The 60,948-nt window shown below is 34.8% G+C and overlaps 3 protein-coding genes, 2 long non-coding RNA genes and 1 other non-coding gene across 6 annotated transcripts; 1 reads left to right on the plus strand and 5 right to left on the minus strand.

Annotated features, from left to right (window-relative positions):
• Positions 1-1,481: 1,481 nt before the first annotated feature.
• On the minus strand, positions 1,482-3,337 carry LOC133815299 (uncharacterized). The gene is made up of 5 exons (XM_062248155.1): positions 2,948-3,337; positions 2,627-2,718; positions 2,163-2,521; positions 1,615-1,950; positions 1,482-1,489 (listed from the first exon to the last, which is right to left on the minus strand). The coding sequence occupies exons 1-5, from the start codon at positions 3,335-3,337 to the stop codon at positions 1,482-1,484; spliced, it is 1,185 nt and encodes a 394-aa protein (XP_062104139.1).
• Positions 3,338-38,620: 35,283 nt separating this feature from the next.
• LOC133815300 (uncharacterized) lies at positions 38,621-39,010 on the minus strand. Its single transcript, XM_062248156.1, has one exon. The coding sequence runs from the start codon at positions 39,008-39,010 to the stop codon at positions 38,621-38,623; it is 390 nt and encodes a 129-aa protein (XP_062104140.1).
• Positions 39,011-41,851: 2,841 nt separating this feature from the next.
• On the minus strand, positions 41,852-42,940 carry LOC133815301 (uncharacterized). The gene has a single exon (XM_062248157.1). It carries the CDS (start codon positions 42,938-42,940, stop codon positions 41,852-41,854), a length of 1,089 nt encoding a protein of 362 aa, XP_062104141.1.
• A 3,157-nt stretch (positions 42,941-46,097) lies between these two features.
• Positions 46,098-49,348, minus strand: LOC133816602 (uncharacterized). Its single transcript, XR_009885363.1, has 5 exons — positions 48,765-49,348; positions 48,550-48,611; positions 48,403-48,443; positions 47,636-47,728; positions 46,098-46,212 (listed from the first exon to the last, which is right to left on the minus strand). It is a non-coding gene; the product is annotated as an uncharacterized LOC133816602 (long non-coding RNA).
• An 859-nt stretch (positions 49,349-50,207) lies between these two features.
• Positions 50,208-50,552, minus strand: LOC133816603 (uncharacterized). The gene is made up of 2 exons (XR_009885364.1): positions 50,418-50,552; positions 50,208-50,325 (listed from the first exon to the last, which is right to left on the minus strand). It is a non-coding gene; the product is annotated as an uncharacterized LOC133816603 (long non-coding RNA).
• A 2,272-nt stretch (positions 50,553-52,824) lies between these two features.
• Positions 52,825-52,931, plus strand: LOC133820449 (small nucleolar RNA R71). The gene has a single exon (XR_009886858.1). It is a non-coding gene; the product is annotated as a small nucleolar RNA R71 (small nucleolar RNA).
• Positions 52,932-60,948: the final 8,017 nt, after the last annotated feature.

Consider the following 60,948-nt stretch of genomic DNA (forward strand, 5'->3'; position numbering starts at 1 on the left):
ACACTATGAACATTCAATAATTTCACATAAAATCATAAGAAAATAATCTTATATCTACTAGTGAATTCTAAATGTTTGCAAAACAAGAATCATGCACTTAATCAGATGGCGTATATTAAAGCTACATTTGCATGCGAAATGCGTACGTGGGGTCGTTCTTAAAACTTGCTTTGAAGTTGGTAATATTTATTCTTTTATTTCCTTGTCAATTTCACAAAAATTCAGCTAGCATAAAATAAATAGCCAATTGATTATTACTACTTTATTCTTTTAAATTATACATTTGTTATCCATAAATTTTATTACAAAAATTTAATTTACTAAACTATTTTTTTATCTTAATAATCTCATTTATTATTTAATAAAAATTAAAATGTGAAAAATTGTATAGTTGTTTAAAATAATTAATTTGGTGTAATTTGTTAATTTCATAAAAGTTATCCTTTAATTTGGCAAATAAAATAAATAATACCAATAAAACATGACATATTTAATTTCTTTTAGAAAAATAACATTTCTAGATCATGAAATTTATATTACTTTGTGATTATCTAAAATTGGTACAATGGTTAATATTATTCACATTTCATTGGTCAAATTCTTTTGTCATCTAAAAAATAATTTTCCTTGATTATTTTGTCAATAAAAAAAAACTGCATAAATATGTATGAGAAAAATACCCATTAAAGTATCGAAAAATCACATTTATCATGTAAAAATATTAGGGCATAAATTACTAAGACATATATTTGATATCATTTAATTAAAAGATATTTTTTTTCATGAAACTAAATAAAAACATAAATTCACTGAAATCGTATCTTTGTGAAATCGTCAATAGTGTACCGAGGGTTTCTTTAGAGTATACTGATCAACAAGCATGTCATCACATTAATTTTTAAGGCATGGGATTTCAAAACATAATCTTTTTTTTTTATCAAGAAGAAAATGAACTTCATTGAACAAATGAACAATACACTTGAGAGCCAAAGACTCAAAAACAAACAAGCTATACAGCTGGCTACAGACCAACACATCCACTCAACTAATTACATTGGAGGTTCCGAATGTACAATTGATCTTGGACAGAAATCTGCCTATTTTTAAATAAGTAAAGCCTATACTTAATTATGTACTTAACTTCCTTAGCTAGGCTCGATGCAGTCAAGGAATAACCATAAAAAAAACACCTGTTTCTGTTCCTCCAGATGCTGTAAACAACAGATGCCACTACCATATTCAAGATTGCAGCCATTACTCCATTCCAATCTCTTGCCAACCAAACAACCCAGCCATTAAATTCAATAGGCCAAGATTTGAATCCCAGCCAGTCAAAGATGATATTAATAAACTGCCTAGAGAAGAAGCAATCAAAAAAGAGATGAGGATGACTCTCTTGATGACTCTTGCATACAGGACAGACCAAAGTGGTCACTGGAACATGCATACGATTGAGATTATCTCTAGTTAAGAGCTGAGAATTAACCACCTGCCATAACAAAAATCTGTGTTTAGGAAGGGTTAGTTTACTCCAAAGAGCTTGATAATAGTCTACCCTTTGCTGGTGTAATAGACTATTGTAAAGTTTAGATGGCTGAAATCTCCCATGCGAACCAGCAATAAGAATTGCAGCAGGGCTATATCTTTCTTTTTGATGGAAGAGCTTCCTCCAATACCAGCTACAATCTGACTTCAGAGTATAGTTCCAGAAATTTAAACCTTTCAGATAAGTGGAATTGATCCATTTAACCCATAACACTTCAGGTTTTTCAGAAATGGCCCAGACATATTTAGCTAAAATAGCTCTATTCCAACTAGCTCCATCTCTAAAACTAAGACCACCATAGGCTTTAGGAAGGCAAACCTTCTGCCAAGAAGGAATATGCAGCTTACTCCTATGCCCAGAATTACACCAAAGAAAACTTCTACATAACTTTTCTATCTCCTTAACTATACTTTGAGGCAAAACAAAGATGTTCATCCAATAATTTCGAAGCCCAAAAAGAACTGAGTGAATGAGCTGGATATGGCCAGCATAAGAAAGATGTCTACTCGTCCAAGTCTGAAGTCTCATTCAAAATTCTGAAGGATAATTTCACAATCTTCATGTCTCCATTTAGTTGGTCTCATAGGCACCCCATGGTACTTAAGCGGAAAAGTACCTTCAGACAGTTGAATTTCTTGAGCAATCTGATTCCTCTCAGTGACAATGACTCCTCCAAAAAAGATATGAGATTTTTCTGAGTTAATAGAAAGCCTAGTAGCAGCTCCGAATTCCTCTAGAACCTCCCTAATAATACTAACAGTTGAATGAGAACCCTTACAAAATAAGAGCAAATCATCCGCAAAGCACAGATTAAGAAGCTTGAGGCTTTTGCACATTGGGTGATATCTAAAGGTAGAATTAAGCACTGCTAGTTGAAGACTCCTAGTCAAATATTGCATTATAAGAACAAACAAAAGAGGAGACATAGGATCTCCTTGCCTCAGCCCCTTCTCACCTTTAAATTTACCTTGAAATCTACCATTCATAAGTAAGGAATAGGAAGTATTCCACAAGCAAGTCATAATCCACTCTATGAATTTCATAGGAAAACAAAGAGCTTTTAAAAGGTCCTCAAGAAACCTCCAATATACTGTGTCATAGGCCTTACTAAGATCAATCTTGATTGCACATCTTGGAGAAGTAGAGGCCCTCCCATAGTTTTTTATTAGATCCTGAAAAATCATTATATTATGAGCTATAGAGCAACCTTTAACAAAAGCTCCCTGATTTGGCTGTAGAGATTAGGGAGAATAAAGGCCAATCTCTTACAAATCAGCTTAGCTATACATTTGTACAATGTGGAACAACAGGCTATTGGTCTATAGTCTACAGCCCGGGATGGGTTAGCTACCTTAGGAATTAGAGACAAGGTAGTTTCATGAAGCTCAGAATGGAAGCAACCTGTTCAAAACAATGACTTATTGCTGAACAGACTTCATCCCCTATATCCTGCCAAACTGCTTTGAAAAAGCCTGAACCAAAACCATCAGGTCCTGGGGATTTAGTTATAGGAATACCAAATAATGCATCACAGATCTCCTTCCGAGAAAAAGGTTTACGAAGCATCAGCTGTTGATCAAAGGAAAGCTTAGAACCCATCTCTATACTCTGAAGTTTAATCCTACCAGTAGCAGAACTTGAGCTCCCTAAAAAGCCTCTGAAGTGATCAACAAAATGAGAGACAACTTCAGAAAAATTATCAACTAATCTGCCCTCTTCCGCGATAAAGGAGACAATACCATTTTCAGCTTTACGCTTCTTCAAAAAAGCATAAAAGAAAGATGTATTCATATCTCCCTGCCTCAGCCATGTTATTTTGCTTAGCTGGATTAAAAAACTGTGACACAATTTTTCCTGAACCGAGAAAGCTTCAGCAGCTGCTCTCTCTTCTTTCTAAAAGCTAAAGTCATGAGGGTAGACTTGAGCTTGTAATTGAGCTTCTTGGTAGTTCTCTTTAGCCTTGTAATAGTTTAACCTCATATTACCAATTTTGTCACTGTTAAACCTTTTCAACATGTGTTTAAGTCTCAGCATCTTTAAAAAAATAGCTTTTAAACCAATGGCTCTTATAGGTAATCTCCAGCTGTGTAAAACCAACTCATGAAAGCCTTTATGCTCTGCCCAAAAGTTGTAGTAACGAAAAAGCTTCAACCCCAACTTCTCCATAGGCTGAATGCTAATTGTACAAGAACAATGATCTGAAATGGTTTCCCATCTAAAAACGGCAGTGGAATGAGGGACGAGATCAATCCATTTCTCATTCATAAAAACATGGTCAATTTTAGAGTATATTCTAGCTGAACCATTTTGATTATTAGTCCAAGTAAAATAGGAACCTAAACTCTTAAGGGACTCAACATGAGCAACCTCAATCCACCGGTTAGAATCAACCAACTCCAATGCTGAAATAGGTTTCCCACCTGATCTGTCCTTACCTGAAAAAAGGGCATTAAAGTCCCCTAAAATTAACCAAGCTTTATCCATAAGAGCAAGCCTTTGTAACCCTTCCTGGAGATTCCTCCCTCCTTCACTCGAATTAAAACCATAAACAAAAGTAACAAAATAATCTTGCTGCACACCAGCATCTTAACCAAACAATGGACAAATTGATTAGACTCCTCAAGAATCTTGACTCTAACAAAGATCTTCCTCCAGATTATCAACAGCCGACCTTCAATTACTGAACTAGTATGAAACTCCCAATTCGGAAACTCATGTTCCATAAAATCTCTAATTTTATTCCCCTTCATTTTAGTCTCTAAGAAACCACCAACTCCTATTTTATTTCTGCTATAGAGGTCACTAACAGATTTATGCTTATTAGAGCTATTAAGCCCTCTCAAATTCCAACTCAGAATATTACAGTTATCCAATAGAAGATACAGAAACTGAATTACCTTCTTTACCACCAATCACTTGCTCTTGAAGCACCTCAAACTTATTTAATTTCTTATGCTTTTGCCCTGAACTCTTAGCATTAACCTCTATAATCTAACCTTGTTTGTTTTGAGTAGCAACCCGTTTAGGGGTAAGCCAAGGTTGGCTTGCCTGAGAACCCTTGTCTTTAACAGTTTTTGTCACATTGTTTGGCTGAGAAATCTCTATTGGGCTGACCTGAACCTCTCCCACTTCTGAACTAGCCAAAACCACAGGCTCCTACAAATCTAGATCCTGATTTACTTCACTCCTCTGGTCCTTGATTTCTGCTTTAGCTATAGGCTCCTTCTTGACCCATTGAACTTTCTGGTCTTTACGGCATTCTATCATTGAGTGAACAAAACCAGCACATGTCTTACACTTGATAGGTAACCATTCATATTCCACCCCCTGCTCCGTGATTTGGCCATGCTCATTGAGATACTGTATACTTCTTGGAGGGTTATCTGTTACTTCCATTTCTACAAGTACTCTAGCAAACTGAATTCGAGAATGCTCCCTTGTGAATTTGTCCACCATTATCAGTTTACCAAATGTGCTCACTAGAGCACTAAGACACTTACTTCCCCAATACTGAAGCCCCAAATCATGAAGACGAATCCATAGAGGAACTGATCAAACAAGTCGAACAGCACTAAGATATGTTGTCCATGGGCGAATGATTACAGGCTTCCTATCAAAATGGAGTATTCCATTTTCTAGAACATGATCCCTTGTTTCATCATCATTAACTTTAACCATAGTCAGTCCCATTGTCATTCTTGCTATCTGTGCAATCTCTAGATGACCCCAAACCCTTTTAATGAACCCTTCAAAAACAGCCAATGGGGGGTTAGCACCAAGAACCATACAGATGACTGTCGAGCTCCAATTTGTTGAATGTATTTTGACCTCTTCTGCATCAACCCTAGCAAATTTTCGTCCATCCCGACATAAAGGTTCTGTGAATTCAAGTTTCTGGTCAGAAAATGAAACTTTACTAGCCGTGAATTGCTGCCATTGATGATGAGTTGAAGCTTGAAAATCTCCTTCTTCCACCTTATCTGCCCAGGAGGCCATCTTAGAGGTCGAAGTAGAATTTTCATTTCCCACAGTGTTAAATTCTTGAGTTCCTTTTTCCCCTAACTCTCGATTCGCTTCGACATTGAGATTCAGATCTTCGGCGCGAGCCTCGTCCTCTTCAGTCGTTACAGCAGTATCGTAACCTTCAGGCCCCCGATCCTTGACAATAGAACAATTGGGAGTCTTCTCACCCTGACTCAGCTGTGAATCTTACTCTTCAACCCGAGATACAGGCTTACGAATCAGCTTCTTCTTCTTCGCCATGGGAGAGAACAAACCGAAGCTAAGCCTTATTATTCAAAACATAATCTTACTATCCTTAAAAAGGCAATTTTCCATAATACTAAACAAAATCTCAGCAAGCAATATATATTCATAACTCACAATTTTTCTATTAAACCAATTTAACAATTAATCTAGTATGCTTGTATACCTTCATGGATTTAACAATATCATTAGCATGCAATACTAACAACACCAAAATTAAGCTATTCTAAACCTAACACACCCAATGCCAAATTTCTATATAGCATAACACATAAAAGATTACAAATTTGACATGCTCATAATCAATAGTTTAAAAGAAAGAATAAAGAAACCAAAACACAATTTCACAACCTTTTAATATACCCTAGGCTGAAACCCTATATGTCATAACAACTCCAAGAATCACAATTTCCACATAGCTTATCATCATACCCCAACTCATACCCTAACATATACCCTAACATGCTTCTTAATGTAAAATATACAATATAAACATCATATTTTTTTATGTTCCAAACTTACATAACATACCCCAAATCAATAAGCATGCTTATCAAAATCAAAGAAACATACGAAACCCCAAAACATACCCTATGCCAAAACATGCATCAAAATATTCTTGTTTTCCATGATTTAATTAAAAACCTAATCATTTTTCTAATCAAGATACACACATGTATTCATCATACCAATATTGCAAAAACATACACTAGAACATATATCCATCAAACTACAATGATCAAATCATCATCATACATCAGAAACATGTTTTCTCAAATCAACAAACAATAATCCAAATCCATAAGCAAGAGTATGACAACAAACAATAATTCAAAGCCATAAAAAAAGAATATGACAACATCAAAACAACAAACAATAATCCAAAGCCATAAACAAGAATATGACAGCATCAAAACAACAAAAGGGCTAGGATTCTCCATTACCTCCTTGGTAGTAAATCAAAAACACAAAACTACGATCAATCCCTTTGGACACCTAGGGATTTTCAAAACCCACATCCAATAGAAAAAAGAAAACTCTTAGAATTAAGGAGAAGAGAAGTCATAAACTAAAGGATTCAAAACACCAATACAAGAACACATACCTAGGGATTCGAAAACCCTACTCTTCTTCTTCTCCTCCTTCTTTCTTTCTATCTCTTTCTCGTGCCCTCTCCCTTGCTTTCTCTCTCTTTTTTTTATTTTCCTTTTATTTAACCTAAGAGGAAAAACCTAACCTAATGTGAATGAGAAATTTTTCCCTTGATTTCCTCTCCCAAATCAAGCCCTTGCCAACTATGAAAGGATTTGAATCCTCACCAAAGAGGAAACTCCCATACACTCTCAATCTATGCCCTCGACGGCCCCTCATCCTCACCTCTCTCTCTCCTACTCGGCCATGAAGGCCATCCTCACCCAATTCCCTAATTTTCCAACTTTCCAAAATGGATAGAAGTCTACATATAAAACTTACCTCTGTATTTTCTTATTTTCTCTTTTATAATAATAATAATAAATAAATAAATAAGAAAGGAAAAAAAAATACATTATGCATAGAAAACTAATGCATGCTCAGCATGAATACCATGTACATGCACACACACAAGTGTTATGATGCATTTCTACTAACAATGCACCTTGGTGCACACAAGCAAAATTCAAGAACTCAAATTTACAATTAATTAATTAAATTAATTAACAAATAAAATCACATATTTTCTACCAAACAATTTCAAATACAATTAACACTTAAAAATTATAAATTCAAATAAAGCACAAAATTAAATAAATTAAAAAAAAATCGATGCGCTACACTTATACTCTAAGACTTGTGATGACTATGTCATACTAGTGTGTCTTTATGGAGATGTTATGTTTATTTTAAGTAATTACATGAGAGGAATAATGGAAACGAAGAGGTTTCTATCTTTTAACGGTTGGGTTTTATATTAAATCATGTTTCAATTTATAATTAGTTAATTTGAATAAAGATTTAATTATTTATTTAATTGATTAATTGAAAGATAAATAAATAAATAGATTTTTAATTTAGGCCCCATTGGAATTTAAATTCAAAACAAAGAGATTGGGCCCAAGTCCATTTGTGAGAACCCAAGGCTCTGATTATATTTGTTTATTATTTTATTTAATTGAAATTTAAATAAAGCCCATTAAGTTGCCTATATAAGGAATGTGATGTCTAGGGTTTTTACAAGTTAGTTTGAATTGATTCATTTGGGTAAATGAAAACCTAGACAGTCTAATTCCCTTCTTGGCCACTCATTCTCTTGTTCTTCCCTCTCTAATACTATCTCGTGTGTTGAGAACTTGTCCACTCTTTGTTAGACTTGATTTAGAGATGGACTTGGAAGACTTTGCCATAATCTAAGCAGTTTATATTCTTGACAATACCTTGCTACCACCAGGAATCAAAGGTTAGAGAATTTAAATGAATGAGTCATTGTTCCGCTACGTATTTGTAAGTTTCTACATCTTTGTGTTTGTTTATTATTTACAAATATGATGTTCATATGTATGTCATGTTATTCTATGTTTCTAATATGTTTTTGGAAAAGTAATAGGGAGAATGGATCTAGATTTAAATTCCAAGATCCTACAATTGGCCTCAGAGCCTAGGTTGTCTAGATCTAGATATTTTTTCATGCATGATTATGTTATGAACTTTGACATGTGTTAGAAAATTGGATGGTTGCAAGTTCTAGAAGCATGTTTAGGATTTATGTATTTTTTGCCTAAAAAATTGATTGTTTTGGTGTTTTTTTCATTTTTATGTGTGTTTTATTAATTGTATAAGTCCTTAGATTTATTAGAAATAAGTTTAGCATGATTTTTGGCACAAAAAAATTGAAATTTCGAGTTTTTGGGCATTTTGGGCGATTCGGCACGCGCTGGCATGCACGGATGCAGGTCGTGTGCGCGCGTTCATGTGTGTGCCCAAGTTAGAAAAAAAATATTTTTTTCGGGTAACCATATATTTCGAAAATTGATATTTTTTTGGAAAACTGATATTTTTTAAAAAAATATTAAATTTCAAAATTATTTATGGTTAATAAATTAATTAATTTTTTTTAAGTTTCCTTTTTTTTGTGGGATATTTTCTAAACTTCACAATCAAGTTTAAATTTAATTAATTAATTGAATTTTTTCTGATAAATTATTGTATTTAATTAATTACTTTTAAATTGACAAATGCCTTGTTATTATTGGTTAGTTAGGTTTTTTTTTTTTTGCAAAATTGTTTATTTTGGAAATAAATGTGATAAATGAGTAACATGCCATATAGATTGATTTGTTAGGCCCATCCAATTGTTAGTGTAACAACCCAAAATTATTAATAAGGCTTAAGGGCCCTGATTAGTGTGCCGGGAGGGCATAATTGGTTTATATGTGATTTAAATGATTTTAATGCATGATTCTGTGATAAGCATGCTTATATGATTATATGGATATATGAAATGCATGTCTATGAGTTTTAGTATGCATGTAGGCCCTGCTTAACTTAAAGGGGCATATCTGTAATCTTGGCCCGTTGAGGGCATAAATGTGATTAAATGTTATAATTGTAAGGCCACATTATTATGTGGATATATTTGCAGCATGCGGCTCGAGGCGACCCTAAGGAGCCAGTTAGCGGGAAAGTCACAACAAGACCCAGTACTTGACTCGGGGCGAGTCAAGGGGTATTTTAGACATTAGATATTTATTTCGGTTATCGGGTTATGAAAATAAATAATTGGAGATATATTTTGTAATGACCCAACTGCTCTAGACTTTTGGACCATTAACGAAAACTATACATACTAATCCTTAATAAAACTTACAAGTGAAAATACCATAACTTTATTAAGAAACTTGTAAAAATAAGAGTTAAACTTACATAAAATTTAGGTTAGGATATGGGATCCCATTATTTTAAAAACAAAACAAAACATAATTTAAAATAAAAAGGGATTACATAACAAGTGCGGAAAAATACATGTAAAAACCATAAAAACAAAACTACATCCTCGAATTGTAACGCTCGGCTCTTGAGTCGTAACGCTCGGCTCTTGAATCCATTCAACCTCAATACACATTCTCCAAGCTTCCAAGAACCTTTCCCGCCACTAAGACTATTTTCCTGCACATATAAACAAAAAGGAATGAGCCTAATGCCCAGCAAGGAAAATCTAACACATAGTTCATATACATAAATTTCATAAGAAACATAAAAACATAACATAACACTTATATCATACACATACTATAATGGCCATTATTACTTGGGGCCCCATAGACTAAACAAGTCATATGCCCATTAGATTAGTGGGGTCCTACTAGCTAAGCAGGTCATATGCCCATAATCCATTGGGGCTTGTTAGTCATATGGGTCATATGCCCAAGCCTACAAACATACATAACATAACATAACATAACATATTTCATAACATAAAAACATAAGATAACTTATAAAAAGCATATAACATATAAATTCAATCCTATTTTCCTTACCAAAATTACCGGGATATGAGGACAGAGTTGGGACTTTGGAACACTCCTAAAAACCATTTATGAAAGGGTGAGTCTATTGAAGAAAAAGAGATGAAAGAGATGAAGGAACTATACTTTTTTTAAAAATATACTTACCAAAACCTTTTGCTCAAGAACTTAGATTTCCTAACCAAAATAAGAATAAGGTTAGAATGAGTAGAAGACTATGAGAACTTTTAAAGAAAAAGTACAGAAACGAACTAGAGTTTGGGATACCTTGAAGACTTATAAGACCGATCTAAACCTTGAACCGAAATGCTATAAAATCTTACTTCCCAAGTGTTTTGATAAGCTTATGATTCCCAACCCAAGTGTTTACACTCTCACACTCACCTAGAAACTTGCAGCCTCTGAACTTAGAGTAAAAGATGAATAATGGCTGGGTACTAGGTCCTATTTATAGAGTTTAGGAATGAAGAGATCTTCATTTAACTTGAATAAAAATAATGGCTTTTTAAGTGAAAATAATTTGAATTATCGTTCAGCAGAGGCTGAAGACTCGTTCAAAAAGATGCTGGACTTATCAAGAGGTTGAAGGGTTGAATGGAAAACGATTTAAAAAACTTTCAAATTATGCTAAGAGGGGCGATATATCACCCCCTGTAGGCGATATATCGCCTGGGCCAGTATGCCCGAGGCAGTCGTGCATCGTTTCGTGTTTTTCGTATCTTCGTGCTGCGATATATCGCCCCCTATAGCTGCGATATATCGACATATGTTGATTATTTAAACACGAAATTACACATTTTTAGCTTAATTTTAATTGAGTAAACAGCCTTGACTAAGCCCCCAAACATTTTCAAAGCTGCTGACTGACCTTAGAGCATTCAAACTTTACCCTTAATAAATTTAATCCTCAAAATACTTAATCATTAATAACCCATACATAACATGTGCTTAAAATCATATTGGTTCTTATCTAAACCTTATAGTATAATAAATATTATCCTCAATATCAGTCATATTAATCAAACCTTAGGTTAAAATTAATATTCTTAAACTATAGGTTAAACTTAGAAAATCTACAAGTACTACTATGAGTGTCCAAATAAATCCCGGTCTGAACCAAAAATCCACAGTCATAAGATAATACTATAATTACTATAATACTACTATCTAACTAGCTAAGTAAATTTCTTGGACTCTACATATTTGAAGTTAGAGATTTTATGAGGGAATATTGGGGAAATTTACCATTTTGCCCTAGGGGACGTTTTTGGTACCCCGAGCCTCGGAATTAACTTAATTAACTAAGGTTAGATAAAGCAGAACCAAGGAAAATAGTAGAACTTGGACAAATCGACTATTTCCTCTCTCTCACTTTAGCTTCCTCTAGACACTCTATTTCTCAAGCTAACCTTTGAAGCTAAGGAGGGATTTTGGGCTAGGAATTTCCTGAATTGAGGCTAAGGACTTAGGAATTAGCTCAGCAACTACTTGGTGGATTTGTTCTTCAGTAAAGGTAAGCTTTTAATTATGGTCTAGCATGTGAATTCTGGAAACTGCTGGTTGTTTTAAGATGTTTATGAGCTTTTGGGTTTCAAGGATTGAAGTGTGATTTTGATGAGTTTTTAAGCTAGTTTTTCCTATGGGTTTTGTTGCCGGGAGTATATTAGAACTATTGTGATAATTAAAGTATGTTGTTGGGATGGTTTTGGGTTGAATTGAGTGAGGTTTGGGCACTGGAAATGGTGAGTTTTCTGGGTTCGAAGGGGTCGGACCGCGGCCCTAATCTTGGTGTGTCACGGCCCTCTATAACAGATGGGAACCAAAGTTAAGGGCGGGTCGCAACATGGGGAGTGGAGTGTTGGGCCACGGCCCGTGTCTGCTGTTTGGGGAGGCTGGACCTCTAGTAGGAGGTGGGCCGCGGCATAGGGGGCTTAGGGTCGCGGCTCTTAAGGGCATTTTTGGTTTTAAGGAGGTTTTAGGTGCGGAAACCTAACCTAGGGTGTGCTCGGGATTGATTCCACTACTGTGTTTGGTGGAATTCGATGTTCCAAAGGCTAGAACTTGGACTGAAAACCTTTATTCAATTATTATTGATGGAATCCCTTAGCTTGGTTGTGACTAGGTGTACGCTAGAGCTCAAAAAAGGGATCGTGCTCAAAGGTCATTTCTCGTAATCAGAACGCTTGGAGTTAAAGGTAAGAAAAATGCACCCGGTTGTAAGTCTATAATGGGACTAAGGGCTCCCTATACTTGTATGCATTATTGTATGATGGTATTATGCCATGTGAATATGAAACAAACAGCCTAAGAGTGTCAGAGTTAATATTGGCACACAGGACACAGCTCAGACATTGGTAGCTGAGGACAGCTTAATATTCACTGAGCTTGGTTTAAGTGGACCGGAGTCAATGGACCACAAAGGGTGTGACCTAAGGGCGTCGACCCTGATTGTTATATGACTTAGTTATTAATGTTGATTTGATGAATTTGGTATGTTAAATGTCTTATTATCTTAATGTTATGGATTGATGAGTATATGGTTATGCTTTATGAGTTATCTGTTTATTGGCATTGATCATGTTGTGTTATTAGGGTTTTCTTGCTGGGCCTTTGCTCACGGGTGCTACGTGGTGCGGATAAAGGCAAGGGTAAGCTTGATCAGCCCTAATTTGGAGACCTCTAGGGGCAGAATGTACATAGTCAGCTGCTCGGCCGCCACGGTCGAAGGATGGGCAGGAACAGGAGAACCTTAAATGTCCATTTTTCCCTTAGAGTGGCTGGTAGTTGTATATACACTGAAATTTTGTAAACTGTCCTTTAAACTCTATTTCTTTTGGGATCCCATGTATGAAATGTTTATTTAAATGAAATGTATCTTTTGTGACCAAAACCTTTTAACCCTATTTCATTAATGGCTTTAGTGACACGTTTTCAACTAAACGACTTGATTAGCAAGTCTTGTACCTTTATAAATACACAGTGTAACGATCTTGGATACCTAAGGCGTTACAGTTAGCATGTCATGAATCATTATTAAGATATTTTTTTCATTTGAGCTTTAAATATAAGTATAATGATGGCTAAATTTTGTTTGAAAAATGTTAGAAAACTCAAATAAAACTTTCATAAAATGTTAGGTTTTATTTGGGCCCAATTGAACATGTAAAGATTAAATCCCTCTCTTGTCGATGGTTCCACTTGTGAATGCCCATTTTCTTAGCATTACTTGATTGTGCATAATCAATTGAATAACAATTAATAATACGAAGGTTCAAACTCCTGTCTTTTTGGACTTTGTATGGAAGTTAGGGAGCCTTAATAGTGGGAACGACATACTGAACCTAGCTCTCCTCCATGCAAGCTCGAATTGTTAAGACTCATTTACCTAAGTTGGACTTAATTTTATTAGGTTAATCTTTTTAGATGGGCCTAATAATTAATTAGAAATAAATTAATTCTATTTTTTGGATTCATTTTCAATGGGTAATTTTAGAATTAATGGGAAAATCATAAACTATGGTTTATTGATTATTTTAATAATTTGGCAAACCTAAGTTGGTTTATTGATTATTTTAATAATTTTAAAAACCTAAGTTGGTTTATTAATTATTTTAATAATTTGGCAAGCCTGAGTTGATAATTTTTCAAAAAAAAAAATACTAAATCGAGAAAAATTAAACGATGAGTTTAAAATTTTGAATTCAACCTCCACATTTGATTTACAAGGTTAGAGTTCAGTGGGGCCTCATGGCCCTTTGATTTCTTCTCACTATGGAAGGTGTTCACTAGACTTCTTAACATAGTTAAATTTCCTAGGATAGATGGCTATAGAAGGACCTTCTATAGACTCATCCCTATGGTGACTAGAGGAATTAAGTCTATAATAATCGAAATCATGGGTCAAACTCATAAAGTAACAAAATATTTGTGACTCTCACCTATCAGGACACATGGGTTTTCGTTACTTTGATTGGATGGATAGGCATTCAATAAAAGTCTAGGATGTTTTATTAATTGATATGTTTCCCTATTTAACTAAGTGAATATTTTTTACTCTCACCTATCAGGACACATAGAATATAAGTGTTTTAGTATTTTGCTTATCTCAAAACATTTTGTATGTTATGCTATTTCTGAAAATTTGATGAATAAATGTTTGCCAAGCAATGTGTTTATTTCTACTTAGTTGATAATTGTAGCTTTAGGCTTCACACCCCATACTCTCTCTAATCTCTAAAAGTTACTATATGGTGACAACCTCACGAAATTTTTGTCCAACATCAACATGGTGTTGATTATGGACAACAACGAGTTCGTGATAATCAAAGATATTCTTGTTTTTCCAATGCAACGATCACCAAATCCTTCAAAGAGGATTGTTGATGGTGGACCAAGGAAAGGAAAGAAGGCTAATACTACCAAACATGCTCAAGGAGAAGTTGCCTTAAGCTTCTTCTTTGAAAAGCAAATGAGGAAGAAATTCAAACAAAAAGAACAAGAATACAAATGGCAAGGCACCAAATGTTGCAAAGCATCTTGGAGCAATGCCTGATTATAAGTACACTAAAGGGGAGTGTTTCTAACTGCAAGGAGACTGAGAATTGGGACAAGATTGCCCGATAATCAAGGCATATGAAACCCAAGATAATGAAATATTTTTCTTGGATGCATGTGATTTTAGAGGATGATTCTTCGATTTTAGATCATCGAATCATGATCTACTAAACATGCATGTACTTTTTTAAAACTTTTTAGCATTGGGAAAGTCGTGAAGGATGAAAAGCTAAAGCTTGGAATCCGACAAGGGTTGTTCGTATTAGACAAGGTAAAATGATAAGCTTGAATGAATTTTTGAAATAAATATATTAATTTAAGACAATGTTTATTTTATTCTGATTTTCAGTGGACATTTTAATTTCATTTTTCCTTATTACATCAACAACAATTTGTAGTTACTTTCACAAGTAATAAAATCCTATTTCTTTAAATGGATGTGAATTGTGGGGTGGATGTATGGAAAACGGGCTATACCTATTGCAACCAAACAAACCCTATGTACTAAATAATGAGTTGTTTAAGATAGCTATACCTAGGACTTTTAAATGAAAAAAGGTCAATAACGTTATAAATTACGTATTTTTTGACACCTTCGCTCTATTCATATTTGCTATGAAAGGATTCAAAGACTAACAAAGGTTGGGCCTTTGAGGGAACTCACCTAGGGTGACCTACCTATTTTTTAATCTAGTCTCGAGGGCAAAATGACAAAGCGTCCATTCTCTGTGATAGGAGAGAGGACAAAAGAACCACTAGCTCTAGTATATTCAGATGTCTAGGGACAAATGAATGTTCAAGTGATGGATGGTTATGGGTATTTCGTCACTTTCATTGATGATTGCTTTAGAGACTCATGTAAGTACCTAAAGCATAAAAATTCTGAGAATTTGTTAAGAAGTTCAAAGAATTCATTGCTATGCCTTTGAAACCAAATTAGGTAAAATGTTAAAGATCTTGTGATCTAATTGGGATGGAAGATATGTGGATAATCAGAATCAAAGACACCACTAGAATTATGGAATGGTCGTGAACCTGGTTTACGTCATTATGGAATTTTGGGGTGTCCTACTCATGTCTTGAGGAAAAAGGTATGAAAACTAGAACAACGAACTAAGGGTTGCTTGTTTGTTGGCTACCTTAAAGGTACTTAAGATGGTATGTTTATAGTCCAGTAGACAATAAAGTGTTTGGCTCTACAAAGGCTACTTTTCTGGATAACGTGTAGCGCACCAAAATTTTTATTTATTTTTGTGCTTTGTTTTATTTAATTGTTAAGTGTTGTGAATTTTTATTTTTAAATTGTTAGAATTGTTTGGCAGAATTTTGTGAATTTAATTGTTAATTGTTTATTTATTTAATTTGTGAATAATTGAGTTTTGGTTGAATGCTCCAAGGTGCATGGTAGGTAGTGATGCACCCTAATAATCAAGTGTATGCATGTGCATGGTTGCATGGTGCACTTGCATATAATTTTCTACACACTTTTAATTTCTTTTATTAGGCCAATTTTAGTTAATTAAAATGAAGAAAAATAATAATAAAAGGTAACAAAGGGAAAGAGTGGACGGCAAGGTGAGAAAAGGGGAAATGAGTTGTCTCATTATTTTTTTCTTCAATCAAATAAAAGAAAATAAGGAAGAAGAGGAAACTTACCTTTTTTTCATTAGGCTAGTAATTGCCTTAGGTTAGATAAAGGGGGAATGAAGAAAATAGAGGAGCCATTTTGTTTGGGCTGTCGAATTCAAGAGAAGGAGAGAGAGAGAGAGAGAGAGATAGAAGAGAAAGAAGGAGAAGAGAAGAGGAAGAAGGGTAGGGTTCAAAAACCCCTAGGTATGTGCTTATGTTTTGTTTTTTTTTAATCCTTAGTCATGAATCTTCTTCTTCTTGAAAATCTAAGAAAATAATTTGTGGTTTTCTTTTCTTGTGATGTTCAAAATCCCTAGGGAAGTGATCAAGGGTGGTGGCCAAATTAAGTTTTTGAACTCTATCAAAGGAGGTAGTTGATCATTAGCTTTGTTCTGGTTTTGTGTTGATATCTAATAGATTGTTGGTGATTTGGTTCCTATTTGAATTTTGCTATGGGTTGATTTAGGTGGTCATTGAAATACTTGAATATGATGTATGATTATTTTGGTATTCTATGTTCATGTTTATGATAAGTTTTGGCCTATGCATGTATAGGGATCTCCTTTGTTTTTTTTTTTTTTTTATGTTAGATCCATGTTCTAGGATCCTATGTGAATTTTTGCATGATAATTAATTTGGACTCTTGTTATTGAATCCATGAAATTTGATGAATATGTTTATGAGATTTGATGTATCAATAGGTTAATGTATGCATGAATGATGATAGAAACATGCTAGGATGCATGAGAATGTAAATGAGAATTTTGGTTTTATTTTTATGTTTAATTCATGAGGGTTTCGGCCTAGGGTTATTGTCTCATATATGTGTATGATTGATCTTGAAGCATGCCTATGATTTGAATGTCTATGTGATGTTAGAGATTTTTTTAGATTGACAATATGATAATAGGTGCATGCTAGGGTTGTGTTAAATTTGTGTTAATTAAACATGTATGATTATTATATGAGTTTTGTGAAGCATGATGTAAAATGATGAATTTCATGACTTGTTATGCTTGCTGATTTTTGTGTATAAATGGTACGAAATATGATGAAAATAATGATTTGCATGTATAAATGTTTTTGCAAGTGCTATGATGATTTTATGAAATTAAAAGGGAATTTTAATTTACATTAAAATGATATTTTTACTCAAATAAATACCTACAGTTTTTTTTTGTATTTTGTAAAGAAAATATGAGTTTTTAATTACAAGATGGTGATTTTTGAGGGTTTATTTTGTTGCTGGAATTTTTTGTAAAAATTATGAAAAGTCTTTTAAATGAAATAAAGTTTGTGTGTTTGTTGAAATGATATAACACCCTAAACTATGTATATATTAAAAATTGTATTTTAAATGTAACCTTGAATGTTCACATTTTAATGAGTATGATTTTCTTTATTTTATTAAGAAAATGTTAAGATTAAATTCACTTGTGATTTTTAAAACAAATTAAATGGTGGCTAAAAGTTTAGTTTAATAAATTAAAAATAATTATTTTGGTTATCACATATGAATTTATACTACATACATTAAGTCTTAAATAGTACAAGCAAAGATATATTTCCTCACACTTAAAATTATATTTTTCTCACATCAAATTTTGTAATTTTATTAATTTATATAACATTATTATTTTCTAAAGGAAACATGATATTTATAAGTTCCTTTAGATAAACTCAAAAAAAATTTGTTATTTTTTACGCAATCTAAAAATAATAAATAGAATTATTTTATTTTTTAAAATGGCTAAATAAATTATTTTTATGAAATAAAAATAATGTTTTAAGAGGTTTAATCAACTTAGTGATTTAAAGGAAATAAATAATGATGAGAAATTATGACTTCTAAATTTTTATTTTGAAAACGATAGAAATAAGCACATAGAAACTATCGTTTTTAACGTCACTTTTTAACAACGTTCCCACATATGCATGTTGCATGCAAATGCACTTTTATGTTCAAAAATATGTCTAATATTCAACCCTATGATTTTTACTTGAAAGCTATGCATGTATAATTAGTAGAAGTTGCATTATTTTTTTTTTGGTGATTTTATGTATAAAATGTGCATGTTTGGAAAATATGTGTAGATTTCATCATGTGTGCATGGCCCATGCACACATTGGGTATATGAGTTGGGCACAAGAAAGTCTTATGTGATGCTAAAGAATTTCTTTTTGATTATGGATATAGACTCGTTGTGAAGTTGTTCAATTTTTTGCTTTGCTCGGACGTAGGGTAAGGAGATAGAACACTATTTATTTATGCTATGAACGGTAAGATGGGTTTGTTGAAGTTAAATGTTATGTACGGTGATGTACCATGTGATATGAAGTATGAAAAGATATTTTTGAGATGATATGATGAGTTTGATGAATCATGTATTTCCCTTTGTGTTGATATGACTGGATTGCATGAGTTTTGTATGTTGTATGAGAAAGTGAATGGTTGTTAGCGTGTTGAACGCGAAACAACAAAGGGGCTACTAAGGATATAAAGACGTATATAAAGACGTAACTCATAGGGCGGACGCGCCGAGGTTATTCAAGGACCTGAACCTCCTGTTTACCTCAAGATGTGACATGGACAAAAGAGTGGGCCATGTTCACAAAGATATGATGATGATGCTTATGATGATAATGTTTATGATGATGATGTTTGAATATGGTTATGATATATGATGCATGATAACAATGTATGATGATGACGTTAAGTACGATGTATGGTGATGTATGTATATGACGTCGTAGGAGTCTTGCGATAAGATTATGTTTTGTGGTGTTTTCTTTGTTTGTTATTTGTACTTCCTAACTGGGCTTTTAGCTCACCCTTTTAATTTCCCTTCCAGGTAGAAAAAAGGCTTTCTCTTTGGCACGCGTGGTGATGTGGGGAGTTCCGACGTCAGGGTGTGTATGGTGTGGGGGTATCCTATGGGCGAGTAAACGATCAACTTAACGCCAATTTCAAAAGAACGATGTTATATTTTATTTTAAATTTTTCAGAACTTATCAGTGGGACTTGAACTTTATATATTTTCAAAACGTTGCACGAGAACTTTTATTTTATTTTAAACTATTGGGCACAACTTGCATGTTTTAGCAAGGTCCCACTGAAATTTTCATATAATAAGTGGTTTTCTTCTATAAGTTTATGAGCATGTAAATGTTTTTACAAAGTATTAGTTTAGGGCGTTTACATAACCACTACATAATGAATTTCAAGCCTTGTAGCAAAATAGTATTAGATGAAAAATGATAGACTATTGTTCCATCATCACTGATGCAAGTCGATGAAAACAAGGTAGATTTAGAAACCACTCATCCAACTCAAAAAGTTATGGTGCCTCGTCATAGTGGGAGGGTTTCTCGGAACCCGATACCTATGAGATGGATAGTGAAACCCACAAGATGGTCGAGGACACAAGTAACAATGATTCGTTGGGCTTTAAACAAGCAATGGGTAGATCTGAAAAGGATCTTTTGCTCGAAGCCAAGTACCAAGAAATTGAGTCTAAAAACTCTAAATTTGTCTGAGATCTTGTAGAAGTTCCATTGGAATTTAGGCCCATGGGGTGCAAGTGGATCTTTAAGAAGAAGAGGGGAGCTGATGGAAAGGTCGAGACATTTAAGTCTCGACTCGTGGTAGAGAGAGAAAGTTGACTTAGAGATAAAAAATTCTCTGGTAGCCATGTTAAAATTCATTTAGTATACTCTTATCCACATCAACAACTCTTGATTAAGAGATAAGGCAAATGGACATCAAAGACGCATTTTTAATGGCTATCTTGAGGAGACCATTAACACGGATCAATCAAAAGGATTTAAAGTAGCTGGTCAGGAAAGTCGGCAAGCTGAGTAGGTCAATCTATGGACTTAAACAAGCTTCGCGCTCTTGGAACTTAAGGTTTAATGGAAACATTAAGACTTATGGTTTTGATCAAAATATAGTTGAGCCTTGTGTTTAACCAACTCAGGGAAAAAGGCATTGTGGTGTTCTTATACATTTATGTAGATGATATCTTACTTATTGGAAACAATGTCAAGAAATTATCAGACATAAAGAACTGGCTATAAATGAAATGCCAGAATTCGTTGTACAAAGTCATGTTCTTGGTATCCAGATCATCAAGGATCGAAAGAACTGAATTTTGGCTCTAACTCAAGCGACCTACTTAGGTGAGGTGCTTGGGCGTTACTTTGTAACAAATTCCAAGAAAAGATGTTTAACGTCTTAACATGGAATTTATTTTTCTAAGCAGCAGTCTCCACATACTCCTCAAGAAGAAGAACAGATGAAACGAATTCCTTATGCATTTGCAATTAGAAGCCTAATGCATGTTATGTTGTGTGTTGTGACCAAAGATCTGCTATGGAGTGGGAGTGGTGAGCAAGTGTCAGTGAAACATTGGAAATGAACAATAGATAGTGGTTGGTATCTTAGACGGACTAGAGACTATATGTTAGTCTATTCGGGTGGATCTTTGAACCTATTAGGCTACACAGATTCAGAGTTTAGACTGATGTTGATGACAGGTTCTGAAAAAGGTGCTTACTCTTGGGGGTGGAGCTATGATTTGGAGAAGTGATAGGTTGTTTGCCATCTCAATAGTTGTGATTTGGAGAAGCATTAGGCTATCTGCCATTTCAAATTCCACCTTTGAGGCTAAGTACATAGTTGCATCTGTGGCAGCTAAGGAAATAGTCAGGTTGAGGAATTTCTATATGGATCTCGGTGTTATTCCAAAAAGGATAAACCGCTCATTTTGTCTAGTGACAATAATGAGGCAATAGCGAATTTGAAAATACCTTGAAGCCACAAAAGAGAAAAGCATATAGAGAGAAAGTACCACATTATCGGGGATGTGTGGCGAAGGCGTGATGTGAAGGCGATGAAGATAGCATTGGAAGGAAATCTTTCATATCTCTTTACAAAGATATAAGCAGAGCATAATTGTGAAGCATGTAGAATGAATGATTTTGAGAAACATATTCCATTTGTTTTAAAAGGGCAAGTGGGAGTTTGTTGGGTTTTAGGCTCTTATAAAACCATGTCGGACATGTAACACGATTTTATATTGTCAATAAAAGAAGTAGATTTCATTTAGTTTGACAAATGTGTTGCTTGATTGTTTTATTACATGATTGTTAGTATAATACAAAAATTTATAAAATTTCGAACATATAAATAGTTACAGTTATAGTGACTATGTCACAATTGATTATAATCGTAATTATATGTTCAAAAGAAAGAGTCCTAAGATGTATCACACCAAACAAAATTATTTTAATGGTTTTTTTATTTTTAAATTGATTGTTAAGTGTTAGAATTTTATTTTTATTGTTTGGTAGAAATTATGTGAATTTAATTTTGTTAATTGTTTTATTTAATTATTCTGTTTTAAGAGCTTTCTTGAGTTTTGGTTGGGTGCACTAAGGTGCATGGTTAGTAGAGATGCACTAGAGTGCTTATGTGTGCGCATGTGCATGGTATGCATGGTGAGCATAGTTTCCATGCATGGTGCATATTTTTCTATTAATTATTTATTTATTTATTTTTTTTGATTAATTTAGAAAGAAAAAAGGAAAAAATAATAGGAGGAATTATACATGAATATTTTTAGAAGATATGTGTTTATTAGAGGATTTGGGATTTAATAGAAAATGAAAAGGAAGGAAGAGGAGAGAGAGAGAGAGGGTATGTGTGTGGCATGAGGGAGAGAAGTCAAGGGAAATTTATTGCTTATGTCGTTTATAGACATATTTTCTATTGATTATCTTGTATTTTTCTTTTATTTTAAAATCAAGGATAAAGGGGAATTAAATTGGGGAGTTTCCCTTTCCCATTGGAGCATAGGGTTTAAACAACTAGGGCCTTCAAAATAGGAAGAGCTTGGGAGCTCTTGTTGGTGGCCGACTATATAGAGGAGGAGGGTGAGAGAGAGAGAGGCTCGGCTAGAGAGAGAAAGGGAGAAAGAGAGAGCACAAGTAAGGGAGAAGGAAGAAGAAGAATGAGAAGGAGAAGAGGAGGGGTTCGAAATCTTGATATGTATGGCCTTGTTTGGTATTTGGTTTGATTCTTAAGACTAGATCTTCTCCTCAATTCTAAGTGATTGTTTTTCTTTCTCTTCCTTGTGGTGTTCAAAAATCATAGGTGTCAAAAGGTGAATCAACTTTGTGAGTTTGATTACTATCAAAGGAAGTAGTTGTTCTCTAGCTTTGTTATTGATTTTTTGTTATTTTTATTTTTGTTTTCATATATGTGTTGATGGTTGTTCCCCATGTCTTTATTTTCATCAAATCCATAGAAACATGCTAAGGATTTTGTCTATGGGTTGGAGGGTTGAATATTGCTTAATGCCTATGGGTCAGCCTAGGGTGTTTAAAATGGATTGTGAGTATAGTTGATTTGTTTGTTGATTCTTTTGATTTTATCTTGATATTAGAAACATGATCATATTGGTTTTGATATTGTGTCATCTAGGTTTTTAAGAATCCTTGTGGGGATCCTATGTTTATGTTGTCATAATCATGTTTAATTTAATAATTTGTAAAAGGATATGCAAGTGTGTTGATAAAAGCAAGCTAACGCTTAAGATTTGTTTTGATCTATTTTATGTTATGATTGTCTCTTTAAATATTCTTGCAAATATGAAAATGAGGTTTGGGTTGTTGGTTATGAAGGTTTCGGCCTAGGGAGCAAATTCACATGTTCTATTGTTGTTTAATTGTTCTTTTGTTTGTTATTTTATTCTATTCTCATTTTTCATAAGAAATGGACTAAATGGATTTGGAAAGTTATTTTGATGAGAGAACATGTGTATATTCGACCTTGGTTAGGGTAGTTTGCTTTCTTTTATGTTGTTGTTAGTCTTGCATGCTAAATGTAATATTGAGGTGTACAAGTGTAGAAGAATGTTAGGGTAAATTGTTAAAAGCATTATAAGTGTTGTTTAAGCATATTATGTGATTTTATGCTTGTTTTTTTTTATTTGATGGTGATGATAAATCAATGATTTTAAAATACACAAGTTATGCCTCAAAGTGATGTTTTGATTTTATATAAATAAAAGACATTTTATTTCACATATTAATGGAGATTTTATTAAATTAAACACATGCAGATTTTTTAAAAGTTGTGAAAGAAAAACTATACAATTTTTTATGCTTACAAAATTGATTATTAAAAATTTATGTTTTAAAATGGTTGCTGGACTTTTTTTTTAGTTTCTTGAAAGAAAGTTTCTTTTAAATTAAAAATATAAGGTATATGCTCAAATATTGTAAGTCTTAGATCTTATACATGAAAAATATAATTTTCCACATTCTACATACGTATTTTTTTCATTCATATTTATGCAGTTTTTTTTATTATTTGTATTTATTTACAAAATAAATAAGTAAATTAATTAAAAGGTGATCTAAGAATTTATTCAATTATTTATAAGTAACTACAAAACTTTGTCACATTCTATTAATTGTTATTAAATAATAAATGGGAGTATTATTTATATGCAAATTAAAGCTAATGAATTATTTTAGTAAATTAAATATTTTGTAATAAAATTTATGGATGAAAATGTGTGATTTATAGAAATAATGTGGTATTAACTAAGGTGGCAAATTATTTATGTTTGTTGAATTTTTAAGAAAGTGGCAATAAAATGAATAAGCAGAATTATTAACTTGAATACTAATTTTAAGAACATTCACACGTATGCATGTTACATGCAAGTGTATTTTTACGTTCAAGCATACGTCTATTATTCAAACGTATGATTTTTGTTTTGTAACCATGAATGATTAATTGATAGAATTGACATTATTCTTTCTGATTTTATGTGACGTTATGTGAATAGAGTTGTAGTGCAACTTGTGCCACGTGTGCATGGCCCATGCACACGTGGGGTATGTATGTTGAGCATGTGTAATTATACATGATTTTAAAATGAATGTTTGATTATGATTATAGGCTCGTTTTGATGTACCTGCACTTTACTTTTGCTTGGACTTGAGGTAAGGAAGTTAGCTAGATTTTCTATGAATTTTGTTATGAAAGGTATGAACTGAAATGATAGCATGAATTATGGTTTTATGGAATGTAGTAGCTATGGTAAGCTAAAGTGTTATGAAAAGTACGAATTTCTATGTTATGATATTAACTGCTATACATGTGCTGGTATGTTGTATGAAAAGAAATAGGTTGTCAGTGTGCTAAACACGACACAACAAATGAGTTACTAAGGATATGACGTAAATCATAGGGCGGACGCGCCAATGTTATTCGAGGACTTGAGATCCTGTTTACCTCATAGAGGAGGTCTTACCATTTTATGCTTTTGTTGGTTACCTCATGATGTGAAATGGACAACAGGGGTGCCATGATCACATGACGTATGATTGTGATGTATAACTATGATTATGATTTATGAGTATGAATATAATATGATTATGATATGTTTCGCCATGAGTTTACGATACGAATATATTCTTCTTGTGTTTTCTTGAATCTGTTGTATTTGTTTGTAGTTCCTTATTGGGCTTTTAGCTCACCCCTTTACTTTCCCCCTTTCAGGTAGGCAATAGGGTTTCTCTTTCGCACGCACAGTGATGTGGGAAGTTCCGACGTTTAAGCATGTATGACGTGGGGTGTCCTATGAACGAATAACGATCAAGATGAGCGCCAAGAATAATTAAGAAACTTATGTTATGGATTATGTTTCAAATTTCGTCAGTGGCGCTTATTTTGTTTATTTTATTTCCAAATATTGCATAAAGACATAATATTTTTATTTCAAACTATTGGGCCCAAATTGCATGTTTTATCTAGGCCCCACTAAACTTTTCTTAAAATGGTATTTTTCTAATGCATGTGAGTTGAGCGACATTTTTATAAAGTAACAGATTAGGACACGCTTTACATAAGATTAAGTTATTGCATTGGATTTTCATTGATCAGGTAATCTACGATATGATCTACTTACACATTTTGGGTGTGACGTCTTATCCAAGGCATTGACCAAGTAGAAAAGATCATATGTATATGGATACATTGGACTAGGACCGATATTGATTATTGATAGATAAATAAGTATTTTTGTTATCGAATCTAATCAATGTCACAATGTTGACCATAGCTCAAGTTGATCTTAATTCTGAGTGACAATATTCTGGTAATTATATTATTTAAATCTTTTGACTTTTTTGTTTCCAACTTACCCTACGGTCTAGCCCATACTTACATCTTGGAGATTTAGTAGTGTAATCGAGTGGGAGTATTAATCATAGATATGAAATCTATTGCTTCTGTATGAGAGGTGAAAAAATGATTTCCTTAATAGCTTAGTCTAAAAGGGTAAATGATTGAGCGCTCATATCTGTGATTAAGTTCAAAGATTTATCATTTACAAGGGACTTAGTGGGAGTTAAGGATAAAATCCAAATGAGAGGTAAAACGGTAATTTGTGTCCGGCTCATTAGTAATTCATCGATTGAGGATTGACTGACTGTAACGGTTATAACAATGCATAACATATTTGTGGTTTGATAAAATACATTTTGTGAACTCAAGAGTCCAATTCTGAGTCTATAGTGAAGCCACTAGGAATTAATAAGTTGTTAGACAATATATTTTAATAAATAAACTCATGGGAACTTATGGTAGCTTGGGTTCATGGATCCATGGTCCACATACCGTCTCTTATCAAATCAAGTTTAATAGTGTCAAACAATTGATTTAATTATTAATTAGAAATATCACTAAATTGACGACTAGGTCAATTTAGTGATATTTACAAGTAATAAGAATTTGAGAATAAAAGAGAATCTTTGGGCAATTGATAAATTGGTATCAATATAAATAAATAATATTAAATCAAGTTTCAAATTATAATTAGTTAATTTGAATAAGAATTTAATTATTTATTTAATTAATTAATTGAAAGATAAATAAATAAAAAAATATTTTGAATTTAGGCCCAATTGGGATTTAAATTCAAAACAAAGTGATTGGGCCCAAGTCCATTTGTGGGAGCCCAAGCTTTGATTTTTTTTTATTATTTTAATTAATTTAAATTTAAATAAACCCCATTAAGTTGCCTATATAAGGAATGTGATGTCTAGGGTTTTTACAAGTTAGTCTGAATTTATTCATTTGAGTAAGTGAAAACCTAGACAGTCTAATTCCCTTCTTGGCCCCTCATTCTCTTGTTCTTCCCTCTCTAATTCTATCTCATGGGTTGAGAACTTGCCCACTCTTTGTTAGACTTGATTTAGAGATCGGCTTTGAAGACTTTGGCACAATCTAAGCGATTTGGATTCTTAACAATACATTGCTACCACCAGGAATCAAAGGTTAGAGAATCTAAAGGAAAGAGTCATTGTTCGGTTGCGTATTTGTAAGTTTCTACATTTTTGTGTTTGCATATGTATGTCATGCTATTCTATGTTTCTATTATGTTTTTGGAAAAATAATAGGAAGCGTGCATCTAGATTTAAAATCCATGATTTTATGCCCCTAATAAAACTATATTTCTCATTAACACATTTTTATTATCAATAAAAGAAGTAGAAATCATTTTCTTTATTCAATCACATTGTTCTATTTTAATGTTTTATTACATGTTTATTCAATTAATACAAACATTCGTAAATCGGGAACATATGGATAGTTATAATTTGGTCACAGTGGATTATAGTTGTAACTATATGTTCAAAAGAATGTGTCCTAACAGTAAATCAGTGCATTTGATTTTCACTGATTTGGTAATCTACGATATGATCTACTTACACATTCGGGGTGTGATGTCTTGTCCAAGGCATTGACCAAGTAAATAAGATCTAGTATACTTGGTTACATCGAACTAGGACCGATATTGATTATTGATAGATAAATAAGTATCATTGTTATCAAATCTAATCAATGTCACAACGTTGACCATAGGTCAAGTTGATCTTAATTCTGAGTGATAATATTCTGCTAATTATATTAATTAAATATTTTGAATTCTTCATTACAAGCTTACCCTACGGTCTAGCCCATACTTACATCTTGGAGATTTAGTAGTGTAATTGAGTGGGAGTATTATTCATATATATGAAATCCATAACTTTTGTATAAGAAGTGAAAAGATAATTTTCTTAATTGCTTTGTTGAAAATGTTAAATGATTGAGATCTCATTTCTGTGATTAAGTTCACAGAAATATGATTATAAGGAACTTAGTGGGAGTTAAGGATAAAATACTGATGATGGATAAAACAGTAATTTGCACTCGACTTGTTAGTAATTCATTATAGAGGATTGACATACTGCAATAGTTATAACAATGGATAACGTATTTGTGGTTTGGAAAATACGTTCTGTGAACTCAAGAGTTCAATTCCGAGTCTACGGTGAAGTTATGAGGAATTAATAAGTTGTGAGATAATTTATTACCATAAATAAACTCATAGGAACTTATTGTAGCTTGGGTTTATGGATCCATGGTCCCTATGTCGTCTCTAGTAAAATTAGATCTAATAATTTCAAATAATTGATTTAATTATCAATTAGTAATATTGAGTTGACTCGGTCAACATAAATTAATAATGGAGAATTATTTATTGATATTAGATGAGGATTAGAAATAATAGAAAGATTGAGGATTTAATTGGAAATTCTCAAAAGAGAGTTTTATAGACAAATGGGCAATTTTTTTATATTAATAAGTTAATATTAATATTAGTAAAATAAATTAAATTGAGGTTCAAAATATAAATAGTTATTTTGAACAAGTATTTAATTAATTATTATTTAAATAAACAAATAAGGTTTTGATTTTGGGTAATTTTGAAAACAAAATTGAAAAATTAACATGGAATATATACCCCTATATGGTCGGTCATGTGTACTGTTTGGTGAGCAAGTAATTGCTCCAATTATACACTTATTTATTTAATTAAATAATTAAATCAAAAGTGGTAACAACCCTATTTTGATTGCCCTAGTATTTGCCTATAAAAAGAACCTTAAGTGGGTGATTTTCTAAGAGTATTTTAGGTAAGAAAACTATGTCGAAATTCTCACTCTAGGCCGCCCCCCTCTTTCTCTCTTTCTCTGTGTATTTCTGTCTTCCCGTGTGTTGAGACTTAGCTCACCCTTTTGTTAGATCTAAATTAGAGAAAGGTTTGGAAGATTGTGGTGCTATGTTCTAGCGGTTTGAATTTCTAACAATATCTAGCATTCAACCAGGACAAAATGTTAGGGAATTCAAAGGAATGAGACATTGTTCCACTACGCATATTGTAAGTATTATGAGTTCATTTCACTATTTACATGAATAATTAACATTTTAGAATGGCTTTGGTGTTTCTATTTTATATTGTGCATATGACAATAGGAAGCATGCATCTAGACTAAAGATATCATATCATACACTAACTTCAAGATGAAGGACTGATGCATGTCGTATGTCATACCAAATTTAATTATATTTATTTCGTATTACCCACTAAATTATTAGTAAAGTGGTAGTAAGGGTCAAACCCACGAGGACTATTATTCAATTTATCATTCAAAATAAAAACAATAATTAAATAGGGGATTTTGTTTCAAGATTTAATAACATAAAATAAAGTAATAAACAAAGAACAATGAATAATACGATTTTAGAAAACAGCTAAGAATTATTCTCCACCTTCGACAATCAATTTATCAGCAATGACAAAATAATATTTCATATTCCCAATTAAACTATTAACCTTGCAGATAACACTTAAGCAATCAATTATCCCAGTTTTTATATTATAATTAATTAAAACTAAGTGTTCTTAATTAATCATTTTTACCAAGCGATAAACTCATTAAACATGTGATCTATCTAACCCAGGAAAAGCATTACATTCAATGGAAACAAGTTAATCTAGGCAACAAATTCATTAAGCATGTAATTCATTTAACCTAGGTTATATTCTTCATCACAATTAAAATACATATCACAATACCTAATTGCAATTTATCACTCTACTTATAATCATAAGCTATTAGGCGAATAGCAATCCTAACATGATAGTAGAACAATGTAAAATCCTAATTAGTGGCCATATAAACAAGATTTTACAAGATTCATAGCATGCAAGTAGAAAAATAGAAGCAATTTAATATAATGGAATAGAAGGAATAAAATTCATCAATGCATTCAAGATCTCATGTCTAGGGTTTTGAAATAACCCTTAACCTAAAAGAAAACTACTCCATAATCAAATTCATGATCATAAACATAAACATTCAATGAAAATAAAGAAGTATTAGAGAAGAAAGAAAAACTAGATTGAAGAATATAGATGATGATGCCTTTTCTTCTCCTTAGCTGCTCTAGACTCTAAAATTCACAATCCAAAGTTCTATTAAAAGTTAACCCTAAACCCTTTTATAGCCCCTTGAAAAATACATTTAAAATTTAAGAAAATAAATCAGTCATCGGCCACTATAGCCATTTTTGCCCAGAAATCACAAATCGGTCGCAACCAAAAGCTCTTGGCAGTCGCGGCCACTGGGTTCTGCCTGGGAGGTCGTGACTAGCCTTTATGTTGGCTACGGCCAGTGGCCATTTTTAGCACGTGTCGATTTTCTTCAAAATATTCAACGTTTATCCTTGAACCTCGGGTTTAGGAACTTCTAAAACACTTCAAACTCATCCTAAACTTTATTTTCTTGAGTTATATCGTCTCCCGTCAAAATCTAGCAACATCATTCATCAATAAACTCTCATAATATATTTTATGGCATAAAAAACAAAGACTCGTAAAACAAAGCTAAGAACACCTAAAACAACTAAAAATTAACATTATCTAAGTGAGAAATGACAATAAATACATAACCCAAATTCCCCCACACTTAGACTTTGCTATTCCCTTAGCAAAACAACTAATAAAAATTAAAAACATAAGCAATGGTTTTGTCGAAAGCGTTAGTTGTCTCAAAAATTGATCAAACAAATAAGTCATAGGAAAAATTAGAATTCCACATTCTTCATAATTTCAACTCAACGCCTAGTTACCACTTAAACTCATTCTTTTTATGATTATGCACAATCAAACTTACCAAATCACATGCACCCGAATCAATTTATACATGTCAAAGTATGTTTCAAAGTCTCTTGTATAGAAAATATTTTTCATGAAAAGCATCCACTCCATAGGCATTAACCAATTATTCTCCACTAATATAAACACACATAATCAATAATCAAAAGGTATTTAAAAGCTTGTAATGTAAGGCTAAGGTTAACAGTAGATGAGAAAAGGAATATTTAAGCTTAAATCACACCATAACCTATATTTATTCTAAACTCTACATCTTCCCACAAATTTCCCATACATTTCAAAAATATATAACATTTCCCTTTTCTTCTTTCCACATTGATTTTACTATTTCCCCAACATTTACACTTTTGCAAAACTTCTTTTTTTTCAATATTTCTCAATGCATATTTTTTTTCTGCTTTTTTTTTTCAATTCAACTCATTTGGAGAAATAGTAGATCATATACTCTCACATTACAATCCAACAAACCAATACAATTTCCCCTTCTTACAATACAAACACATCCCACAAAATCAAACATTCATATAAAACCATGGTGAAATAGGCAATAAGAGATAAATTTTCAAGTTGCAAAGGTATATATATTGGCTTCATAAAAGAAAAATATTAGTCATTATGGCTCAAAATTGGAAACTAGGGAATTAAATATCATAGGTAAGTTTGAAAGGCTCAAACAATCCAAAGAACTTGCCTTAATCATCTTCCTAATCATGTATACTTATGATTTTATGGCCTAAAAATCAAAGACTTGTAAAACAAAGCTAAGAACACCTAAAAATACTAAAAATTAACATTATCTAAGTGAGAAAGGACAATAAATATATAACCCAAAATGCCCTTATCAAGGACCTTGGAGAGGTCGATACCATTCTAGGTATCAAAGTTAGAAGGAATAGTGGGATTTTGTATTGAGTCAAACCCACTATGTCGAGAAAGTGCTTGACAAATTTAGTCATTTCAAAATCAAAGAGGAAAATACAACATTCGATTCAAACATGAAGTTTGAAAAGAATGAAGGAAGAGCAGTGGCCCAATTGTAATATGCAAGTGCAATAAGAAGACTAATGTACGTCGCTCATTGCACAAGAGGAGACAATGCACATGTTGTTCGTAAACTTAGTAGGTTTACTAGCAATCCAAGTATCAAGCATTGGAAGGCTATTAAGAGGATATAGCCTTCACTATTCAAATTTTCCAAGGATATTATGACGGTAGTTGGATATTGGGAGTGGGAGATAATCTCTCCAACACCGGTTGGGTGTTTACTCTTGGAGGAGGTGCTATCTCTTGGGGCTCCAAGTAGCAAACTTGTATATCACACGCAACCATGGAAGCAGAATTTATAGCTCTAGCAGAAACCGCCAAAGAGGTCGAGTGTTTTAGGGATCTCATGTTGGACATCCCTTTAACCTCAGATATGGTATCAACAATTTCAATACATTGTGATAGCAAATCCACTCTTGCTAGAACATAGAATAGCGTGTATAATGGAAAGTCTAGACATATTAGTCTAAGACATGAATATGTGAGACAATTGATTCAAGATGAAATCATATCAATCTCATATGTTAAGATAAGTTAGAACTTAGTGGATCCATTTACAAAACCTCTTGTGAGAAGGTTAGTAAGTTCCACTTCAAAAGGGATGGGACTGAAACTCCTAGAATAAAAAATTCACCAACGATGGCCACCCAACTCCAAACTTGTGAACATCAAGGGAAAGAGTTCAATGGGTAAGAACAAGTCATTGATAAGTGAATGGTTTCAACACTAAAACTTTTGTGAGTTCCATAGAAGATGGTTAGTGTTGGTTGCTACCGAGTAAGGGTTAAGCCTAGGGCTTTTAATGAAGTTCAGTTGAACAAGCATTTATAAAGGTAGCAAAGATGTTGTAAGAACTTCACCTACATGAACTAAGAGGTGGTGCCGCCTCTCATAGGAGTTGGAGTTTCTCCCCAAAAAGTTCATGAAGGGATGAGCACATGGCCATATGAGTGCTAAAGCGAGAAAAGTGGAAAACAAAAGATCTAGTGGAGGTGTGTGAGATATCATCAGTTTTATCACAAGAAATACTTGGTTCAAGCTTTTAAGCTACCAATGATTTCGATAAGACTTTGTGGTATTTTCACTATGGTAAATGTCAAGTCAAAATGCACTTTACTTTAGACACCAAAATTGTTTTAAGCTAGAGGTTGAGGCTTGTATTTAACTGTAGCGTCCCAAATTTGTTAATAAGGCTTAGGGCCTTGATTAGCGTGCTGGAGGGCAATAATTGATTTATTATGTTAGTATGTGAATTTGGTGATTATGTGATTAGAAATGCATGTTGTTGCGAATTTTCCTAAGTGTGTGCAAGTGTACACAATCGTCAAACAAGTAATAAAGTGAAAGTAATTTTTATCGTCTCCTCAAGGATTGACAAACAAATATTGTAAAAAGCAACACCAAAAAATTTGGGGTACAATTAATTTTTTTTGATGATTTAATTAATTGAACTAAAAAAAACTAAACAAGAGAATTAAAATATGTCTTTAACAATAAAGCTAGAAAATGAAAAATTGTGATTAATATAATGATAAAAGTTAGGCATATCAAATCCTCCTAATTTGTAATTTTGCCCCTGATGTTGCAACAAAGTTCATAGCAAAGTTCTCTTGTAACTAGGATTTCCAATTTAATGCACATGCCATTTTTCCAAATACTCATGTTAAAGTTCCATTGATTAAATTCACATTTTTCTATGCTAAATTTAATTTCAAGAACATAATTCCAAGCATCAATCCTTCAAGTTTGCAAAGTGAATAAAATATCCCTAAGTTATTCACTAATCAATAACAAAATTATCAACATGCATCAATCAAGCATTTCCACTAATTTTAACCCTTCCAGAATTAAAACTAGCTTGTCTCTCACCTAAGTTGATCATCTCAAGCAAGAAATTTGCACAATAAATATAGCTCAAATGAATAAGAGAAAATTTACATAAAACATTCAACACTTTGGGGATTGATTACAAATTAGGGTTCATCAATATCCCTAACACAAACGATTTGGTTCATAGTCAAAATACCCAAATCACCACAATAAATATTCAACATTATCTCAAGAGTTCAAGAAAGAAAGAAGAAGAAAATAAAATTAAAGGAAATGAGAGTTTAGAAAGACAAGCCAAATTGATAGAGATCTTCTATTCTTTGTCTTCTAACTCTTCTTCTTCTTGATGATTTCAGCTCAAAGGTGGAGAAAAAACTCTCTTCAATGGAGCATGGGCGGTTGGGTTCCTTTCTGGGAGAAGAAGATCATATCTTTTTTTGGCCTCACAAAGGGTATAAACCCTCTCTTTCTCTCTCTACACGTGGAGGACCACTCCCTTTTCTTTTTCAGAATTTTGCAGCTCATTTACACCTCATGATCCCACTATTCAAGTCTCTCTACACCTCATTTAATCACATGCCAAGTGTGCAACTTTATGCTGCTGGCTGCCCACAGTTTCCTACAGCAAAGTTGACTGATGTTACAACAAAGTGCCAGAATTTTAGGTCCAAAATGATTTCCTTGCTCATGCTTGACTAAGTTTTCCAAGCACCCTCTCTTTATGCTTTCAAAATAGATACCACATTTTTAGAACATAATTCAATTATTTTCCACAAGAGTTATCATTAATTAAAACAAAATACACAAACAAAGTTAAGAGACAAAATGACTAAAACCACATAATAGTAACACAAACACTCTATTTCACTTAAATTTTTAAGTCCAAAAGCTCAATTAATAACTCTAAAATATAGAGTTATCACACCCCCAAACTTAATCCATTGCTCGCCCCAAGTGATAACTCTAAAAATAAAAGACAAGAAAAGAAACAAAGAAATCCAACTCAACACAAGACACACACACAAAATAGACATAACACACCACACAACTATAACAGACAACCAACAACACAAAGACTCAAAATAAAACAACACTAGGAATCAATTTGGAAATGGTCATATCAAAGTGGGAATAGAACTCTCAAATCAGTGATTAAAAAGATAATTCAAGTGTATATGCAAGCCAAGTTCCTCAAGTATTAAGATGCTATGAAACCAAGAATCAAGTGTTTACCCTTAAAGTGTATACATAGCTCTTCCCAAACATTCTCAATTCTCCCTAAAGTAAATTAGATCTAGATCCTAAAGCCTAATTATTGTCTCCATAAGTTGACTTAATGATTCCCTCTCCACTAATGTAGACAAACACTAACTAAGGATCAAAAGGTCTTTTACAAGCTTGTAGTATAAGGCTTAGGTGCAGGTGGTTAAAATAAGTCATTTTAGGCTCAATTCACTTTAAAAGCACCTTAATTTTCCTAAGACCAAGTAAGAGCTCACAATCACTTCCCCAAAAGATTACCCCCAAAAAATCAAAGTCACTCTCGCCATTATTCTTTATTGCTAACATAGACAGAAAGAAAGAAAGAAAGAAAGAAAGGAAATGAGACATAATACTATTTTTTTATAAGATGCTACACCCCCAAACTTGATTTTAACTATATGAATATAATTTGCAACTCTTTGATGATGATTTTTCTTTATAGGGGGTGCACTCTTTTCTTTACAAATACTCCTTTTTTTTAATTTATATATATATGTGTAAATAAAACAATGGCAAGGACACAACATGAGATCCACTCCCCCCCAAACTTAAAATGAGATCCACACTAAAATACCATTCACAAAGGCACATTCCTCTCACCCTCCCTCATAATGCAACACTCAACATATATTCAAGAAAAATCAAGGTGCTCAAAAGGTATGGTGAATGGATATGTATATAGCTAGGCTAGCATGTGGTAAAGAAAGAAAGGGGGTCTAGTAAGCTCAATGGGGTGACTAAGGATAAAAGAGTATGTAATAGTTGGCTAGAAAGGCTCAAACGGTCCAAAGATGGCCTAAATCATGTCCTTGGTTTAGTGTTGTCTAGGATTTCGCCTCAAGGGAACCACTAAGCAATTCTATAAACTTAAGCTCTCCCAAAAATCTAGCTAACTTTATGGGTTTATGAAATTATTGGTCAAGCTATGCACACAAAATTGGGACACATTCTCATTATGGTTGAATTAGCATCAAAAAATTTAAGTACTAAAGGCTCGCTCATACACAAGGGTTAACAAATGATGCAATTTTGTTTTTTGACATTTTATCATCGAGCCATTCAACACTTAAACACAACCATTACAAGAATTGATTCCATTATAACTAGACTCAAGACTCAAGACTCCACACACAAAATACGCCTAACAATACCTAAAACATAAAAAACATAAAGGAAATTTAAACAACACAACAGTTATAAACAACACCCCCCCCCCCCCAAACTTAAGGGAGAGCACTGTCCGCAGTGCACAAAAAAAAAACACAACAGAACAAAAAGAACAGATAAAACAGATAACATAAACTAAACTAGAAATGAAAATGATGCTGGAAAATAAAGAAACTCCCTATACTCGTCATTCTCCTCCTCGTCCGAAGAGGCAGGTGCAACGGATGGTTCAGGTGCATGCCACTGCTCCATGATGGCCTCAGGAAACGGTGGGAAAAGCTCGGGGGGCCGAAAAGAGTGACGCAATGCATCGTCACGCTGGCACACATAGCCCCAATAGGTGTGCTGTTGAGCCTCCATATGATGCATCATACTAAGCATACTCTGCTGAGTGGCATAAAGCTCCGCGACAGTGGGGTCCGAAGTTTTAGTGGAGCCATGGTGAGACGACAGCGGTGGGGCAAAGGTCGAGGCATGCTCTCTCTGAATGGAAACAACTTTGGTAACCTTCCGAATTGTATGTGCATCAATGTAATCAGGAGAGAGAAGATGTTCATCATCCAGGGGCACACCCGCGTTGCAGCACAAGGCAGTAATCAATGTGGGAAAAAATAATGTCCCTTTTCTTGATAACACCCAAGGCAACGATCTCTTCGGAAATGAGCTCCCCCACATTAATGGATAGACCAGTCAAAATGCTGAAAAGGAGGACGACCTGATCTTTGCTAACCGAGGTGTCATGAGTGGTGGGCAACATGTTGGTTTTGATAAAATGATTCCATACACGAGTAGGAGTCGTAAAGGAAGTGTGGGGAATAGTATGAGCTCCAAATTTTGGCGAAACATTCCATTGCATCCCCGCCACAGTAACTTCGGTCAACATATTGGCAAGTTCCGCATCACTTTGTCTTGGGGCAACTTCTCCATACTCAGCCGCATCGATATTAGGCAACCCAAAAACAGCATTGATGTCCTGAGGGGCATAACTAACTTGCTTGCCCCTGATCGTGACTTGTCTCAATTTTTGTGACACAAAGTTGGCATAGAATTCTTTGACCAAGGAACGACAGCCTCGCGCGAGGCTGAACAAAAATTAAGCCATTCGAGATTGTTAATCACAGTGGTCACATAATCTGGATTTCCAACAATGGGGAATGCTCTCTCAAACCAAATATCACGCCTGACAAGTTTTCAGAATTTTTCGGCAGCCCTCGGGGATATAAACTTTTCAACAACAGGTTGTTCATTAGCCACTGGTTTTTTCTTTCTATTGGCTACTTGCTTGCTTCTAGGCATAATGCTCAATAACAGAAAGTCCAACGATCACAGTGAATGGTAATGCCCAAAGTGAGGAAACAAGAGTAATACAGTACCTTGGAGGAGCAGGATACCCTTGTGAATGCACTTTGTTGTTGCAAAATTTTCTTGAGACCCCAATGAAGATAATCCAATGTGCTTCCCAAATCTTGATCATGAATAGGTGCGGGAGGCTGAAGACAGAGTGAGAAAGCTGTGAATGGGTTTTGGTGGTGCGATGGGTCATGGGTTAGGGAGATGGAGATGGGTGTTGGGTTGTGGGTTCGTAGTCGGAGTTGGTGGCGCGGCTGGAAGGTGGGTTGCGAGTCGGGTTGTGGGTCGTGGGTTCGTGGGCGCGGCTAAAAGGAGGGTGGTTGAGTTCGTGTTCGGAGCGGGGGGGCGTGGGTCATGGGATTCATGGGTCGACTGGGTTGGGATGGCTAGGGGTCGTGGTGGATGAGATCGGGGCTGGGTTGTTGGGAGGAGGTGGGTTTAGGTCTATGGGAGGCGGACGAGGTGTGTGAGCTGGGAGATGGCTGCGAAATGCGAGGGGTTCAGGTGGGTTTGGGATGGGCTTTGGCCATGAGATGCGGTTGAGAGGTGGGTTTCGGCGATGGTGGCGAGGGTGGTGGAGATGGCTGGGTTAGTGGTGGCTTGGGGCGGCTGAGAGGGCTGGGAGGTGTGGGTGGCGGCTGGGTGTTTACAGAGAAAAGGGGAAGATGAAGATGATGGACTTAAGGTTTCAAAAATGGACTAGGGATTTGGGCATGATATTTTTGCCCAAATTTTACTTTTCTTGTCTTTTAACAACTTTGTTGCAACATCATAGAACTTTGCTGCAGTAATAGCAAGTCAGAGAGCATGCACAATTCGATGTTGTAACATCATGGAACTTTTCTGCAGCAACAGCAAGTCAGAGAGCATGCTAAATTTGATGTTGTAACATCATGGAACTTTGCTGCAGCAACAGCATGTCAGAGAGCATGCTAAATTTGATGTTGTAACATCATGGAAATTTGCTGCAGCAAAGTCAAGTCAGAGAGCATGCCCAATTTGATGTTACATCACCCAAACTTTGCAACCTCTTTTTTATTCCATTTTTTTTCTCTACAACCATAAACACATTTAACCATCAAAAATCAAAATCTCAAAGAAATGTATTATATACATTTTATATATTTATTTATATATATTTTACATAATATACATCTATATAAAGCTTGGGTTGCTCTACAATTAATTCTCAAAGATCCATAGCAACCCAAATTTTTACATATTCTTCAAGGATCCTCCAAAGATATTGTGCACTTGTTTTACTCAACCTCACCTCCCCAATAATGCTTAATCATTTGGCCATTGACCTTGAATTCCCTTCTGGAGCCTTCTTCACGCAATTCCATCGCTCCATAAGGATACACCTTAACCACCAAGAATGGGCCCGATCATCTTGACTTGATCTTGCCTGGGAATAGTTTCAAACGCGAGTTAAAGAGCAAAACTCGCTGGCCTTCTTCGAACACCCTTGGCTGAATATGCTTGTCATGCCACCTTTTTGTTTTCTCCTTATAAAGTTTGGCATTTTCATAAGAGAATAAGCGCATCTCTTCTAATTCATTTAACTGCAACATTCTCTTCTCTCCTGCAAGTTGCAAATCCATGTTGAGTGTTTGAATAGCCCAGTAAGCACGGTGCTCAAGTTCGACCGGTAAATGGCAAGCTTTACCAAACACCAAATGATATGGTGACATCCCCAATGGTGTCTTGAAAGCTGTTCTATAGGCCCACAATGCGTCATCTAACCTCTTGGACCAATCCTTGCAGTTGGGACTCATCACTTTCTTAAGGACACCTTTGATCTCTCAATTGGACAACTCAGCTTGCCCATTAGTTTGGGGATGGTAAGCAGAAGCTACTTTGTGCCTCACATCATATTTAGCCAATAAGCTAGCCAACACTTTGTTCACAAAATGGGTTCCCTCATCACTAATGATTGCCCTTGGAGTGCCAAAACGAGTGAAAACATTCTTCTGTAAGAACCTCATGACAACTTTAGCATCATTTTGAAACGTAATCCACAGCTACCAAGATGTACAAGTTGCCATAAGACGGAGGAAAAAGGCTCATAAAATCGATACATCACACATCGAACAATTCAACTTCAAGAACATTAGTTAAGGGCATCTCATTCCTTCTAGAAATATTACCAACCCTTTGGCATCGATCACATCTCAACACAAAAGCATGAGCATCTTTGAATAAGGAAGGCCAAAAGAACCCACATTGAAGTACCTTAGATGCGGTGCGCGATCCCCCAAAATGACCTCCACAAGGTGAAGAGTGACAATGATGTAGGATATCCTCCATCTCTTACTCGGAAACACATCTCCTAATCATTTTGTCGGCGCATTGTTTGAACAAGAATGGCTCCTCCCAAAAATAGTGCCTCACGTCATGCAAAAACTTCTTCTTTTGTTGGCTTGTCAGATCCAGAGGCAAAATTTCACTAACCAAGTAATTAGCAAAATCCACAAACCAAGGAACAACATGAGATTTGTTGACCTCAAACAATTGCTCATCCAGAAATGTCTCTTTGATGGGCACTAGAACATTGGATCCTTTTTCACCTTCCACTCTTGACAAATGATCTGCCACTTGTTCTCGACTCCCTTCCTATCTTGAATTTCCACATCAAACTCTTGAAGCAAAAGCACCCATCTAATTAAACGAGGCTTGGCATCCTTTTTCTCAATCAAGTACTTTATAGCGGAGTGATCTGTGTATACTGTCACAATGGTGCCCACCAAATAAGCCCGAAACTTGTCAAAGGCAAAGACAATAGCCAAGAGTTCCTTTTCTGTCACTGTATAATTAAGTTGAGCACCTGTCAAAGTGCGGCTAGCATAATAAATGGAGTGAAATATCTTATTTCTTTGCTGCCCCATAACAATTCCCACTGCATAGTCACTAGCGTCACACATTAATTCAAAAGGCAAGTCCCAATCTTGAGCTACAATAATTGGTGCTGAAATCAATCTCTCTTTCAACTCTTCAAAGGATTTCAAACATGCTTCATCAAAGTAGAATGGTGCCTCTTTCTCCAATAGGTTGCAAAGAGGCTTAGAGACCTTGGAGAAATCTTTTATAAATCGCCTATAGAACCCGGCATGCCCAAGAAAACTTCTAATATGCTTCACCGAAGTAAGAGGAGGGAGCTTCTCAATAACTTCAATCTTAGCCCGGTCAACTTCAATTCCTTGCCTTGATATCTTGTGGCCCAAAACAATACCTTCCTTAACCATAAAATGGCATTTTTCCCAATTAAGAACAAGGTTTGTTTCTTCACATCTTTGCAAAACCTTGGCCAAGTTGCTCAAGCAATCGTCATATGAATCACCGAAAACAGAGAAGTCATCCATGAATACCTCTAGAAATTGCTCCACCATGTCAGTGAAAATAGCCATCATACATCTCTGAAATGTGGCAAGAATGTTACATAGACCAAAAGGCATCCTTCGAAATGTGAAAGTACCATAAGGACAAGTGAAAGTGGTCTTGTGTTGATCCTCTGGAGCGATTGCAATCTGATTGTAACCAAAGTATCCATCTAGAAAACAATAGTACTCTCTCCTTGCAAGTCTGTCTAACATCTTATCAATGAAGGGAAGAGGGAAGTGATCCTTTCGAGTAGCCTTGTTCAGTTTTCTGTAGTCCATGCAAATTCTCCACCCTGTCACGGTTATAGTGGGTATCAGCTCATTATCTTCATTTTCCACCATTGTAACCCCACCTTTCTTTGGCACACACTGGATAGGACTGACCCATGAGCTGTCAGAGATGGGATAAATACTACCTGCATCAAGCCACTTGATAATCTCCTTTTTCACCACTTCTTTCATGATAGGATTTAGCCTTCTTTGCCCTTCAATAGACCCTTTTTCATTGTTTTCTAACAGAATCTTATGCATGCATAGAGAAGGACTAATACCCTTTATGTCTACAATGGTCCACCCAATGGCCTTCTTAAACTTCCTCAATACATCAAGCAACTTTTCTTCTTGTTCCATACTTAACTCAGCTGAAACAATCACAGGTAAGGTGGAAGACTTACCCAAATAAGAATATCTTAAGTGTGAGGGTAAAGCTTTTAATTCCAACTCCGGAGGCTCTTCCACTAATGGTTTAGGGGCTGCGAAAGACCTTGAAGAGAGCTCCAAAGATTCAAAATGCTTTCTTGTATGCAATCCTTGTGAACTAGCTTCTAGCCAAGCCAAGTATTCATCCTCATCCTCTGCATGTGAATCAAACATCAAGAGTCTCTCTAGAGGATCATCAAAATTGTTTTCTAACTCCTTTGAAGCCAAAGAATCTACCACTGAAACAATAGAACACTCTTCGACCTCATCTGGAAATCTCATAGCCTTGAAAACATTGAAAGTCACCTACTCATCTTGAACCCTCATAGTAAGTTCACCCTTTTGCACGTCAATCAAAGTTCTACCAGTAGCTAGAATATGCATCCCTAGAATGATTGGTACCTCCCTGTCTGCCTCATAATCCAACACAATGACATCAACTCAGAAAATGAACTTATCAACTTTTATCAAGACATCCTCAATCTTCCCATCTGGATAAGCAAGTGATCTATCTGCAAGTTGTAGAGTCACTGTGGTAGGTCAGACTTCACCAATCCCCAATTGTCTATACACAGACATGGGCATCAAATTTATACTAGCACCCAAGTCACATAATTCCATGCCACAATAAGAATTACCAATGGTGCGTGGAATGGTGAAACTCCCAGGATCTTTCATCTTCAGTGGCAGCTTGTTTTGCAAGAATGAGCTACATTCCTTGGTAAGAGCCACTATCTCAAATTCTCCTAACATTCTCTTCCTTGTAAGAATATCTTTCATGAATTTCACATAGTTAGGCATTTGCTCAAGTGCCTCTACAAGTGGGATGTTGATATGCAACAGCTTCAACATATCTAGAAACTTCTTGAACTGAGAATCCAACTTTTGCTTCTGAAAACATTGAGAAAATGGAGGTGGCTGCTTTGAAAATGAACTTGCTGGTTGACAATGCTGTGGCATCCTTACAACATTCTGGGTAGAGGCAGATTTTTGTGCACTAGGAAGTTCAGCATCTTTTTGGAATTCCTCATTTATTTGGATTGAAGAGGGCTCACCCTCATGCCCAGAATCGGTCTTGTCCTTCTCCAACTCTTTTCCACTCCTCAAAGTGACAGCTTTACAATGTTCCTTCCCCACATTCCTTGGATTCTCAGTATCACTTGGCAGTGTACCGTGGGGTCTATTTCTAAGCTCATTAGCTAGTTGCCCAACTTGGTTTTCTAAGTTCCTCAATGAAGCCGCTTGGCTTTGAATCATGGCTTCATTCTTCACTATATATTCCTTCAACATGCTCTCAAGAGAGCTAGATTGCATTGTTTGTTGTTGTGGCCTTTGTTGTGGTGCTTGTGGGGGGTAACCCAGTGGGAAATTTGGTCTTGGAGGCATAGAAGGATTTCTAGGGCTAGCTCCTTGATTACTCCATGAAAAATTGGGATGTTGCCTCCATGATGGGTTGTAGGAATTAGAATAAGGACCATTCCTATTTTGGTTCCCCATGTAACAAACAGCTGCTGGATTAGAAGGACAGTTGTCAAAAGTATGACCCTCACCACAATACACACAAGAAATGCTCTCCATTTGCCCCATTTGTGTCCCCATAGGCTGCCCCATTGATTGATTCATCTCCATATTCATTCACTACAAGATAAAACAGTATTCATAACACTTAAAAACTGCTATCTGGGACTATTGATAGCACTTCTGAAAATGCTAACATAGCCCCTGTTATTAAAAGTCCAGTCTTTTCTATAACAGTTTTTGAATGTTATGTTCGATGGTATATTAAACTATTCAATAACACATTTTTAGGTGCTATAATATTGAAATAATAACATTTAGATAGAGTTTTTGGTTATAAAATTGAAATTTAATCGTACTTTTTTCATAACACTTTTCAACTGTTACATTTGATTATTTTGATAACATTTTTAATTTGTTATATTATATAAACCATAACGATTTTTTACGCTTATAATATGTTTCTAAATCATAACATATTAAAATTCTAGTAATAAAATGTTGTTACTTTAGTGTGGATAATATATTTTAAATTTTATTTTGATAAGTATACTTATAAGGTTTTTTTTTAATTAAAATATTTTCATTATTCTATTTTGATAAAAAAAAAATCAAAATTAATCATAAAATGTAATTCTCAATAGATTGATAAACCACAAGTATTACATTAATCAATAACTAATTCAAACCATGAATATGTCTAATTCATGAGATCTTAGTTCTAACTTAAATGTGAAAGCATAACATAATAAAGTAATATAATCTTGAACATTTTTTACTTTAAAAATGAAAAACAGAAACATTACAAAATACACAAAAATAAACCATGCATGAAACTTGCTCCATCCTTCAATTCATCATCCAACCAAGTACTTGCTGCTGAAGTTGTTTGTTGCCATCTGAAGCTCTCTAAATTGAAATCTCCTCAGGTTTCCAAGGCAAACCTCCTCATGATGTTGCTCTGAAATTTTTTAAAACACTGCAAAATTTAGTCAAATAAACAGTATGGTAATAGTTCAAAAGCTTGGCATCTATCACTCTCTAATCCAGTGAGTCAAAGAGACCTCTTCTATGCTCATATAAGTTGCATAATAATTACAAACTTTTCCACAAAAAATGAGCAAAATGAGAGCTGAATAAAATGACTAAAAATTAATCAAAAGAAAACAGAGAAAAACCATATACACACGTACATACATACATACAATGTGTAGTGACTGAAACATATTAGTATTATATTTAACTAAATATCAATCCTAATATAGCTGAAACATGAAAGTTGGAAACTCCCAAAAAAGAAAAATGTATGAATAAAAGAAGTTGTCACTATTGCACAAGAAAATGTTAGCATGTAGTCTTTCTTGATACTAGATATGATAATCAATTAGTGAACCTCAATCAGTAATATTAGCTGCAAAAATAGCTTAAGAAAAACTTGTTAATATCTTACTAAGAGATTCAGAATGTGGTCTTTCATTGTATCAAATAAACAGCATTATCCCTTTCCACATATATTCAAATAAGCAGCTATATTTTAGGCACAATTTTAGGACATTCATAAACAAAACGAATCTGATTGGCATGGAATGCATTTTGATTTAGAGGACTAATGAATGACTTATGCAAAGCAAAACTCCATATCTCTATCCGTGTTTATATTTCATTAACATAGCTGAAATTCCCAAATACCAAAACTAAACATGAATAGAAGATCTTGGGACAAAGCAGAGAAACATTCCCACTTAAAATAAATTAAAAAAAAAATATGTTAAACCAATAACCAATGATACATCATGACACATATCTTAATTAACCTGTCTTTTAACACCCAATTAATCAGACACTTTACAACAAGTTGTATAATTAGACACTTATTGTACCACCAGACCAGGACCAACTAGGAAAGAAGGAACCTTGGAAAACTGGGCTAATAAATAAAGAAATAAAAAAGAATGGTCTAATGGAATAAAAAGTTTGAGAATTTTTCCTTTTGTTTTTTCTTTTTTGTAAGAATGTGTAATACATATTAACATGACAGAACACAACCCTCAAAAGCTGCAAAGGCTGCAAAGTTAAAGCACAGGGTGAAAAAACAAGCTCCAAGGACCAAGACCAAGCATTTCATAATATTTTTTATCTTCACTCAGTAAAACAAAATGATTAGTGAAAAAGATGGAAATTTGCATTGGTAGCTGTTGTTATATCATGTCTTGTGATAGTAGTTCTTGGTTCATATGCTTGCTATTATGCACTTAACAGAAGACACAAAAAGAGTAATAAAGATTTTGTTCAAGCTTATCTAAGAGTTACTTGCTTGTCTTTTTTATTTTTTATTTTTGTTCTCTACTTAATCGACAGCTTGATTCCTTATTCAGGGAATAATGAAAATCTCTGGAAAATTTCTCATAAGAACATCAATGGAGATGATTCAACAGATCAGGAGTTTCCATACATTGATTTGGCTTCCATAAAAATTTCTACTAACAACTCTTCTGATTCAAACAAGTTAGGAGAGGGTGGTTTTGGCCCAGTTTACAAGGTAATTAATAAAGTATTTCTTTATTATCTTTTTTCAATCTGAAAAAGAAGTCAACATATATAGGATTACACAAAAACAAAATGGTTATTTGCAGGGGGCACTAAGAGATGGAAAGGAAGTGACAGTGAAGAGGCTCTCAATATGTTCTGAGCAAGGTTCAGAAGAATTCACTAATGATGTTCTACTGATATTGAAACTTCAACATTACAATCTTGTTTGATACAATATTAAAGCACTATTAATATTAAAGGACATAAATATTATATTCGTGCATGGTTTATACTACTATAGCAAGCCAACGAGTACCAAATTGCATTATTCTTACAAAATTGCAACTGACAACTTAACAGCCACAATGCCAATCAATATCAGTATGAATGCATCTACAAAATATGCACAGGACTACCAGTGAAATGATCTAGACATGAATTTCAAACTTGATATGGAAAGATAGGATATTGAGAGAACTAGCACTAGCATTATCACTAAACTAATTCATTCAAATACATTTTAAATTTTAGATCACTAAACTAATTCATTCAAATACATTTTAAATTTTATAAATAGATTAAGGAGCCCAAATTTTACAAATATGTATAAAATTTAAAGTTAACAGAGTAAAAGGAATGATCTAACAGAGTTACTAAAGCAGAACAATACAATTTTCATTTACCAAACAATGTTTATGAATTTCTCATAATTAACTCTAGAGAAAAAGAAACTACTTAAATTATAAATGACTTGCAAGATGAGATGAGATGAAAAGAGACATACTGGCTCATGCAGCACATTAGCAGTTTCAGTCCTGGACGTCCATTCCTCCAAATCAAGCTCTCTAGCTATGCTGCAAGTTATTCAACATATTTTTGTGTGAGGTAGATTCTAACTACTATAAAATGAATCAAAAATATGCTGGCTGAGATCCCTGTGGTCAGAAAGGAGCCCATATTGGACTCAAATTGAAGTCTATGGTTTCAAATTTTGCATATTAAAGCTAAAGTACCAAGAGAAAGTTAAGCCCTTTAGTTCAAATTTTGTGTACTCTTTAACTGTACAAGAATATTGTAAGCCAATCAAATCTGAAGTGCCAACTAAAATTCCCCAAAATTTCCCATATCAGATTATCAAATCAATTTCAAAAAACAAATCAAAATATATATTCCTAATTAACAAGCAACAAAACCAGAAAAAAAAAAGCTTCGAACAACTAAGAAAATCAAGAACACCGGATTTACAAATGAAAGAAAACTTATTGTAAAACTTCTAACTCTGTCTAAATCCAAAACAAACAATCAGAAATACATATAACTTATTTGGCCATTTTATTAAAAAGAAAGAAAAAAAATGGGGAAAATACCAACATAGAGAAGGGAAGAGAGAAATACAAAAACAAACAGATATGGAAAAGTGGACTTTCAGTCAAATAAATCAAAGATCACTTTAACATACATTTTAAATCAAGTTAATGGTACTTTAGCACTTTAGAAAACACAATCAAAACTATGGTTCTTTTAACTATACTTTAGAAGGAAAACGGTTAAAACAACACTAAATCTGTATGAAAAGAAGAAAGACTTAAAATTTTTATATTACCAAAACAAGCTAAACCAGCAGCAGAGGAAGTTAATCCAGCAGCGGTGGGGAAGTTACTTTGACTTAAATGCCTCTTTATTAGATAGCTCATACTCAAATGCTCCAAATTTGAATGCATAATAAAACACACATAGCTACAACTTTGAATTTCAAACTCAAACCATTTCGAGAGAGATTAATATACATGAAAGTATGAATTGTGTGTATATATATATAAATATAGTATAATGTTTCACTAGAGTTAGAGCAACAACAACAAATGATTGTTTCAACACAAAAATACCTGAAGAAATCTAATTTTTTTTTGTTATCCAACATATCACACTTTCAGCAGAAAAATAGAAAAGGAGAAATAGAGAAAAAAGGGAACTTAAAAGTACCATAAAACAATGAGCAATTAGTTTGACTTCAACATTAAATAAGGAGAAAAAGACTCAAAAATTCCCTGACCACATAATAGAGTTTCTAAACATGTGCAAACAATATCCACTAGGGCAGCGAGGGTGGATGTTTCCATGGCAAGAAAGCTTCATGTATTATCACAATAGCTTCAAATATATACAATCTCACATAAAACCTTAAGCACATAAAAAAACCAAATTGGACATAACTTAAATCAAGATCAAATAATAGAGCTCCATAATATATACAAGAATGTAAAAAATTGCTTATACCTATAAGCAAAGGGGAAACAACATTTGCCAAGTCCATCTTCACACCGTTTAGAGCCCCAAGTATATGTATCCTAGCAATTATTCTCATTAGTCCTACAAAAGTAAAGTAGTAAAAGCTCTGTTAATATTTAAATGAATCAATGGCAAACAAATAAAAAGGTACACAAATGTTACTATAAAGAACACACTGAGTTGTGGCACAGAACAATAAATGGAAAAAATTATTTAAATGAACTCAATCTATTTTCAAACGGAGAACTATTATACCGTAACTACTTAATGAGAGGAGTTCAAATCTTTTTTATCTTATTTTCATCGACTAGCCCTATATCCCTAGATCCTCTCAAACATCGAATCAATGAAAAATTATAGATACAAAATCCTACAACTCCCAATCTCAAAATCAAAAACCTCGTAACAATAGTAAAATAAATAAAAGAATAAAAATTTCCAATAATAACCCTAAGATCAACATTTCTCAACTTTAATATTTCAACATTCAAACCATGGATATAGAACCCATATAATTAACAATATAAGCAGTCAAAATCGCTAAAAAGGCATGATCTTAAGATAATTAATATAAAACAGACCAGAACTTTCACCAATTTCACAGAAATGATTCTAGCCTAAGATATTTCATCTTCTACAAGATAAAAATATAAACAAGAAAAATGAAGAAAAAAATGAAAATAACACAGTTTATGCAAATCTAGCATTGAATCCAGAAATACTAGTCATAGATCTTAAGCTTTAGAAATAAGTACCTGCAACTACATTAATGTTAAGTCAGTTGTCTCCACCATCTCTACAATTTACAGAATATAACAAATAGTATTAAGCTCAGAAAGCAGACATATACAAAGCAGACATAAAAATAATAAGCTCAGAAAACTCAGAAAGCAGATATATACCTTCACATCTGACTTTCACATAGACACGGAAACAAGTTGAATCTACAAACCCCAAATCGTATCTAATTTTAGGATGTAGAATTTGGATTAGACTACTAAAGTATTGTAACACCTTGTAAATAATTAAAAAATAATGTACAAACTTGCAAAACAACCAATTTCCCCAAGAATTTTCTTGAGAAACAAAGGGAAATACAGAGATGGAAGATTGAGACCTGATGGAAGATAGACCAGTCGAGCCATGTCGTAGACCCACCGCCGCAAGCACCGTCGCACCCACGAGCGAGCCACGCCATAGACCCACGAATCGAGCCTCCCTGTCATACAACCCAAGCCGCGGGCCCCTATCACCTTGTTACACACCTGCAACAAACAGAGAGAAGGAAAGAAGGATTGAACGAGAGTAGCTAAGAGAGAAAGATAGAACGAGAGAGAGTTACTGAGTGTGAGAGAGGAGGCGTAAAGGGTTATTAGGGATTCAACCTTAGAGATTAGGGTAAGGGTTTTTTCTTTCATTTGGCGCCTAAGTCTATTATATTTGCCGCCTAATATTTCATTTTAGCTGTCTTTTTAGCGCCTAAGTCTATTAGCACGGGACAATAACACTTTTAAAAATATGCTATATTTTAATGTAATATATGGGCATAATTGTTGTAGTGAAATAACGTACCTGAAATATAAAGTTGTTGCTCACAAAGTTTCCAAAACTTTTGGAGAATTGCCTCATCTGGACAATATCCTAACCTTTCCAGCTTTGTTGAGGAAAAATTAGTCTTTCTGAACATAAACCACGATTCTGCCAGTATGGTACAAACCTTGGCACAAACAATGCATAATTAGACAAAATTTGAACAATAGTCATTATAATAAATTTAAAATGAAGCTTAAGTTCAGATGTCATAATATCAAGGGAAAAATACTTACATTAATCTCAAGGAGAATCATTAATCTATTACTTGACTAATAAGTTTGCAAAGATTTAATCATAAATTACCTTAACAGTTGTTTTACAAGGCCTATTGCACATACAGCTACAGTATTGTCAATGTCATCAGCAAGCTCAATCATCCGATTGGAAAATCTTTCAGTGAATAGACCAAGAGTCGGCACATTATCATCCTCATCATACAGCTTTTGCAATGAAAGGACAGAAGCTTTTCTGACACCAGCATTCTTAAGATAATGTAAAAAAAAAAGTGATAAGCTAGGCTTGTCAAGCAGCAGATAAGCATGAATAGAAAATTCGTTCACAATTAATTAGAAATTTAAAACTCACTTTGTCACTTAGTGTACAACCAAGATACTTTAAGTATAAATCCTGCAAGAACAGAGAGGGGTAGGACAAAATCCATACACCCAAAGACTCTATGCAAGACATTCGAATATTTGGATCCATGTCTCGATAACAGTGCATAAATAACCTTCAAAAGAGCAGCATGATTTAGTTTAAAATTCATGGGGGAAAAAAATAGAAGTATAGCACTATTTTTTAAATATATCAGACTTTACCAAAGTATTTAATTTTTAAATTCCTTAAGCTTAATTTGGAAAATCTTACCCGGTGAAGATTTTGCGCATCATCTCTTGTAGCATTGTTATCTTGTCATGAGTCACTAAAAACCTTGTGCTTAGTGACTCAACACGAGTTTTTCAGCATCTAACTGCCTACGAGTTGTTTCACGTTGAGCACTGAGGACATCAGCAACAGCTATGAAGGATGTGACGAGTTGAAGTCCCATAATAGAAGCAACTTGACGATAGACTCTTGGAGGAGTGCTGCATAGTGTGGAAATGAGCCAAGTTCAAAGAGAGTAAGCTACATGAAGGGTTTGGCTTCAAATTTAAACTACAATTATTTGAGTACTAACCATGACAAAGCTATTATATAGTCCATGCACTTGTCGAACAGAACCTGATCAAAGAGAGGGCCATGTTGACTCTCACGTACCAATCTGTCCCAGAATAACTGAAGATTATCTTTGAAATTCTTAAACTCCTTTTTTAAGCTTTGGTAATCTTCAACTTCCCCCTAAGGTTCCCAAGAGTCAAGCAAAACTTTGGGTACAAAATTCAATGAAAGATTTATGGTTCCAAAATATTTAAATTATGCGAGGACATATTTAAAAAGAAAATTGGGGAAAAAAAGAGTAAAAATAACAAAGCATTGCAGGATACTCGTCTAGCAAGCTCGACCAGAGCAACAACAACATCATCGACATCAATCTCATCTAGAAGTTAGCCTTTTATAGTATATATGGCACCACATGCCTGTAGAATTATAAGTATCATCAATCAAAAACTCAGGTAAACAGTAAAGAAGTGCTAATCTAGTAAGTTTATATTTTCTTATACAAGCAGGTGACATTCCAACTAAAGAATGAAAGGCAAACCTACTTAAAGTTATTTAACTTTTCAGTATAAGACCTATATTTGTCCCTGAACAATTAAAAAAATATATATTACTCTCATTTTAAAATTTATTCAAGTAATTTCTAGGAACTTCCAGATTACCTTAAAGAGCATTGTCAAGAGTTCAACCATTGCAGATTTTGAATCCGTTTCATATTGCTCGACCCACAGCTTGACTGTTTGGCTAATATGCTTTCCATTGCCTTTGATAACCTCTGCCCAAAAATAAATAAAGTAATATAACTATATTTGTCAAATCTACACATCAGATCCCACAAAGCGTGGTTTCTGTATATACAAATTATTCAAATACGTTTTTGAGCAAAAGTTTATTCTGCCAACATAGTTACCCTCAAAGATCAAACTTTTCTTAACTCTCCACATCCAGCAGTACCGTTTATAACAGCAATTAACATTCTAGCGATAGTTCTCGACTTTCTAAGAAAAGTAGTATGGAATTCGCACTTACTAACATTCCAATTGAAACTGAAGTCACAAATTTCCCAAAAATGTTGTTTGTATTCGCTAATATGCGACTGGAAAGTTTTTCCAGAACAATTAATTAATTACGAAAATGAAAAGAAAAAAAATCACATAGTTGCTCGCACTTTCACAATAAGTGCATTGAAGTGCTAGTAACAAGAAATCACGCTGAACTAGTAATTAACAGGCAGGGAGCACACAATAATTCAAAGATTCATGCTCATTCAAAAATTGAATCATCATAATGGACTGTAAATGAGTATCAAAACTCAAACAAATTCTCAAAGACAGCGCAATCTTCTCCAAGATTATCTAGCAAAAGAGAAATAAATTAATTAGAAGTCTTATTCTTAATAATACATAAATCCAACGAGTGAGTGGAATGAAACAAAAATAGAAAAAATAAGAAACTAAACAGGAGTGTTTATTAGTTTCAGAATCCCCAAATCAACAAAACCCATATGATTAATGGAGCTATAACACTACTTAAGGGCTTCAGTATCCCCAAATAAAAAAATATAGTATCTCACAAATAAAAAACAAAACTAAAAAATAGAGCACATTAAAGCAAATAAGGTCCGAAATTTCCCATAGAAGAAAGATTTGTAGCTGAAATTTGAGGCAAAAAAACAGAGGTAATGGGTGAAAGCTAGTAAATCCACTCAAAATAAGAGCATAACCGTCGAAAGCAGGGGGAGAGAGAAATACCGTCGAACCCACGCACCGTTGAGCTCCGTTTCCGACGCTGTCCAGCCTCTTGCGCCAGCCACCTACATGAGAAATGGCAAAACTTGAAGACAGATCCAAGAGGTTAGATGTGAAGGAGATAGAGAAGTGAGACTGAGAATAGAGAAGTGAAGGAGATAGAGTTGACTGAGAATAGCGTTGAGAAGTGAGAGAGGGAATGAGAGACTGAGAACAGAGTTAGGGATTGAGAAGTGAGAGAGACGGGATGAGAAAGGTTGGGTTAGATAATAAAACCAAAAAAACACGCGTGTATTTTAATTGGCGCCTATTATTTTAGTTGCCGCCTGTTTCTTATTATTTACCCATAGCATTAATAACGTTTTTCAAATTTTGTCATATTTGACCGTAATATTTGGTCAAAAATGTTGTAGTGTTGTCTTGAGCATATTAGAAATAGAGGACACTTAGGTTGCCAAAGAAGTGATGGCATCTACATCATGAATACCGGCCACCTTTCTACCTGTAGACAATCTAGAAGTGGGCCACTGATAGTTGTTGTTGGATATTCTCTCAAGGATTTCATATGCCTCATTATAGGACTTAGCAAGAAGAGCTTCGTTAACTGAAGCATCAACCACCATTCTAGTATGAGCATTGAGACTGTTATAGAAGGTCTCCATCTGGATGCAATGAGGAATGCCATGGTGGGGGAATTTTCGCAACAACTCCTTAAACCGGTCCCATGCCTCATATAAAGATTCTTCATCAAGTTGTTGAAATGAAGTAATCTCATTGCGGAGCTTGGCATTTTTAGTGGGAGGAAAGTACTTCATAAAAAATCGCTCAGCCAACTCTTGCCAAGTACTCACAGAATCAGATGGCAAAGAGTTTAACCAAGCTCTAGCTCTGTCTCTCAAGGAGTATGGGAACAACTTTAGTCTTAGTGCATCCTCTGTCACTCCGGGCAGCTTGAAAGAGTCACTCACTTTAATGAACAAGCGAAGGTGAAGGTGAGGATCTTCTGTTGGCATCCCACTAAATTGGCCCACTGTTTGAAGCATCTGGAACATGACTGGCTTCAATTCAAACTGTGTTGCCTGAATTTCTGGTCTAATGATGCCTGGATTGAGCTTATTGAAGAGGGGGAGAGCATATTTCCTGATAGCACGATCTCTTTCATCAGCCACAATAACTACATTTTGCCCATTATTGGCAGCTACTCCCCCTTGAGCTACTCGATCTTGAGCAACTCCTGCTAGATTTACTGATGGATCATGAGCGACTCCTGATAGATTTGCCACCCCTTGAGCAGCTCCTGATAGATTTGCTACCCTCTAGGCAGCTCCCTATTGAGCCCCTTGCTCAGTATCCATCACTACTACTTCCCTTTTTTACTTTTGTATCTTTCGCCTTCTTCTAAATGTACGCTCGATTTCTGGATCAATAGGAAATAGTTCAGGGCCTTGATTCTCGCTCATACACTATGTAAACCTGAATTGTTTTCACGAGAATCACCCAAGTTAGCACAAAATAAAAATTAAACCAAATTGCAAGATAATTAACTTTACAATAATTGACTTTAAGCAATCCCCGGCAATGGCGCCACAAACTTGTTGCAGATTTTCTTAAGTGTGTGCAAGTGTACACAATCGTCAAACAAGTAATAAAGTGAAAGTAATTTTTATCGTCTCCTCAAGGATTGCCAAACAAATATTGTAAAAATCAACACCAAAAAATTTGGGGTGCAATTAATATTTTTTGATGATTTAACTAATTGAACTAAAAAAAACTAAGCAAAAGAATTAAAATAGGTCTTTAACAATAAAGCTAGAAAATGACAAATAGTGATCAATATAATGATAAAAGTTAGGCATATCAAATCCCCCTAATTTGTAACTTTGCCCCTGATGTTGCAACAAAGTTCATAGCAAAGTTCTCTTGTAAGTAGGATTTCCAATTTAATGCACATGCCATTTTTCCAAATGCTCATGTTAAAGTTCCATAAATTAAATTCACATATTCCTATGCTAAATTTAATTTCAAGAACATAATTCCAAGCATCAATCCTTCAAGTTTTCAAAGTGAATAAAATATCCCTAAGTTATTCACTAATCAATAAAAAAATTATCAACATGCATCAATCAAGCATTTCCACTCATTTTAACCCTTCCGGAATTAAAACTAGCTTGTCTCTCACCTAAGTTGATCATTCTCAAGCAAGAAATTTGCACAATAAATGTAGCTCAAATGAACAAGAGAAAATTTTCATAAAACATTCAACACTTTGGGGATTGATTACAAATTAGGGTTCATCAATATCCCTAACACAAACAATTTAGCTCATAGTCAAAATACCCAAATCATCACAATAAATATTAAACATTATCTCAAGAGTTCAAGAAAGAAAGAAGAAGAAAATAAAATTATAGGAAATGGGAGTTTAGAAAGACAAGCCAAATTGATAGAGATGTTCTATTCTTTGTCTTCTAACTCTTCTTCTTCTTGATGATTTCAGCTCAAAGGTGGAGAAAAAACTCTCTTCAATGGAGCATGGGCGGTTGGGTTCCTTTCTGAGAGAAAAAGATCATATCTTTTTCTGGGCTCACAAAGGGGATAAACCCTCCCTTTCCCTCTCTACACATGGGGGACCACTCCCTTTTCTTTTTCAGAATTTTGCAGCTCATTTACACCTCATGTTCCCACTATTCAAGTCTTTCTCCACCTCATTTAATCACATGCCAATTGTGCAACTTTATGCTGCTGGCTGCCCACACTTTGCTGCAGCAAAGTTGACTAATGCTACAACAAAGTGCCAGAATTTCAGGTCCAAAATGATTTCCTTGCACATGCTTCACTAAGCTTTCCAAGCACCCTCTCTTTATGCCTTCAAAATAGATACCACATTTTTAGAACATAATTCCATTATTTTCCACAAGAGTTATCATTAATTAAAAAAAAATACACAAACAAAGTTAAGAGACAAAATGACTAAAACCTCACAATAATAACACAAACACTCTATTTCACTTAAATTTTTAAGTCCAAAAGCTCAATTAATAACTCTAAAATATAGAGTTATCCCACCCCCAAACTTAATCCATTGCTTGCCCCGAGTGATGACTCTAAAAATAAAAGACAAGAAAAGAAACAAAGAAATCCAACTCAACACAAGACACACACGCAAAATAACAACTTAAGAATACATAACACACCACACAACTATAACAGACCCAACCAACAACACAAAGACTCAAAATAAAACAACACTAGGAATCAATTTGGAAATGGTCATATCAAAGTGGGAATAGAACTCTCAAATCAGTGATTAAAAAGATAATTCAAGTGTATATGCAAGCCAAGTTCCTCAAGTATTAAGATGCTATGAAACCAAGAATCAAGTGTTTACCCTTAAAGTGTATACATAGCTCTTCCCAAACATTATCAAATCTCCCTAAATAAATTAGATCTTGATCCTAAAGCCTATTTATTGTCTCCATAAGTTGACTTAATGATTCTCTCTCCACTAATGTAGACAAACACTAACCAAGGATCAAAAAGTCTTTAACAAGCTTGTAGTGTAAGGCTTAGGCGCGGATGGTTAAAATAAGTCATTTTAGGCTCAATTCACTTTAAAAGCACCTTAATTTCCTAAGACCAAGTAAGAGCTCACAATCACTTCCCCAAAGATTACCCCCAAAAAATCAAAGTCACTCTTGCCATTATTCTTTATTGCTAACATAGACAGAAACAAAGAAAGAAAGAAAGAAAGAAAGGAAATGAGACATAATACTATTTTTTTTATAAGATGCTACACCCCCAAACTTGTTTTTTAACTATATGAATATAATTTGCAACTCTTTGATGATGATTTTTTTTATAGGAGGTTTACTCTTTTCTTTACAAATACACCTTTTTTTAATTTTTATATATATATATATTTAAATGTAAATAAAACAATGGCAAGGACACAACATGAGATCCACTCCCCCCAAACTTAAAATGAGATCCACACTAAAATACCATTCACAAAGGCACATTCCTCTCACCCTCCCTCATGATGCAACACTCAACATATATTCAAGAAAAATCAAGGTGCTCAAAAGGTATGGTGAATGGATATGTGTATAGCTATGCTAGCATGTGGCAAAGAAAGAAAAAGAGTCTAGTAAGCTCAATGGGGTGACTAAGGATAAAAGAGTATATAATGATTGGCTAGAAAGGCTCAAACGGTCCAAAGATGGCCTCAATCATGTCCTTGGTTTAGTGTTGTCTAGGATTTCGCCTCAAGGGAACCACTAAGCCATTCTAGAAACTTAAGCTCTCCCTATAATCTAGCTAACTTTATGGATTTAAGAAATTATTGGTCAAGCTATGCACACAAAATTGGGATATGTTAGAGAATATATATTATTGCTCAATGGAAATATGGAAAAAACCAATATACAACTCTATGAAAAAATACAATAGACAAGGTAATTGATTAAATAAATATTACAACTCAATTGCTCAAAATACAAGTAAATAGAAATAAGATGTGGAAGAAGAAGATTACAAACTCAATACTAAAATAATACAAGTGAATAAGAAGAACAAAAGAATGAAAACACAAACTCTCACACTACCAAAGTGTAGAGTAGTGGGGATCACCAACTTGAACAAGGTTCAAAACCTTTGTCCAAAATCTTAATTCCCCTATTCTCTAAGCACTAAGGGATCTCTCTAGGAAATAGCTCTCTGGAATAATCAAGTCTCAAGGTGTATTTTTCAGCCTAGTGCTTTGTGGATGAAAAATGGTGTGTCTTACAAGTGAGCATTAGGCTCCTATTTATAGAGTTTGAGATACCCTTTGGATTTCAAATTCCACCAATCCCCATGGTTGTTACCAATGTTTAATTGGATTAATATGAAATTAAAATTGAGATTTGGGAGTTATTTGGGTTTTTGGAACTGTTCAACATATTTGGAAAAAACTAAAAATTTGGCATGAAATGCACCTGTGGCCGCGGCCAGGGACATCAGTGGCCACAGCCACTGCTCTTTGTCCCCCAGGCCGCGGCCACCATCATTCAGTGGCCATGGCCACAGCCCATTTTCAGCACTTGAAAATGTACTATTTTTCCATTCGATTCCAAACCCTCCCAAATGATTTTGTAACTCCCAAAACACATTATTGGGGTTAAAATCATATCTCCAACAGCCATATTTCATAATGGCTTTATGAAATCCAATCTCAAATGTGTAACATATAATATACACATTATTGGGTAATATTTTGGAGTTACAAATTTGTAACTGATTTTGTAACTCCGAAATATGTCACATTTGGGCACACACATGTGTCTAATTTTGTGACTCTCAATAGTATGTTACAAGGTGTGACAAATCACATTTTGTCACTTTATTTAATCTAATATTATATTATATGAAATAATATAATAGGACACATTCTCATTATGGTTGAATTAGCATCAAAAACTTTAAGTACTAAAGGCTCGCTCATACACAAGAGTTAACAAATGATGCAATTTTGTTTTCTAACATTTTATCATCGAGCCATTCCACACTTAAACACAACCATTACAAGAATTGATTCCATTATAACTAGACTCAAGACTTCACACACAAAATATGCCTAACAATACCTAAAACATAAAGGAAATTAAAACAACACAACAGTTATAAACAACACCCCCCCCCCCCCCCCCAAAAAAAACTTAAGGGAGAGCACTGTCCGCAGTGCAAAAAAAAAACACAACAGAACAAAAAGAATAGATAAAACAGATAACATAAATAGAACAAGAAATTAAAATGATGCTAGAAAATAAATGAACTCCCTCTACTCGCCATTCTCCTCCTCGTCTGAAGAGGTAGGTGCAACGGATGGTTTAGGTGCACGCCACCGCTCCATGATGGCCTCAGGAAATAGTGGGAAAAGCTCGGGGGATGGCATGGCCGCCGTATGTTTAGCCTATTGGCTATTTTGAATTGTATGTTAATTGATAGATATGCATATGTTGGTTGTTTGCGTTGAGTTTTCTTGTTGGGCTTCGGCTCACGGGTGCTTTATGGTGCAGGTAAGGGCAAAGGAAAGGTCGACTAACCATGAGTACGGAGAGCGTGAAGCGACGTGTACATGTTCGGCCTACCTGGCTGCCACAGCTAGGGGTATTTTTTGGAAATGTGATGTATTAACCTAAATTTTTTCGCCTAGTCGACCTTAATTGTATTTTGAGTTGTAAATACTTTCTAAACAGTGTTTTGGGATCCCAACTATAAAACTTTCTAACATTCTCAATGAGTATCCAAATCTTTTATATTTAATGACTGGTAACGGGTTTTATCTCAACTTAGCTACACTTTTAACCTAAAACCTCAATTAGCGAGTGATTAGCACATTTCAAACTCACTTAGTAACGACTCTAAAGAAGTAGGGCATTACAACTTAGTATCAGAGCGAGCCAAGGTTTATGGTTCCTGGAGATTTAGCGAACATGTACGCTTGTTGCCAGTGATAAGCTCGACTTAGGGTTGGTTGGTAATGATTGAATTTTATGCTTGATTGAGTGTTTAAGTGCCCTATTTGCCTGATTATTTTATATAGAGCATGATGAATGTGTTAACATATGCATTATATTAGGGCATGGCCCTTTGATTGTTGTATGTTGTCTGTGTTATGTGGACTGCTGGTTATGGTTGGTTGATATGAATTGGGAGGTGGTTTTGGATGTTGTTATCATGCTTGATGGTTGGCGTCGTTGATTGCAGGCATATTGTTGAGATGCCTCGACGATCAATCAGACTCCGCGACAATAGGGTCGAGGATGACAACCAGGGTCAGGACCCTCCACCTGCCCCACAGAATTGGCAACAATTGTTTGCCGAAATGGAAGCTAGACTTCACTGAATAGAAGAAGAGCTTCGACAGTTGAGGCAACAGGCCCCTCATAAGGGCATTGGGTTGCAGGTTCAACAGGCTGTGGCGCCAGTGTCAGTTTAGCCTGTTATGGAGAATAGGGGGAACCTTTGTATGAGAGGTTCAGGAAGCAGCTTCCTCCCATCTTCGAGGGTGGACCAGACCCACTGCGGGCAGAGCAGTAAATGAACATGATTTCTTCCATGCTGGATTTCATGAGGGTGGAAGGGAATGAGAGGGTAGATTGTGCCAGCTACATGTTCAGAGAGGATGCCCGCATCTGGTGGGATGTGGTGACTCAGAGAAGGAATGTTACAGCTATGACTTAGGAAGAGTTCAGAAAAATTTTCAACGAGAAGTATTACAGTGTCACAGTCCAAGCTGCGAAGGTTGACGAGTTTACCAATCTGACTCAGAACCTGATGACAGTTACTGAGTATGCCTTGAGATTTGACCGGTTGGCAAAGTTCGCGCCGGATTTGGTGCCGACTGATGCGGCACGAAGGGATCGGTTTGTGTGGGGATTGAATGTTATGATTGCCTGTGATGTAAAGATAACCTTGGATCTGGGGACGACTACGTATGCTCAAATAGTGGGCAAGGCCCTTATAGCTGAGGGGGCCGAGGATCAGATATGGAGAGAGGGCACCGCTAGGCGCGATGCTAGGAGGACGGTGCCTCCTTTTACCGGATCTAGTTGGGGTAGTGGCCCCAGTGAGCAGAAGAGAAAGGCCCCAAACTCTTTCGTTCCTCCTAGCTCGGATAGGAGGGCACAGGGTGCTTTCAGTGGCCGTCAGAGCGGGGGTGACAATTGGAGGAGTTTCCCAGTGTGTCCTCGATGCAGATGACTACATCAGGGAGAGTGCAGGATCAGGACCTGCTTTGTTTTTGGGAGTGACAACCATTTGAAGAAGGACTGCCCACAAGCCAGGAAAGAGGAGCCAAAGCAGAGCGACAGTCTCGCTCCTGCCAGAGTATTTACCTTGACCCAGACTGAGGCTGAGGCTAGCCCCTCGGTTGTGACATGTCAGATTTCTAGTGCTGGTTCTTCTTTTGCTGCATTGATTGATTCGGGGCTACTCATTCATTTGTGTCTGCTAGAGTGATAGATTAGTTATGTAGACCTAGTGATTTGTATGCTAGGGGATTTCAGACTTTATTGACGACTGGGGAACTGGTAGTCTCTAGGAGATGGGTTAAAGCATTGCCAGTAGAGATAGACAGTAGAGAGTTGTCTATTGAATCTCATTGAGTTGGTGATGGATGACTTCAATATGATCCTAGGGATGGATTGGCTATCGAAGTACGAGGTGATGATTGACTACAAGCGCAGGATGGTGACTTTTGAACCGGAAGGGGAGGTACCCTTTGTATTGGTGGGGACAGTTAGTGGACCGCAAGTACCTATGATTTTGGTATTGAAGGCTAGAGAGACCTGAGGCAGGAAGGTTGCATAGGATTCCTAGCGAACATTGTGGATACATCTAGAGATGTGGCGGTTGGGCCGAGTGAGACTAGATTGGTATATGAGTTTCTAGATTTGTTTCCCACAAACTTGCCAGGGTTGTCGGCATAACGGGAGATCGAGTTCGTTATAGAGTTAGCGCTAGGGGCGGAGCCAGTATCTAGGACACCTTATAGAATGGCTCTGGCAGAGTTGAAGGAGCTGAAGATTCAATTGTAGGAATTACTAGATTTAGGGTTCGTCAAATCGAGTTTCTCGCCATGGGGTGCTCCAGTGTTGTTCATCAAGAAGAAGGATGGATCTTTAAGGATGTGTATTGACTACAGGGAGCTGAACAAGCTGACCATTAAGAACAAGTACCCATTACCTAGGATCGACGACTTGTTTGACCAGCTACAGGGGAAGACAGAGTTCTCTAAGATTGACCTTCGGTCAGGCTACC

The sequence above is a fragment of the Humulus lupulus genome, chromosome 2, assembly GCF_963169125.1.
Source record: "Humulus lupulus chromosome 2, drHumLupu1.1, whole genome shotgun sequence".
NCBI lineage: Eukaryota > Viridiplantae > Streptophyta > Magnoliopsida > Rosales > Cannabaceae > Humulus > Humulus lupulus.

Excerpts from the sequence above, each read along its gene's own strand:
- LOC133815299 (XM_062248155.1), bottom strand. The coding sequence starts at position 3,337 with ATGAATACATCTTTCTTTTATGCTTTTTTGAAGAAGCGTAAAGCTGAA. Across the intron at positions 2,719-2,947 it reads TAAGTCATTGTTTTGAACAG|GATCTAATAAAAAACTATGG; the intron begins GTTGCTTCCATT and ends ATGATTTTTCAG. Across the intron at positions 1,951-2,162 it reads AGAAATTCAACTGTCTGAAG|TTAAGGAGATAGAAAAGTTA; the intron begins GTACTTTTCCGC and ends CTCAAAGTATAG.
- LOC133815300 (XM_062248156.1), bottom strand. The coding sequence starts at position 39,010 with ATGAGTCCCAACTGCAAGGATTGGTCCAAGAGGTTAGATGACGCATTG.
- LOC133815301 (XM_062248157.1), bottom strand. The coding sequence starts at position 42,940 with ATGGAGATGAATCAATCAATGGGGCAGCCTATGGGGACACAAATGGGG.